Source organism: Mauremys reevesii, linkage group 14, assembly GCF_016161935.1.
Source record: "Mauremys reevesii isolate NIE-2019 linkage group 14, ASM1616193v1, whole genome shotgun sequence".
In the NCBI taxonomy this organism is placed as follows: domain Eukaryota; kingdom Metazoa; phylum Chordata; order Testudines; family Geoemydidae; genus Mauremys; species Mauremys reevesii.
Window position 1 is genome coordinate 6,283,393 of NC_052636.1, and position 70,652 is coordinate 6,354,044.

Sequence of the window (70,652 nt, forward strand, 5' to 3'; positions counted from 1 at the left end):
ACAGGAACCCTTACCCAGCGAGGTCACATTCTCACAGTTCTCCTGCATGACATCCCAGTAGAGGGCTCTCTGAGTGGGGTCCAGCAGAGCCCACTCTTCCCTGGTGAAATACACAGCCACCTCCTCGAAGGTCACTGGCCCCTGAAAGAGCAAGAGCCCAACACTCAGGACCTGCTGCCCCACTCACATTCCCACTATTCATGGAGGAAAGGAGCCAATCAAATGGAAGCTCTGAGAGAGTCAGCAGAGTCCTATCCCCACACTGCTGAGAGCAGCCAGGAGACATCTGGGTGAGGGGACGAAGTGAGAGCCCCTCGTCTCTCCCAGCAGATCCACCACAGACCTATTCGCCAGAGGCTGATACAGGAGATGGAGCCCCCAGTAGGGTCCAGGCACAGCCCCATGGTAGAGAACCCAACACCCTCCCCACTGCCAGCAGCTGGATGTGAGGGGCCGGGACATCTTCCCTACACCTCCCTGCTGGGTGCCCCCTTTCCATGTCACACCAGCCCCTGGCTAGCAGGCTGAGGGTTCAGCACTGGAAACCTGGTCAGTTTTCCCAGCCCTGCCCAGGGAGTTGCTTTGTCTGTTTCCTGTTTCACAAATTAGGGAATTTTCTCCCCCAACACCCAAGTGTTTGTTCTGAGGATCTAGGCCCATGTTAACAAATCCCAGCAGGTTTGTCACACTCAGTCCCCACTCCCTATCCTCACCCAGGGTATTCCCTGTCCCCCTCCAGCCCTAACTCCCCAGAAGTTGCCACCTCTTCAGTATTTCCTGCCCCTCCCCCTCCAGCAGGAACCCACCAGCAACCCCCCAATAACCCCTACCTGAGCTGGCTCCACTGCAGCCATTTCTCCTGTCCCATGGGAGGCTGGGATGAGCTGGAGCGAGAGGTGGGCGTCATTCTGCAGCCCAACCCCTGCACCCCCTCCTGTGCCACCAGCCACTGCCCCTCTCCTGCACCCCCTTCACCCCTCCTTTCCCCCTTGTGCTCCCCCAGCAGCAGTAACCAACCAAGACATTTTGAAGCCCTCCCAGCAACAGGGTGTGAACCAAACCCTGGACCAGACCAGACCCAAAGGAGCCCCTTGGGGGGGGGGGGTCCCCCTGACCCTGCCCCCAGGGCAGCGCACTCCTGCCGCAGGGGGAACAGGGAGAGTCCGGGGCTGGTTCTTCCTCTCTCTGCTCCTCACCTCGGTCACAGGGAAGTGACCCTGGGCAGGGACGCTGCAGTGAGTGTGCCGGGGGGGGGGGGGTCAGAGATCTGGGAACCTGCCCCCCCCTCTAATTTCTCCTCACACCCTCTCCCGTCCCCCCCTCCCCTAGCGCCCTGCCCCTGGCTGGGAGCCGGGTCACTGCCCCATTCAGGGGCTCCCCGGCTGCCCTGCTCCCAGCTGCCCCAGCCCCTTCCCGTGCCCCGCAACCCCGCTCCCAACGGCTCCAGCTTCCTTGGGCTGGAGCTGCTGGCCCCGCCCCCCCACTGACCCCGGGGGAGCAGCGGAGCGGAGCCTGCCCCGCAAACAGCTGATCGCAGCTGCGCCCAGGCCGCCCCCGGGGAAAAGCTCCGCGGAGGAGGCGCCACAAGCTGCCGGCAGCGGGTCATTCCCGGGGGGGCCGAGCACCCGCCTGCAGCCGCTGCAGCCGCTGCAGCCTCCCCCCCCCGGAGCCCCCACGGGAGGGGGGGAGCAGCCTCCCCAGCCGGGCTCAGGGCATTGGGGTGCCGGGGCTTCCCCCCTGCGCACGCCTGGGCCCGGGACACTCACACACACACACTCTGCCCCGGGGCTCCCCTGGTGCCCAGAGACCGATCAACCCCCCGCCTGCCCCACCGCCCTTCCCCGCCTGCAGCTCCGGCCTCTCCCGTCCCGCCCCGCCAGCCGCACCCAGGGGAGCCCCGAGCCCCAGGCTCTGTCCCCACCTGGAGCCCAGCGGGCCGGGGGCAGCTCCTGCTGCAGCTGAGAACAGCGGCTCCGCTCCGGCCCGGGCGGCTCCAGCGCTGCTGGCAGCACGTGGCCACCAGGGAGCAGGGGCTGGGCCCGGGCTCCTGCGTCACAATGTGCCAGAGCCCCGCCCCCAGGAGCTGCCCCGCCCCCAGGCTGTGCCAGAGCCCCGCCCCCAGGAGCTTCCCCGCCCCGGGCTGTGCCAGAGCCCCGCCCCCAGGAGCTGCCCCGCCCCCGGGCTGTGCCAGAGCCCCGCCCCAGGAGCTGCCCCGCCCCCGGGCTGTGCCAGAGCCCCGCCCCCAGGAGCTGCCCCGCCCTAGCCTATGCCAGAGCCCCGCCCCAGGAGCTGCCCCGCTCCCGGGCTGTGTCAGAGCCCCGCCCCCAGGAGCTGCCCCGCCCCCAGCCTGTGCCCGAGCCCCCGCCCCCAGGAGCTGCCCCACCCCCGGGCTGTGCCAGAGCCCCGCCACCAGGAGCTTCCCCGCCCCCGGGTTGTGCCAGAGCCCCGCCCCCAGGCGCTGCCCCCCCCGCGGGGAGGTGTTCTCCTGCCTCCTACTTCCCAGCACCCCCCACCCCCAGCTGCTCCCTTCCTGTGTCTGCAAACACCCCCCGGGCGGGCTGCAGCGCTCGCTGGGGCTGGCTCCAGTGGCTGAAGTTGCCTCCATCTTTGCTCACCTGGGGCGGGAGGGATGAAGAGAGGAGATGGGCCCAGGGTGTGAAAGCAGAATCAGGGGGCAGGGAAAGAAGGACTCTTTGGAAAGGTGGTTTTTTTGCAGGGGGGGGGGGCAGGTGTGATCCAAATGGAGTCAGAAGAAGTTGGGCAGCAGAGGCTCAGGGAGATTGAGGGGAACCCCCTGGGTGTCCCAGTGTTGTCCAGGGATTGTACAGCACCTAGCACAATATGGGGTCCAAGAGCTGTAATTTGCTATTTTTACACCCAAGGCAAGAATATAAAATTGCGCCCCCCCCGCTGTGCCACCCAGCCCCCTTGAAACACCCCCCCAGCACCACCCATCCCTTTGGAAACAAACCCTCCTTCCCCAGCACTGCCCCCCCCCCGAAACAGCTGTGGGCCAAAAAGGAAGGTTTGGGGGAGGGAGAAGAAATGGCCCCCATAGGGTGACCAGATCTCACCGTCACACCCCTCTTCACCCCCTAGCCCCCTGCTGGCCTGCTGCCTCTCCTGCTAGTCAGTCCCCACCCACCACTCCCCTCCTTTCACCTCCTCCCTCCCCTGCCAGAAACACCCATGCCCGCCCCTAGAGCCCCTGCTGGCTCACTGCTCACCTCTGTGCCCACCTGCCATTTGCCCACCCGCTCGCCCACCCGCTCCCCACTTGCCCCCTCAACCCCCCAAGTATAAAGCCTCATTCAGAGACCCAGCAGTCAATCAGTGCAATACCAAAAATTAAACTACTGAAAATGGTGCCCCCCTCCAGCCACTGACGTTTTGGACTAGAAAGCTTTGCCCCAGACATCCCCTTCAGAAGACATCCCCAGACCGGCTGAGGGATACTGGTGTGACCTCACCTGGCAGCCCCCAAAGAAGGAATTGGGGGACTAAATGGACAGGGCCCTCTCTAGCTGAAGCCTGGCAAGGGAGGTACGTGGATCCCACCAGAAGTTAAAATGAAAAGTGAGGGAGGGGAGGCTCTGCTGGACCTGGGCAGCTCTAGATACAGCACCAGGCACGTAGGAGGATTTCCACTCCTGAGCCATGGAAGCAGGAATTGACTTTTCCTTTCCAGGTTTAGCTAATGTTCAGAAAGGGAATCTAGCACCTGCCTTCAAGATTTGAATACCTCAACATTCAGGAGTGCTCCAGCTCAGTTTGGGCAGCTGTTTTCTTCCAAATCAAATATACTGATCCACTGTCATTTGCTGTAGAAAAAGTAGGATAAAATTGAGCAAGAAATGCTTCCCAGGGGTTATTAGGACTGGAATTGCTATTTTCAACAGCCATTGCCTTTTTGTTTGTTTTTGTTTTATTTGTTTAAAAGGAAGACAGTGATATTGCATTGGCAAATTCCCCATAGAAACAAAGAGTGGAACAAAAGAATAATAAAGGCACCTCAACTTTTCCTCATGTATGGAGGACAGTCTTACAATATGCATCCAGATCTCCTCCAATCACACAAGCTGAAAATTGTTCCACTTTACTGCAGCTCTGTAACCATATCGGAACCAGTCCTGTCTGTGTTCTGTGCACATCCAAAATCCCTGCTGAATGACCCACATGGGAGCAAGTTACCAGTGACCCAGGGCTGGGGTGGAAGAAGAGTGCAGGGGTATGTGTGTGTGGGGAGAGCCCAGGGCTGGGGTGGCAGGGAGGTGCAGGGGGGAGCCCAGGGGTGGGGTGGGGTGGGGGAAGCCAAACAATTTTTTTGCTTGGGACGGCAAAAAATCTAGAGCCGGCCCTGCTTCCACGCACGTTGAGGTAGGTAGGAGCGGATCATTATTATCCCTACTCGAAAGAGGGAGAAGCTAAGGCTGAGAAAGGAGAATTGACTTGTCTGAGGTCACACAGCCAGCCAGTGGCAGAGTTGGGAATAGAACCCAAGAGCCCTGATTTTCAGACTAACCATCGGATCTTGAATTTCAGACATTGAATGACCTGAATAAAGTGCTCTCAGATGAGCTCCAGACCAACAACAGTGCACAGGAATTATTCAGCAAGTATTTGAGGAGAACTGCAATGTTAGAGAGAATCATGAACTGCTCAGAGACCATTAATGCAGAGAAGCAGCAAAATTCATCAAACATAGAACTGGTTCTGACTTATTTCCTTGGTCTTAAAAGAGAACAAGGACCTGAGTCTCCTCCCTGTCAGTAACCCCCTGCTCAGCCAATCAGGGTAGAGACTGAGGACGGGAGGCTGAGGGTTCTCACCAGAGAGCCCAAAGGATGGCCCAGGTCACTGGTGGGGATCACTGCCCGAGCACTATTTCAGCCCCACATTTTTGGGTGGAGCTCCGACAGTGGGAGCTGCAGAGCCCTCTCCCACAACACACACACACACGGTAGTGGGAGCGGAATAGGAGAAAGGACAAAAGAAGGAAGAGATGAAGAGAAAGGAGGGAGACAGGGAGGAAAAGGTGAAACACAAAGGACAAACCCTAATGTCCCCAGTGATTCTAAGGGACAAAATCCCACGTGCAGAATAAAGTTCTGCCTCCTTAAGTTCGTGTTTTCCATGCCTAGAATTCAACTGTCACCAGATGGATCAGACTGAACAGCTTTCAAACCTCCAGGAGGCTCTTACCTTCTAAACAGGGACGGCTGTTTTCTAGTAAAATCACTAAAAGGGAAGGAGAAAACTCGAAAGAGGTTCCTCCTGGCGCTCACGTCCGTGAACCCAAATACTCCCTCAGTCCTCAAAGAGAGACCTGGAGAAGGAGACTTGCTGGAGCAAAGCCACAGGGGTCTCTGAGGTTTCCCTGGCCCCTCGCCCCTGTCCTGCCTGGCTGATGTCAGCATCTCTCTGTGAGGTCACCACCTCCCCACCACCTTGGACCAATAGTCTGAGGTCCTGCCAAAGGCCTTTGTGATGTCACTGCCACACCCCTCCCTTGCTGTGCCAATGTCCTGCTCCTGGCCAGGCACTTTGGAGGTTTGAGCTACTCCCTGTGGATCACCCCACTCAAAGAGCGTTCGTTCTAGGCAGCAAGCAGGCTAGACAGGGAAACATCAGACACTGCTCCCAATGCTACACTCAGTTTTTCAGAAATTAGTCGACTTTATGGCCAGAAGAGATCATTAGAGCATCTAATCTGACCCCCTGCACATCACAGGCCTCCTGTAGGACACAATAGCTACTTTTGAGGTAAACACATTCCAGAAAGGCATCTAGTCTTCATGAAATGACATCAAGAGATGGAGAATCCACCACTTTCCTTGGTAGCTTGTTCTTGTGGTGAATCATCCTCGCTGTTGAATTTTTGTGCCTTATTTGTAATATGAATTTCTCTCTCTTCACCCTCCAGCCATTGGGTCTTCTTATGCCTTTCTTTGCTAGATTAAAGAGCCCTTAAATACCCAATCTTTTCTCTCCATTAAGGCACTTCAATGAAGTCACCTTTCAATCTTCTTTTGATAAGCTAATCAGGTTGAGCTCTTTCAATAGCTCACTAGAAGGCATTTTTTCCAGTCCTCAGAACATTAGGTGGCTCTTTGCTGCCCCAGCTCCAATTTCTCAACATCTTTTTCAAATGAGGACACCAAAAGTGGAGGCAGTATTCCAGTATCAGTCTCACTGATGCTGTGTCACCTCCTGTGACATTATTGACATAATCTGTAACTGTATAGATCACCATTGTGACCACTGTTCTATATTTGCAGCCAATATTACAGAGAAGTGGTCGTGTAAGGGGTCTATGGAGAGGTTCTGATTGGCTGATTATAATGATGCTATCTCTAGATGTGTATCATTTTTTGTAGTTGACATTATGAATATTGGCTTTATGCTGCCTGTATTTCAAACTTGTGCTCTGCTTCAGGGAATGATCCCTTTGTTTAACTGATGAAAACATAAACTAGACACTTAGAGGCTTGGAACTGATTTCAGCTGATGGACAGGTGTGCTAGGTTTTTATGCATTTGGACAGCAAAATGTTGAGTGTTCACATTCATTTCAAGCATCCTCATATGGTGGAGCTCCTGAACATAATGGAGAAGAAATTTTTTTTCTTTTTTTTAAGAGGGCACCTGGGTTTGAACAAAGGACCACTTGATTTGCAATCAAACACTCTACCACTGAGCTGTACCCCCATTATAACAGGAGTATGGAATCGTGATCTCCAGGACTTTGAAGGACAGACCCTGCCTCATCGAGCTCCTTTGTCATTCGCAGACCACAGGTGGTTTTAAAAATGGGGTTTGATTAAACTTCTTAAATGTGGTCAACACAACAGCTTGCACCCCCACTGATATAGCTTCTCCCCATGACAGAGCTGCCACCTCCTGGGGAAGTGGATTGACTACACCAACAGGAAAACTCTCCCCCCTCAGCATGGAGCAGTGGTTCTCAAGCTGTGGGTCAGAACCGCAAAGTGGGTCGTGACTCTGTTTTAATGGGGTCACCAGGGCTGGCATTAGACTTGTTGGGTCCTAGGGCTGAAGCCAAAAGTCTGAGCCCCCCAACCCAGGGCTGAATCCCTCAGGCTTTGGTTTTGCCTTCTCCCCACTGGGGCTCAGTCTTTGGCACTCCCTCCTGCCCCCCCAAGTGGAGGGGCTTGGTCTCTCTTCCAGGGCTACGTATTAAGTTATTTTGGCAGAAGGAGGTTGTAGTGAAAGGACGTTTGAGAAACTCTGGCACAGAGCATCTCCATTACTGAGCTGCAGCAGCATAGACTCACTGTTTGAAACATTGACCTGGCCTTAGCCTCTGAATATGTCTAGGCTTGGCTCCCTATGGCACTGTTGTGATCAGACCTTGAAAGTACAGCCATGGAGACACCACACACCAGCCTTGCCTAGCTGGCAAGGATCAAACCTTCACAGAAAGGCACCCATGGTTTTCTAACCCAGCTACCTAAGGCCTCAGCCACAACCACTTAACACAGGGGCCTTTCTGCACTCTGGTTCTGTTCTCACTGAAGGGTCATTACAAATTGTTTGCTCAGACCAGCTTCCCCAGCACACTCACTGCTGTGCAGCTCTGTACGTGTGGCCATGGCTGAACAGCCAGAGTTCCTGCCCATTTCCCCACTGGCTGGAGCAAGATTACAGTGTGTTTGTGGTTAATGATGTTGCTGTAGATTGTTCATTCCCTGCCCTGGCAATTCAGACAGTCCCTTTTCCCATTGTATTGCCAGCACCTCTGGGAGTCCAATAACAGAGGCAGGTTTTCTCTGGGCATTGAGATTTTTGAGGGCATTGGTGGCTCCTTTCTTTCCTCACCCTGGAGTAAACTCAGCTTTTTATTCCATCCTTGATAACTCATGGAATAACAACAGCAGCATGAAGAGGAGAGTGAATATCTCACTGCCGGGGGAAGGTGGACGCATTCCCTCTGTCTGACCTTTGCCATTGCAGGAGAAAAAGTTTCAATGGAATCGAATGCCCTGGCTCAGACAATAGACACAGAGAGGTTTTGCTGTTCATGGATCTGTGCAAAGGAAATTGTGTGTCTGTGTGAAAATGAGGAGGGATATGAAATGCCCACGTGGTGGTGCCTAAGGCAAAAGGGAACCCTAGAGGATTAGAACAGGATAAGTTCTCAAGCAACATGTTTCTTACTTTGCCCATCTGTTAGTTTTGATTATTATCGATGGAAAGATTTTGCCATTGGGTTCTGCGTTTACACAGAAATTGACATTTACCAACAAATACGTAATTCTTCCAAGCCTGCTGGTGGTGAGTTTAGAGGGACACACTCACTCTTCCCACCCCCCATGCCAGGCCTGTGCTCTCCAGAATGTCAACTTCCCACAGAGCTGGGATCCTTCCCTCATCTCCCCCCAGACCACTGCCCCACCCCCACTTCTGGGGTCCCCTCCCAACACTGTCCAACTCCCCTGCTGGCAGGATCCCTTCCCATTCCTTCTATTTCCTGCCTCCCCTCTGAGGAAAAGCTCTGCATTGTTCCCACACTGGGAATTGAACCCAGGCCGCCTGGGTGAAAAACCAGGAATTCAAATCACGAGACCATATGGGACTTGTATAGTCGATACCACCTTTACACATTCACACCCACTAATTCAAAGTAGCCATTCAAAAAAACTTCAAAATCAGACTTCAAAGAGAAATTGCGGAGTTACAATTGATTTGCAAACAACACCATTAATTTGAGCTTGAATAAGGACTGGGAGTAGCTGGCTCACGACAAAAGCAATTTTCCCTCTCTTGGTATTGACACCTCCCCATCAATTATGGGGAGAGGACCACATCCACCCTGACTGAATTAGCCTTCAACACTGGTTCTCCCCTTGTACAGTAACTCCTGTCACTTCATGTTCCAATCTATATTTATGCCTCTATCATGCTCTATATGTAAGATCTCAATGATATGAAAATGAGGATTATGGGGGTTACAGCCGCTCCCCCAAAGGTATAGAGTGTCACACTGAGATTCTATTTTCCTTTGTTCTGTAACAGCATTACAGGGATCCAATGACTGACCAATGGCATTTCCAAGTGCCAAAATAGCAAAGCGATGTCTGTCTCTCATTAGCCATCAGCGACTGAAGATGTGGTTTAATGAGCCAGAGCTTGAAGGCGAGGGTGGCTCTGTCCACTGCCTTCCATTGCACTGCTGGGCCCCAAGTCCCTGGTGGCCAATATGTGACGCTGGGAGAAGAGAGTGGGGTGGCAAGTGGCGGCAGGACTTTTGCCACCAGGGTCTAGCTGCCCAACTTCCTCCTGGTACTGCTGGCCCCCCGTCGCCTTCAGGTAACGCAGGAACTGAGGCAGGAATAGGGCGAGGAAGCAAGTAAAGCCGAGCAAGGAAGGCAAAAGTGAATCTTGTCTTCATGGGCCGCTCGCAATGACGTCCTTTCTCTGTGCCACAGCTGACAACAACATCCCAGACAGAAAAGCAGGAGGCCAAAAAGAAACTGAGCAGCTGCTGAAGTAGTTCAGTTGGGAGCCTGCTAGACTAACAGGCTCTTCTATCCCCCTTTGTGTACGGGTGGGATGTTTTCTGAAAGTTCAGCAGTTCCTTTAACTGCCACGAGTCCCTCATTTCAGGCTATGCAGCAGGAAAAGGCAGCATGGGCTTCTGCACCGAGTTGGCCCACCTGACCTTTCATTCTTCTCTTGCTCTTTGTCACCAAGGGGAAGAAAAAGAAGCTCTCCCTCAAGCTGGAGTCACAAGGGCGACGTAAGGACAACTTCCTGAGCCGGGGCTCCAGTCCTCTGCTCTGCCAGCTGACCTATTGAAGGGCTGTCACCACTTTCTCCAGGTTTGTCCATCGGTCTGTGCTAGGGTGAGCAACAACCAAGCAGATGGAGTTTCTGTAGTGTAGTGGTTATCACGTTTGCCTAACACGCAAAAGGTCCATGGTTCAAAACCAGGCAGAAACATGCTGGCTTCCTTTTCCCAGATCCCCTTGCTGTTCAGGAAGGCCTCCTCCTTCTCCTATTGGCCTGTCCCTGGGATAACTCCAACCCCTGCATGATAGAGGGTGCTGACAGCAGTGGAGAAAGCACCTTGGCGTCAGGCTGGAGAACCTAGAGGAGTGCAGCGTGTCACCTTTTGGAGGCTTGTGGCTTGGCCTCCTCTGCCCTGGGAGGTTGGCCGGTGGAGGCCGGCTCTTCCTGCTGGCCTCCTCTGCGTGACTTGCCAAAGGAGGAAGTGAGGCAGGAATGGGGCAAAAGAGGAAAGTCGAGCTGAGGAAGGCAGGGCAGAAGCTAAGCACCTCAGTGTGGCTAAGTGGGGTTAGTAGAGCGTCACCATTCGTTCTGCAAAGCCGGGGGAGGTGCGGTTGGCTGCTGGGAGGCAGAATCCTGTGCCTGCCTCTTGGCTTCCCAGGGGTGGCTACTTGCAGCCCAGGAGAAGCGGGATTCTGGGGGGAAGGAAAAGCAGCAATGGCGAGGCTGAGTGGGCTCCTTTCTGGCTGACATGGTGGGCTGTGAGGGGATTGGGAATTGCCTGTAAGCTGTAAGTGGATTTGGTGCAGTGAAAACCGCTGCTCCATTCTGGCTGACCTGGGGGCGCCATTGATGACATGGGAGTGGGGGCAGGGCGCTGGCTGTGAGCAAATGGGATCCAGGAAGCCCCAGCCTGCCCCTCCAGGGGCCCAGTCTTCTTCTTCTCTCCTGCCATGGGGAGCCCGGCCTTAAGCCTGCCCAGCATGTGCTGCAGCTCGAGCATTAAGCCTTCCTGTGTGGCCTGTGCTGGAGCTGACCCTGGACCCCTGTGGGGCACTGTTGGGGGAAATCCCGACTGCAAATAATTCTGGCCACAAGATCAACCCATTGGGTCAAATGGGGCAAGCTGGAGGCCTGGTGCCTTAGTCCGTGGGGCCAGTAGGTCAAGCCATTTTCCTGCATGTGGGGGAGGCAGCCGCTGTGGTTCGCCCTTCCTGCTCCCTGCGCTGCTGCACCCTGAAATCCCTGTCGGCCGGCAAGATGGGCTGGGAGCCTGGAGAGAGGAGGCAAAGGGATGGCCCGAGCCCCCTCGGCCACTGCCCCTGCCCCAGGCAGCCCACAGAGACCTGATGCCTCCCCAAGTGATACACAGAGATGTGCCAGCAGCGCTAAGGCGGCTCCCTGCCCACTCTGCCCCCTCTCTCCCTGCCACACTGCTCCTGGAAGTGGCCGGCATATCCCTGCAGCCCTGAATGCAAACGCCACAGCTGACCCGCCCCCGTATCCCACTGCCTAGGAGCCACTGCCGGAGGGGAGTGTGTGCCAGTCACTTTGGGAGCTGTGCTGCCCGAGGTAAGCACCTCCACCCCCGACCACCTCCTGCAGCCCTACCCCTGCCCCAGCACAGAGGCTCTCTGTGTCTTGAACAAGCACTTTCAAGGATTGGCCAAGAACTTCTGCTCTGTTTTTGTGAAAGAGACACAAAAAAGGGAGCCCAACGGACAAGTTTAGTTCGCAAGCACAAACTGGCAGGGCCAAGCCTGGATCTCTCAGTTACTCAGAAGGCTCTTCAGCCAGCTCTTCCCAAAGGCCAGTCTCTAGAGGCTTTTGTGACATGATGTACTTCAAAATAGCTCCTTGTAGCTCACATAGTCATCATTCATATATGGCTGTGATATGTCCTACCAACCATTCCATGTAAGTTATCATATGAAAAGTCATGATCTGCTGAAATCGGTTATTCTGTCCAAATATGTATAGCATGAGGGTGTGTGAAGTTATGCATTTTGCTGTATGGTTGTTACTGAAATAGGCTATAATTTTGCTAGCGACCCCTGCCGAGGAGGGTGTTCAACAGCCATAAATCAGCAGAGGAATTGTAATTAAGGGATTTCCAATTCAGTGACAGATGCCCAAACACAACACTGTGGGGACTGCTCAAGTCTATGACTCAGTTGCACAAGACCACACCAGGAAGATTCCCCAACCTAGTGACTCAGCAGAGCCCACCCAGACACTTCGGGGCAAGTGTCTTCTAGACACTTGAACTAACGATATAAAATAGGAAACTGTGGCATCATGTTTTTGCCTTTCTCCTCCCCCATCTATGCTGGAAGCAGCAGGAATCCTGAGAAAATGAAGGTCATCTGAGGACAATAATCCAGGTTTTGGGGGAATTCTATGTATTAAGGAGGGTAACATCCAGTAGGATGAGAAAATTGCTTGACCTAACAACTGCCTAGTGTAATAAGGTGTAAAGTTTAGATTTTGCTGTGGTTGTACAGTGCTTAGTGCTCTGCGTTCTGGCTTCAAGAGCCATGGATGCATGTTGAGTTACGATGACCTTTTCCTTGTCTCCACATTTCTTATGTGCCTCCTTCTGACACTTGAAACCAGTTGTTTTTCTGACTTTTGCAAGCATTTGCATTGCAAGGCAGAGGCAGTCTTCTCTGTTTCCGCAAAAGATTCACCAAAAGGTGGGAAGAGCAGACACATTTGTTAAGGCGCTACTGGGAGCTGCATCCCTAACTCCACTTTACCTGGCAGGTGAGTCACCCAGCTTAGCCACAGTGCGACTCTCTGGGACTTTTCTCCCAACCGCTCCATTTTTCATCAATGACAATCAAAAGGAAGGTGACATGACATCTGAGTGTGAACATCTCCAGGGAATCACAAGGATGTGTGGCGCAGGCTCTCATGTTGCAGCAATTGCAGTCGAAGCAACCGCCATGCCAATGCCAGTCATAGCAGCATTTTCATCAACTCCAGGTTTGTGATTTGATTGTTTCCAATGCTTCTCTCCAAAGAAGCTTTTTCCTTAGCAAGCAATGACTTGGATACCAAGGGAGGCCTCTTCTGTTTCCTAGGCAGACACAGGAAAATGTGAGCAGAAGAGACAAAAGCCATACACCAAGGCACCACTGGGAGTTGAACCCAGGATCTCCTGTTTACTAGACAGGTGCTTTAGCCAGCTAAGCCATGGTGCCTGCCTGAAGAAAGTATTTGCAACTGTTTCATTTGATGGTTCAAGTCAACACCTGCAAATTTGAAAGTACAGACGTTCCCCATTTCCCTCAAGACTTGCAGACCTTGAGGTGTCTGGCTCTCTGTGCACAGAAAGCCACAGCTGAGTAGACAGAGGGCTTCTAACATGTGCCTCTCCCACCAGTCACTGTGATCAGATAATGGTTAGTGATCTGTGTTTCAGTCGCAGCAACCTCGGCTCAGTTCTGAGTCATGGTAACCTTTCCTTCAGCTCCAGACTTCTCATTTGCCACTTTCCATGTGTGGTGGGCTGTCTGCCCCAAACAAGCAGGAGAAAGATTAAGGCAGCCTTGAAGAGGCTGTGCAGAACCCAGCCTATCAAGAAAGGGCTTATTGGGAGAGCCAATCAGGAGAAGGCTTGCTGGAGCAGCCCATATATAAAGAGCTGCTCAGCACAGCAAGAGTTAGTCACTCCTTGGAGTTTGAGGAGGGAGGATTGGCTGCGATGAAGGAAGGAGCCGGGAGGGCACCATGATCAGAGTAGTGCTGGGGTAAGGGGTGCATGAGTGACCTCCTGGCTGACTACTGCCAGACTAAGGCCCTGATACAAAGGTGGAGGAAGGTTCTAGGTCTGTTGGGAAATGGTTCAGGGAAACAGATGGCAGGGTTGGAGGTTCACACTTTTTGCCTCAGTAGCCACTGACACAGGTGGCTACACCCTGGACTGCAGCCGGCCACTGAGGCAAGTGTCTGGGTAGAGGACATCCCCCTCCACCCCCCAGCAGGGGGGAGAGAACTGAGTGGGGCACAGCCAGAGGGCTGTGTCCATAAGAGGACACTGAAGTCCTGAGAGCAACATGGGTCCTAATGATAGAACAGATGGTGGCCAGACGCTACTAGATGAAGGCGCACCGGTGAACCAGAGCTAATTGCTAGGATGGTCAGCAGGAGGTGCTGCAGTAAGGCATGCCCCATGGCACCAAGACTTAGCCGCAAGGAAGGCTCTCTCTGTCTTGAACAAGCACTTAGAAGGATTCTGCTGACAGATCTTTTCTTTTTCTGAAAAGAGATACAAAAAAAGGAGCCAACAGACACACTAGGTTCGGCAAGGAAGAACTGGCAGGCCAAGCCAGGCTCTCCTGGTTAGTAGGAAGGTTCTTCAGCCAGCTCTTCACAAAGACCACTATCTAGAGACCTTTAAACAGTCACTGCAGATGTTCACCACAAAAGAGATGCCAAAATGGAGTTCTCCACTGCCTGCAGCCATCACACTACCAGGAGTTCTGTGCACAGAGAGGCCCCTGCTGGTGGGGAAAGGCTTTGGTAGAGACTCTTCTGACACCAGCCATTCTCATATAGTGTTTAGCGCTCTGTGTTGTGGCTTCAGCATCCACAGATGCCAGTTCAATTGGGGGACATTTTTCCTGTCTCCACATTTGTCTAATGGCTCCTTTCAACACTTGTCACCAAAAAGACCTGTTTCTTTTGCAAGCGATGTACAGCCAGGCAAAGGCAGTCTTCTCCATTTCCTCAAAAGATCACCAAGCTGTGGGGAGAGGAGACACATTCAGCCAAGCTGGATGCTGAATCTCCTCTTTATTCAGCAGGTGTCTGTGAAGGACACAAATCTACACCGTGTAGAGGTCAAGAATAGGAGTTTATTACACACAGTGCTGGCGGAGTGGGCTTATTAGGCTCAGAGACACTGTTAATTAATTACAATAGAATATATAGATTTTCCACGGGCAGGGGAAAGTGACAGGCTAGGCAGTTCCACACCCCGGGACAGGTTTTGCAAGACAGGATAAGCACATTAGCCAATGATTAACAGATTAGATAATGTCTCCACCCATGGAGGGGTGAGGGTTTCCGAACCCAGGCTTCAGTGTGAACACAAATATCTGCACCACAGTTTTTAGCCTCTCAGCTTTAGCTCCATGAGCCCACGTCAGATGGTCCAGGCCAGCCATGCTGCCATCTTTATCCCAGGAGAGATGGACTCTAAGGGTACATCTCCATTGCAATGTCAGCCCAGGTGTGGCACGCTGTGCTCAAAGCAGCACCCTGGAAGCCCCATATTCACCACTCTCCTATAATGATGATACGGTTTGTACAAAGTCTGCCTGGTGAGATATCATTTCAAAAGTCTTGGTCTGTTGAACATTACTATTGTGTTGGATTGTGTGTGTACCATTGGCTGGGAAGTTTTGCTCTGTGTGTGTGACTGAGATGAGGTTGGGAAATGCCCACCACCAGCCTTTCAGGTGTGACAATGGAGGAGCCAGACTCGCTGCTGGCCCATTAAAGGGATCCACGCTCCCAAGGACTATCCCAGGAACCGTGTACAATGCAGACTTCTCCGAGATAGCACAGCGACAATGGACACTGCTTGACTCACATCCTAGCAAAGGTACTTCCTAGCCAGTTGGAAGAAACTATGAAAGGGGGGGTAGAGACATTATGAGTTGGCCTCTCTCCCCCACAACTCAACAGCTGGAAACACACCTGGATGACAAAATTGATTCAGAAATCAGAGGAGAATAATAATAGTACATTCAAACGAAAGTCCCCAAACAGACTAGTAGTGGTTTTTCAGCAGAAAATTTTCAGTTTGGGGAATTTTGTTTTCTCAATCAGACTTTGCCAAGGGAAGCAGAGAGAAAATGGTTGAGTTGTCTCCTTCAGAACAGCTTGGCCTAGACACTGGCTCTGGTTCACTGTTGTGGCCTTGCTCAGGTTGGGGGTATTTTAATTATTTGGGGAGGTCCCAGGGTGTTTGGGGCAGATTATGAGGCTGTTCCCTTTTGAGATAAAAACTAAGAAATGCAGGACTAGAGAATTTTTTTAGAAATCTGGGATTTAGATATTTTATTTGAAGAAAGGGGGGAGGGGCAGCTGAGATTCTGAGAAGGTTTTTGTTTGCAAGAAGCAACATTGTTTGATCTGTCATTGTACCAAGGGGGGAGATGGTTGTCTGTAAAGGAGAGTGAAGACTAAATGCAGCCCATGAGGATGGGATTTGAACCCTGCGTGCAGAGCACGATGGATTAACAGTCCATCACCTTAACCACTCAGCCACCTCATCTAAGCTGCTAAGCCAGGGACAGGAGGAGAAATCTAAGGCCGGCAGAGATAGGGCCACTAAGGAGTTTTTAAATACTAAGCATAAGCAGGGGCTGAATGAGCTCCCCCGTCACATCTAGCAGGGGCGGCTCTACAAATTTGGCCGCCCCAAGCAGTCATGCCCGGGAGGCGCCCCCGAGCCGCGGGACCTGCCGCGGGCATGACTGCGGAGGCTCCGCTGGTCGCGCGGCTCAGCTGGACCTCGGACTGTTCGCTTGTCCGGCGGCTCGGGTTGAGCTGCCGCAGTCATGCCTGCGGGAGGTCCAGCCGAGCCGCGGGACCAGCGAACCGTCCGCTCGTCCCAGGGCTCCGGTGGACCTCCCGCAGGCATGACTGCGGCAGGTCCACCGGCCCAGCCTGCCGCCCCCCTGGGAAATGGCCGCCCCAGGCGGGTGCTTGCCCCGCTGGGCTCTAGAGCCGCCCCTGACATCTAGTGAAGAGCTGGGGGAAGACTTCAGGAACAGGCCGTGTTTGCATAGACACCCCTACTCTGCCTAGCTATGCAGCATGAGTGGGCCGCTTCCCCAAAATGACCAGTTTGGGATGGTGGTGGGTTGCAAATCACTAAAGCATTGAGTGCAATGAAATGTTATTCTCCTCCCTGTATGAGTGAAGGGCAGCAGAATGTACCTAGGCCGTCCTGAGGGAGGGGTGGATGGGTGGGTGAGGAATCGCTATCATTGGACTGCAGAGAAGTGATTGAGGACGTCCCCCTAACCCAGTGGTCCCCAAACATTTCACACTGCGCCCTCGTATCCATGGCTGTTGCCCCTCAGAAGCCGCGGTCAAGAACCGGGGCTGGGAGTAGGGCCGTTGCTTGCTGGGGAGAGGGGTGCGGACAGGGGTAAGGGGGTCGAGGCCGGGCTGTGAGCCGGGGCCCAGGCTGAGGGTGGGATTGGGGAAGAGCTGGGACAGAGTGGGGCTGAGTGGGGCTCCCTCCCTGCCCTCCATGGGGGCTGGCTCAGGCCCTGAGGTGCCCCCATCAATCTTCCTCTGTGTCCCTCTAGGAGTCACGCCCCACATTTTGGGGACCACTGACCCCTACTCGCTAAGCAGGGGCTAGTGATGCCAAAGCCCAGGGAAAGGGAGAACAAGTGTGGGGGCCCCAGCACCGGAACCCTGCCCCCCCACTTCTGTGTGTGGCTCCTCCCCCTTCCACCCCTTCCACCCACGGCCCCACCCACTGTCACCTCTGTTCCACCCCTTCCCCCACTGGCCCCACCCTGTCACTCCTTTACCCCGGCCACGCTGCGGCCCCGAGACCAGAGAAGCTCTGTGCCCTGCTGCAGCCCCCGGGCCATAGCAGGGAGTGGGAGCTCCTCCAGCCCTGGGGCTGACATGGGGGAGACTTTCCCAGGGGGGACCAATTTGGCCAGGGCCCCTAGTCATGGGCCCCACTGTCCCCTTGGCAACGCAAGGTTTGGGGAGGCTGAGGCCCCCCCAAGCCTCCATTACGAGCCGCCCAGGCTACCTCTGCTCAGTGGGTGGCGTCTCCCTGTGTCTCTGCTGTTCGTGCTGGGGAGCCCGGCCGGCCTTAGGGGTGGGGCCCCCGGCAGCCGCCCAGGGCTCCAGGGGGTCAAAGGGCACCGTGTGGCCGTGCAAAGGTGCTCACTGCTCTCCCCTGCCCCAATGCTCCTCCGTGGCCCCACAGAGAGTGGGGGGAGCGAGGAGCAACACTATGTGCTCCATGCGTCCTGGTCACTTTCCCCACCTGGGCTGGGCTGTGAGGGGAGCATCAGAAGCTGCTGCTCTCTGCCCTCCCCTGACGCAGCCCGGCTGAGGAAAGTGACCTGGATGCAGGGAGCTCGGATGATGTCCCTTCTCGCCCCCATGCCCCTGCTAGGCAAGGCTGGTGTGTGGTGTCTCCATGGCTGCACTTTCAGTGATGCAGGTTTCTCTCTCCCATTGTTCCATGGGCATCCTACTAGATTGTCAGCTGCTTTTCAACTTCAGTGTGGAGACTGTGTGTGTGTGTGTGTGGGGAGAGACAGTGTGTGTGTCTTGGGGAAGAGTGAGTGTGTTGAGCTAGGTAGGAGCAGATCATTATTATCCCTACTTGAAAGAGGGAGAAGCTACATGTGAGAAAGAAGAATTGACTTGTCTGAGGTCACACAGCCAGTCAGTGGCTGAGTTGGGAATAGGACCCAAAAGCCCTGATTTTCAAACTAACCATCGGATCTTGAATTTCAGACATTGAATTACCTGAATAAAGTGCTCTCAGATGAGCTACAGACCAACAACAGTGCACAGGAATTATTCAGCAAGTATTTGAGGAGAACTGCAATGTTAGAGAGAATCATGAACTGCTCAGAGATCATTAATGCAGAGAAGCAGCAAAATCCATCAAACACAGAACTGGTTCTGACTTATTTCCTTGGTCTTAAAAGGGACCAACAAGGACCTGAGTCTCCTCCCTGTCAATAACCCCTTGCTCAGCCAATCAGGGTAGAGACTGAGGACGGGAGGCTGAGGGTTCTCACCAGAGAGCCCAAAGGATGGCCCAGTGTGACGGAGCTGTTCTGGTGGGACCCAACTGAGAGTGCCAAATCAGGACCAATTGCTCAAACAGGGCAGTTACAGCCCCAGGCTGGGGTTTTTCCACCTCTAAGGCAAACCAAACCAGCCAGACAAAAGGGACTTTGGTCTCACCCCACTGGCTAACCACATGTCACACAAGCAATTTCCTTAGACACTCCAGTCTCCCAGTATCACCACCAGTGCACTCGTCCTGGGGATAAATGGTTATGAAAACCAACACCCCAATAAAAGAAAAAGGTTCCCTCGATCCCAAAGGACCAAGCCTCAGACCCAGGTCAATATACACATCAGATCTTACCCACAAATCACACTGTTGCCAATCCTTTAGAATCTAAAAATCTAAAGGTTTATTTACAAAGGGAAAAAGGTAGAGATGAGAGGTAGAATTGGTTAAATGGAATCAATTACATACAGTAATGGCAAAGTTCTTAGTTCAGGCTTGCAGCAGTGCTGGAGTAAACTGCAGGTTTAGATTAAGTCTCTGGAACATCCCCCGCTGGGATGGGTCCTCAGTCCCTGGTGTAGAGCTTCAGTTTGTGGCAAAGTCCCTCCAGAGGTCAGAAGCAGGATTGAAGACAAGATGGAGATGAGGCATTAGCCTTATATAGACTTTTCCAGGTGTAAGAATCCCTTTGTCTTCACTGTGGAAATTTACAGCAAAATGGAGCCTGGAGTCACATGGGCCAGTCCCTGCATACTTTGCTGAGTCACAAGGCGTGTCTGCCTTCGCTCCATGGGTCAATTGTGTAGCTGATGGCCTTTAATGGGCCATCAAGCCAGCTAGGCAGGGCTGACATCAGCTTGTCTGGGACACTTCCCAGAGGCAGAGCATAATACAGAATACAGACATTACAGAGCCAATACTTATAACTTCAACTACAAAATGATACACAGACATACAGACAGCATAATCATAACCAGCAACCCAGAACCTGGTCTTAGACACCTTATATGACACCCTTTACTTAGGATTTGGTGCCACTACAGGACCTTGGTTGCAACCCATGTTCTATATGGTCCCCATTTATATCAATAACGTCACACCCCCAACGCAAAATTGATGCAGGAAGGGATGACAAAACATCGCTGACTGCATCCCAAGAGCCCCCTTTCCTTGGGTCTGTCTCACTACAGCTAGTGTTGGGCTAGAGGCCGTACCAGTGTATAACCGAAATGGTTTATCAAAGTCATGTTCCATAACATGAATGGATCTCTTTACAAACTCAAGGTATAACTTGGTTAGCTTTTGCAGAATGGTTCCTGTATGTTTCATGTGATCTTGCCAAGAGCTAAAGAAAACAGCTACTTTATCCATACCAGCTTTGGCCAATGTTTTGAACCCAATTAACATTAAACCAATGTAGATATTTATGTTGTTCATAGTACAGGACTCTTGGCATTTAGCCATGAAAGCAATATGGTAGTGTGCCTCAGTTTCCCCTTTCATACAGCACATCAGGTCTGGAATGTATTTTCCCCTGTGAAAAGTTCCAACACTGTTTACAGGCATTAACTGTGAAACATCAGTATAGCAAGGCCCTTTAACATAAAGTGTGTTTTCATGTATTTCTTTCAACATGTTTAAGGGACTTTCCAAAAGATTAGGCACATTGTACATTGTTACAGTTCTTGGCAATAGCAACACATTAGTTACAAAATTTAGCATTAGCAATAACAACAAATTCATTGCAAGTGTCCATTTACAATCATGTTTGTCATGCCACACCCTTGGCTCAATACCATTGGAGTTTGGGCATTTTAGGGTTAACCTGTGGCTTCCCTTTGCAAAATTCAGTCTTCTCTTTCCTTCTGGATTAAACCCTGATTTCTCTTGCTTAACAGAATTCACTGGCTGATGGGGTGGGCCCTCTGTGCTAACAGCTATTAGCAAGTCTTTCTTTTCCCTGCCAGCCAAGTAATTTGCATTAACACAGACACTAGCTTTTAACTCTTCAGCTGCTATGGATTTCAAGGCTGGACTTCGTCTTACAGAGACATCACACCAATTCAAAGGGTCTGAGAGAGAGAGCTGGCTTGCTCTTCCCTGCCTCCTCAAGCATTCAGCCCTAAAACTGTTCTGCTTTGAAACACCAGTAACTGAATCTGTCCTCAGATCCTGAAGCACAGACTGCTCACTTACAGATTCAGCATGGAGACATTCCTGTCCCAACACCATTGTCTCCCCAACAAGCTGGCCACACACAGCCAGGTGGTTATAGGGCTGCTCAACTTCCTTAACAGCTTCTACTCCACCTGAGACCTTTTCAAAGCTGCCCACACTGGATCTCTCAAAAGGAAAGTCAGTGGATTCATTCACAACAGAAAATTTCTGGCTGTTAGGAACTGAAACTTCCTTGATTATATCACTTTTACACCCTTCAGTTGCAGTAAACTGCTTGCACAGGCTACCATGAGGATTCCTTTCCCTAGGAGCTTCTCTAAGCAGCAATTCACCCCTCACAGAAATTCTGCCCTTCCCCTCTCCACCTAGGGCTTGCTCTACAGGAACACTTCCCTGAGCAACCACAGCCGCTTTCTGGGTCTCACTTACACTTAGACTCACTTCAGGCCCCACAGGCGGATTTCTACACAATCCCCTTTTAGGCACACCTACAGACTTTCTAGATAACAGGTCAGAAGCAGTCTCCTTCCCTTGGCCATGAACAAGTTCATTAATCTTTTCCTTCTTGCTACAAGTTGTCAAACTGTCAGTAGGTAACACACTTAAATAACCTTCATGCTCTCATTGTGCCCTGGCTAGGGTATCACCCTGATCAGACAGAGTTGCTGCACCCTTTTCCAACCACACATTAGCAACTGGCAAACTACAAGCACCAGAACTGTCTGGTCTTTGGGACCTTGCTATGACACTAACTGGATGCAACCTAGTCACAGTGCCATTCTGCCCAGCAGACACAAACTCAGGACTATTCCCTTCCTGGGCTTTAGCTGTATTTACAACCAACTCCGAGACAACTGAATCGCCCTCAACCATCACAGGCTGAAAGGCCCCTTCTGTTTGCTCCACAGACACAGAAGAGCCGGAGACACATTCTCCTTTACTAGACACACAGCTTGGGATCTCATTTCCCTTGTCCCAGCACACAGGGCTGTTGACAGACAACTGCTTGGAGACTGGGGCAGCTTCCTCCATAGGCAAGTCAATACCCCTGACAGACACAGGCACATTCCCTCCACTGTCACATTTCTTCACACAGGAAACAGGTAAGGGATATGGACACTCATCTTCCACTATCCCTCCCTTCCCAAACTGCTGATTAGACAAAGCCATGAGCTCACAAGGCTGCCTAGGCTCCTCCAAACTTTCCCTACCAGGCACATTGCCTCTCCCAACAGATAAGCTGCTGCTCTTTTCACTACACTGAGCTACTTTTAGCAAATCACAGTTACCCATTTCAGGTTTACTTCTACAAGCTGCACTAGCCAACAATCCATTACCCATTACAAATTTACTCTCTCCTTCCTCAGTTAGGGATTTAACCTGAGAAACATTTTCCTCCCCAATGAGATCTTTCTGCTCTTGATCTAACTCCAGATTTACTTCTGAAACAGTAGACAGACATTCAGAATCTTCATTTACAGCCACACTGCTTTCTTGCACAGACAAACAGATATTTCTCCCCAGGTTAGAACTCCCATCTCCCCAGCCATAGCAAAACTGGTTAAACACAGAAAACTGCCCAGAGTAACCCCATATATCAACACAGTTATAAACTGGATTTTCAAGAGGATACAGTTTCTGCCGTTCTTCCCTTGCTTTTTTGACTTGGAGCTGGAGTCTAGCAGTTTCTTGTTGCATCTTGTGAGTCTCCTGCAGCACCTTGTGAGTCTCCTCCTCAGCAGCCAGCAGCTCTTTCTTTCTCTCAGCAGCCTTTTTCTTTCTCTTAGCAGCCTCTTTTTCTCTCTCAGCAGCCTCTCTCTTTCTCTCAGCCGCCTCTTTCTCCAGCTGGGCCAAGACTTGCTTCTCTTCCATTCGAATTTTTGCCAGTTCTTGCGCATAATCAAACTGCAGGCTGTCTCTCAAGGCTTGCAGTTTCCTTGCTTTTCCTGATGCTTTCTGTCTCATGGTCACTGATCTTTAACCAACCAAACTCTCAATCCCACATTTAAATTTTGAATAGCGTGGGGTTCTGACCCAAAGCTTAATTGACCTGGTTCTGTGGATCCTAGCATGACTACGCCACTGTGACGGAGCTGTTCTGGCGGGACCCAACTGAGAGTGCCAAATCAGGACCAATTGCTTAAACAGGGCAGTTACAGCCCTAGGCTGGGGTTTTTCCACCTCTAAGGCAAACCAAACCAGCCAGACAAAAGGACTTTGGTCTCACCCCACTGGCTAACCACAAGTCACACAAGCAATTTCCTTAGACACTCCAGTCTCCCAGTATCACCACCAGTGCACTCGTCCTGGGGATGAATGGTTATGAAAACCAACACCCCAATAAAAGAAAAAGGTTCCCTCGGTCCCAAAGGACCAAGCCCCAGACCCAGGTCAATATACACATCAGATCTTACCCACAAATCACGCTGTTGCCAATCCTTTAGAGTCTAAAATCTAAAGGTTTATTTACAAAGGGAAAAAGGTAGAGATGAGAGGTAGAATTGGTTAAATGGAATCAATTACATGCAGTAATGGCAAAGTTCTTAGTTCAGGCTTGCAGCAGTGCTGGAGTAAACTGCAGGTTCAGATTAAGTCTCTGGAACATCCCCCGCTGGGATGGGTCAACAGTCCTTCATGCAGAGCTTCAGTTTATAGCAAAGTCCTTCCAGAGGTCAGAAGCAGGATTGAAGACAAGATGGAGATGAGGCATTAGCCTTATATAGACTTTTCCAGGTGTAAGCATCCCTTTGTCTTCACTGTGGAAATTTACAGCAAAAATAATATGGAGCCTGGAGTCACATGGGCCAGTCCCTGCATACTTTGCTGAGTCACAAGGCGTATCTGCCTTCTCTCCATGGGTCAATTGTGTAGCCGATGGCCCTTTAATGGGCCATCAAGCCAGCTATGCCGGGCTAACATCAGCTTTGTCTGGGACACTTCCCAGAGGCAGAGCATAATACAGAATACAGACATTACAGAGCCAATACTTATAACTTCAACTACAAAATGATACACAGACATACAGACAGCATAATCATAACCAGCAACCCAGAACCTGATCTTAGACACCTTAGATGACCCCCTTTACCTAAGGTTTGGTGCCACTACAGGACCTTGGTTGCAACCCATGTTCTATATGGTCCCCATTTATATCAATAACGTCACAGGCTGCTCCAAGGACAGACGTTCACTGAAGCACTTTCTGTGCCCATCCGAGGTGGGGACTTTCTCCAGCTGGACCCAGTCCCAGGCTCTGCCGCCCCTGGCCAGGGGTGGGGCAGCCCTGGGGGGTAGAAGTGAGACTCCACACACAGGTCCCAGAAACTGAGGGTCTCGCAGCCCCTGGGGATCTTCTCTTGGGTGGGGTCTGGACAGCAATGGAGCCCCTGCCTCATGCTGCCTCAGGTGCAGTGTGAGAAACTGCTGTGTGTAGGAATTTGCTACTTATGGTGCATTGAGCATGCTCAGTAAATCTGCTGAAGCCACTTCCCTTCACCCTGCCCTTTCTCAGAATCAGATTCTGCAGATTGCTATTTACAGGGTGTCATAAATGTATAGCTACAGGCAGCATAAAATACCCTGTAAAGGGTTAAAAAGCTCAGATAACCTGGTTGGCACATGACCAAAAGGACCAATAAAGGAAGAAAATACTTTCAAATCTGTGGGGGAAGGTTTTTGTTTTCGTGTTCCTTTGTTCTCTCTGGGTCAGCGAGGAACCAGGGCATGGAAAATACATCTCCCTAAGCACATGGCATAGAAAAATCTTAGAGTTCTGTGCATAGGCAGGTCCCTGCAGACCTTGCTGAGTCACAAGGCATATCTGCCTTCTCTCAGTGGGTCGATTGTGTAGCTGATGGTCCTTAATGGGCCATCAAGCAGGCTAGGCAGAACTGACACCAACTTGTCTAGCTGGGGTGTTCCCTGGAAGCAGAGCACAAGTTTGAAATAAGGGCAGCATAGAGCCAATATTCAAAACATCAACTACAAAAATGATACACAGTCAGAGATAGCATCATTATAAGCAGTCAGTCAGAACCTCTCCATAGACCCCTTACACGACAACCTTTCTGCAATATTGGCTGCGAATAATTAGCTTTTTAGAACAGTGGTCGCAACGGTGATCTATACAGTTACAGATTATGTCAGTAATGTCACAGAAGGTGACACAGCATCAATGAAAATGGAGCTGGGACAGCAAAGAGCCACCAGATGTTCTGAGGGCAGGAGAAAAATGCCTTCTAGGGAGCTATTGAAAGAGCTCAACCTGTTTAGCTTATCAACAGAAGATTGAAAGGTGACTTCATTGAAGTGTTGAAGTGCCTTAATGGAGAGAAAAGAGTGGGTATTAAAGGGCTCTTGAATCGAGCAGAGAAAGGCATAACAAGACCCAATGGCTGGAAGATGAAAAGAGACAAATTCATATTACAACTAAGGCACAAATAGTCAACAGCGATGATGATTCACCACAGGAACAAGCTACCAAGGAAAATGGTGGATTCTCCATCTCTTGATGTCATTTCATGAAGACTAGATGCCTTTCTGGAATGTGTTTGCCCCAAAAGTAGCTCTTGTGTCCTACAGGAGGCCTGTGATACGCAGGGGGTCAGATTAGATGCTCTAATGGTCTCTTCTGGCCATAAAGTCGACTCATTTCTGAAAAACTGAGTGTAGCATTGGGAGCAGCATCTGATGTTTCCCTGTCTAGCCGGCTTGCTGCCTAGAACAACGCTCCTCGAGTGGGGTGATCCACAGGGAGCAGCTCAAACCTGCAAAGTGCCTGGCCAGGGGCAGGACATTAGCACAGCAAGGGAGGGGTGTGGCAGTGACATCACAAAGGCCTTTTGCAGGACCTCAGCCTATTGGTCCAAGATGGTGGGGAGGTGGTGACCTCACAGAGAGATGCTGACATCAGCCAGGCAGGACCGGGGCGAGGGGCCAGGGGCCAGGGAAACCGCAGAGACCCCTGTGGCTTTGCTTCAGCAAGTCTCCTTCTCCAGGTCTCTCTCTGAGGACTGAGGGAGTATTCGGGTTCACAGATGTGAGCGCCAGGAGGAACCTCTTTCGAGTTTTCTCCTTCCCTTTTAGTGATTTTACTAGAAAACAGCCGTCCCTGTTTAGAAGGTAAGAGCCTCCTGGAGGTTTGAAACCTGTTCAGTCTGATCCATCTGGTGACAACTGAATTCTAGGCATGGAAAACACGAGCTTAAGGAGGCAGAATTTTATTGCGCACCTGGGATTTTGTCCCTTAGAATCACTGGGGACATTAGGGTTTTTCCTTTTTGTTTTACCTTTTCCTCCCTCCATCCCTCCTTTCTCTTCTTCTCTTGCTTATTTTGTTCTTTCTCCTGTTCCCCTCCCAACACCAGGAGGGGTGTGTATGTGTCATGGAGGGGGGCTCTGCAGCTCCCACTGTGGGAGGTCCACCCAAAAATGCTAAACCCAGGGCTGGGAGCTGACTCCTTGCGGGGGCCATTTGGGGATTTAGTTGGGGATTGGTCCTGCTTTGAGCAGGGGGTTGGACTAGACACCTCCTGAGGTCCCTTCCAGCCCTGATATTCTATGAGATGCCGGGTCTCTGCCAGGGCAGGGAAGGGGGCAGGCGGGAGCTGGAGCCGGGTCGCTTGGATGGGCTGTGGCTGGGAAGGTGCAATTCCTCCTCCCGGCCGCCGGGGGGCGCTGCGCTGCGGGAGCCACGTGAGCTGCCTCCTGGCCCTGCTGCTGCTCCTGCTCTTTGGAGCTCTGGCCCTGGGGCTCCTGCTGCTGCCTGGTGGGTGCCCGGCTGCCTCCTGCCGCTCCCAGCCCCCGTGTGAGTGTCTGCGCCTCCCCGCCCAGAGCCCCTGCCTGCAGCCCCGCCGCAGCCAGCCCCTGTCACCCTCCCAGCCCCTGTCTGCACCCCTGCCCTGCCCCTGCCCCAGCCCCTGCCTGCCACCCCTGCCCTGCCCCAGCCCCTGTCTGCACCCCTGCCCTGCCCCCAGCCCCTGCCTGCACCCCTGCCCTGCCCCCAGCCCCTGTCTGCACCCCTGCCCTGCCCCCATTGCACCCCTGCCCTGCCCCCAGCCCCGTCTGCACCCCTGCCCTGCCACCCCATTGCACCCCTGCCCTGCCACCCCATTGCACCCCTGCCCTGCCCCCAGCCCCTGTCTGCACCCCTGCCCTGCCCCAGCCCCTGTCTGCACCCCTGCCCTGCCCCCATTGCACCCCCTCCCCGCCCAGAGCCCCCTGCCTGCACCCCGCCGCAGCCAGCCCCTGTCACCTCCCCCCAGCCCCTGTCTGCACCCCTGCCCTGCCCCCATTGTACCCCTGCCCTGCCCCAGTGCACCCCCTGCCCTGCCCCAGCCCCTGTCTGCACCCCTGCCCTGCCACACCCATTGCACCCCTGCCCTGCCCCCAGCCCCGTCTGCACCCCTGCCCTGCCCCCAGCCCCGTCTGCACCCCTGCCCTGCCACCCCCATTGCACCACCTACCCTGCCACCCCCATTGCACCCCTGCCCCAGCCCCTGTCTGCGCCCCTGCCCTGCCACCCCCATTGCACCACCTACCCTGCCACCCCCATTGCACCCTGCCCCCATTGCACCCCTGCCCTGCCACCCATTGCACCCCAGCCCCATTGCACCCCCTCCCTGCCCTGCCCCCAGCCCCTGTCTGCACCCCTGCCCTGCCCCAGCCCCTGTCTGCACCCCTGCCCTGCCCCCATTGCACCCCTGCCCTGCCCCCAGCCCCTGTCTGCACCCCTGCCCTGCCCCCAGCCCCTGTCTGCACCCCTGCCCTGCCACCCCCATTGCACCCCAGCCCCTGTCTGCACCCCCTGCCCTGCCCCCCATTGCACCCCCTGCCCTGCCCCCAGCCCCTGTCTGCACCCCCTGCCCTGCCACCCACCATTGCACCCCCTGCCCTGCCCCCAGCCCGTCTGCACACCCTGCCTTGCCCCCATTGCACCCCCTGCCTGCCCCCAGCCCCTGTCTGCATCCCCTGCCCTGCCCCCATTGCACCCCTGCCCTGCCCCATTGCACCCCTGCCCTGCCCCTAGCCCCTGTCTGCACCCCTGCCCTGCTCCCATTGCACCCCCTGCCCTGCCCCTAGCCCCTGTCTGCACCCCTGCCCTGCCCCCATTGCACCCCTGCCCTGCCCCCAGCCCCTGTCTGCACCCCTGCCCTGCCCCCAGCCCCTGTTTGCACCCCTGCCCTGCCCCCATTGTACCCCCTGCCCTGCCCCCAGCCCCTGCCCCTGCCCTGCCCCCATTTCACCCCTGCCCTCCCACCCCTATTGCACCCCTGCCCTGCCCCAGCCCCGTCTGCACCCTTTGCCCTGCCACCCCCATTGCACCCCTGCCCTGCCCCCAGCCCCTGTCTGCACCCCTGCCCTGCCCCAGCCCCTGTCTGCACCCCTGCCCTGCCCCAGCCCCTGTCTGCATCCCCGCCGCAGCCAGCCCCTGCCACCCTCCCCAGCCCCTGTCTGCGCCCTGCCCTGCCACCCCCATTGCACCCCTGCCCTGCCACCCCCATTGCACCCCTGCCCTGCCCCAGCCCATCTGCACCCCTGTCCTGCCACCCCCATTGCACCCCTGTCCTGCCACCCCATTGCACCCCTGCCCTGCCCCCAGCCCCTGTCTGCACCCCCTGCCCCCAGCCCCTGTCTTCACCCCTGCCCTGCCCCCATTGCACCCCTGCCCTGCCCCACATTGCACCCCTGCTGTGCCACCCCATTGCACCCCTGTCCGCAGCCCCCTGTCTGCACCCCTGCCCTGCCCCCAACCCCGTCTGCATCCCCTACCCTGCCACCCCATTGCACCCTGCCCTGCCCCCAGCCCCTGTCTGCACCCCTGCCCTGCCACCCCCATTGCACCCCTGAGTACCCCAGCCTGTCTGCACCCCTGCCCTGCCACCCCTATTGCACCCCTGCCCGCTGTCTGCACCCCTGCCCTGCCACCCCATTGCACCCCTGCCTGCCCCCAGCCCCTGTCTGCACCCCTGCCCCAGCCCCTGTTTGCACCCCTGCCCTGCCACCCCATTGCACCCCAGCCCCTGTCTGCACCCCTGCCCTGCCACCCCATTGCAGCCCCCGCCCGCAGTCCCTGCCTACAGCCACCTCCTGCTCCCAGCTGCTCCCCCTGTGTGAGTGTCTGCACCCCTCCCGCTCCTCCCTGCCCACAGCTGCCCCCTGCCACCCTCCCCCACCCGCAGCCTCTGCCGCCCCCGCCTCCAGCCAGCCCCTGTCTGCACCCCCTGGCCAGAGCCAGCCCCTGCCATCCATCCTGCCCGCAGCCCCTGCCACCCCCCCGCCCCCTCCCCCAGCCCCTTTCCCCGCCACAGCCTGTCTGCACCACCTGCCCACAGCCAGCTCCTGTTGCAGCCAGCCCGTGTCACACTCCCTGCCTCCAGCGAGCCCTGCCCCACGCCCCTGTCTGCAGCCAGCCCCATGGCCACTGGTGCCCTGCAGTTCCCAGGGCACTAACCCTGCACACCTGCTTCAATGGGGTGGGGGGGCAGGGAGCAGCTGGGACCCACACCTGTGCCCACCCGAGGGTGACCAGACAGCAAGTGTGAAAAATCAGGACAGAGGGTGAGGGGTAATAGGATCCTATATAAGAAAAAGACCCGAAAATTGAGACTGTCCCTATACAATTGGGACATCTGGTCACCCTAGCACACCCCAGGGAATGGCGGGGACCCACACCTGGGAAATGGAGCTCAGTTCTAGTTCAGGCCCATCTTTGTAAAAAAGAACTGTAGGTCGGGTTAACATACACCTGTATTTTCCCAGAGATGTCAGGCTTTTAGGTTCTTAAATCGCTGTCTGGGTGGTAAATTTTAAAAATTCCTCCCGGGAAAATACGGATGTATGGTAACCCTATTGGAACAAAAAATCCATACTGTGGCACATCTCTTAAATCAGAACTTTTTATAGGGAACCGGTTGTTAAGATTTTAGCAGCTCATCACTGGAAGGGAGGCGCACGTGTCCCCCGTGGGGACTGCCCAGACCCCCATTTCCCAATCCCAGTTGTTGCCCCCTAACTACCAACACAGTTGCCCCCAACCATCAGTTGCCAGTCACCCGCCCATCCCCACTGCTGCCCCCTTCCTTTATCCAGGGACCTTTCAGCTCCCCCTCCCCCTCCCTTTTAATCAGCTCCTCAAAGGGCTCCCTGCTGCCCATGGGAATGGTGGGGGTGGGGGAACCATTACTTTGTGTTTATGTATTGGACAGTCGTATAAAATCCAGTCCAACAGTCCCCCTTTTCCACTAGTTCGTTAACAGCAATATAAAATCCCCTCAGATCTTGGTGTTTTTCTCTCATGTTATCAAATACGCAGTTTGTGACACATTTTCTTTGCAAATCTCAAAGATTCATATAAAATAACCTAAACGTTTGCCCCACTGCTCTCTAGTTGTCTGTTTCTAATTGAATATGCCCTGAGATTTCCCCCTGTCTCTCTAATTATAAAATACCAAGAAAATCTCAGATTTACACCTTTTCTCAGATTCTTGAACCTGGATATAAAATGTTTGCAAATGTTGCCCATTTCCTCTTTATTCATTTATCAAATATTGATGTGAAACACTCAGATTTTGCCTCCTATCAACAACTGATATAAAATCCCTCTGATTTTCCACTTTCCTCTCTATAATTTGCAAAATGGATCCAAAATCTCTCAGATTTCCACCCTTTCTCTTTCATTTCTGATCGTTGGTCTCAAAACTCAGGTTTTGCCTCTTTCTATGTCAGTTAAAAATCCTCTCTGGTTTGGGGCTGTTCCCCGTGTTTCTAAATCCCAGCAGCTTCTTCCTTCGAGGGAACCTGTTGCCCTGAGTGCTTCTCCATCCTGGAGGTCCAGGGCTGCCCAGAGGGGGGGGCAAGAGGGGCAATTTGACCCAGAACCCGAGCCCCACGGGGGCCCCCACCAGAGTTTTTGGGGCCCTGAGCGGGTCCTCACTCGCCCGGGGCCCGGAAAACTCTTGTGCGGCCGGGCGCAGGAGCTTCTGCCACTCCCGGTCTTCGCCGGCGGGGGTTCCTTCCGCTCCAGGGCGGAAGGACCCCCCGCTGGCGAATTACCGCCGAAGACGGAGCGGGACCCGCCCCCGAAGTTCAGCTCGGTCTTCGGTGGTAATTCGGCAGCGGGGGGCCCTTCTGTTCCAGGACCCGCTGTCGGTGCCCGAAGACCGCGGCGGGGCCCTCCGCTGAATTACCGCCGAAGACCGGGCAGCGCCGGCGGCGGGTCCAGCTGGCAGTAATTCGGCGGGGTCCCCACCGCGGGTCTTGGGGCACTTCGGCGGCAGGTCCAGGAACGGAAGGGCCCCCCCCGCCGCCGAAGACCCCGGGCCCCCGGAATCCTCTGGGTGGCCCTGTGGAGGTCATCTTTCCCGTCTCCTTTGTGAATCATTTGTTCCCCCCTTTATCTCCGTTAAAATGTTTGCCAAAGAAACAGACCAGCCAGATATTTAATACACATCAAAGCCAGAGGCCTCCCCCTGTTTGGGGATCAGTGGTTCCCAACCGGTAACAGAAGAGTTGGCTGGACCCTTTCCTTTTCTCCAGCTGGCACGGGATGAGGAGGTCACTCTGAGTGCAGTGTGGGTCCAGAAGTATCCTAAACCCCATGACAAATGGCCTCTGTGAGGGGTTGCTTCCCACAGTGCTAAGATGCAGCCACTTCTGGGGTGGATCCAGGGTGGCCATTATTTGCTAGTGACAGGCATGGACATTTCTTACCTATTTTGTCCCTCCAGATCTTCCATTCTCCAGTTCCAGAGACATCCCCCAGGGCTCCCTCTGCCTGTGTGACTGGCCAGCAGGGGGCGGTGGTCACTTTCTATCCACTTCTCAGGCACTGTGAGGTAACAGTGTTGCGGGGTGGGGGTGGGGCTGTGGGGGGAGATAGCAGCTGAAGGGGGATTGTGGTAGGGGGAGGCCTCTGGGTGGCTGGGCAGGGGGTACCCTAGTGAGGTTGGTGGGTTCTGGAGATTTGGGGTTTCAGGGGGTGGGTGTGATGTGCCCAGCCCTGAGGCTGTGGGTCCTGGAGGTGGGTATCGCTGGGGGCCTGGTGGCTGCAGAACAGCCGGGGTGGGCGTCTCTTGGGGAGGCGGGACAGGGGGTTAGAGGGAGCCTGGTGCTGTGCCAGGGGCTCTGTCTGTGCTTCCCCTGCAGACTCCTGGGATCGCTGCCGTGCCCAGTGCACAGAGTGTGTGTGGGAGAATCCCCGGCGCTAGGCCAGGGGGTGCCCCTGTAAAGCATCAGGGGATCCCGCAGGGGGGAGGAGGGGGTGCCAGGCAAAGGGCAGGGCAGATCCTGCTGGAGGGCGGGGAGGGGGGGATCCTAGGCAGTCAGTGAGGGACTGAGTTCCCAGTGGAGGTCCCTTTTGGGGGCTCTCTGGCTGTTGGGGTCTCTTGGTGGGGGGAACCCTTTGGGATTCCCAACCTGTCAATGAAGGTCTGGTGGGGGTTCTCTGGCTGGTGGGGCTCTGAGGGGTATCTGAGGTCCCTGGCCAGGGATTCTGGGGGCTGGGTCCCAGGGAATATCTGGGGGGGAGGCTGGCTGGGGCTCTGGGGGCTGCTCCTGACCTCGCTTCTTCTCCCTGATTAGCTTATGCCAGAATCCTGGCTCCAAGCACTGCCCGACATTCCCCGGCCAGGCCCAGTCACTGTGATAACTTTCTAGGCACTTATCAGTGGGCGGGGCATTCACTCAGGCCAGGCCAGGGCTTTATAAAGCCGCGCACAAGCGACCAGGAGCTTTGCGAACAGGGGCTGCTAACAGGAGTTTCGCAAGGGAGTTGGGAAGGGAGCGGGAGTCCCTTGCCAGCCGTAACCCCTTCCCTGTGGCCCCCCCCTAAAATCCTAAAACCTATAAACCGAACCACATTCCAAAACTACTTTCCTTAAACCACCCTTTCACTAACTAGGAGACAATGCAGGCAGAAGCCCAGCAGCAGAGTGGGGGCTATCCAGTTTATTGCACTGACTGTCGCATGTATGATTACCTGCCCTGTGGGCGGGTGGCCTATGTGTGCTGTCGGTGCAAGGAGCTCCTGGCCTCAGAGACCATGTACGGGCTTTGGAGGCCAGGGTGGCGGAACTGGAGGAGCTGAGAGAGGCAGAGAGGTATGTTGATGAGGCCTTCCGGGACACTGTAGAATTGTCCCACCTCCGCTTAGACAGCACCTGTGCTGTTGAGGAGGAAGAAGGGCCCAGGGAAGCAGAGCAGTCAATGGGAGCAGAGGGAAACCTTCCCGTAGTTGGGACCCTCCTTCCAGATGGTGCTGGGGTTGCCTCTCGCACTGAGGTTGCCTCTCTGGGGGAGGGAACTCCAGTTTCTAGGAAAAGGCAGGTGTTAGTAATGGGAGATTTGATTCTTAGAAATGTAGATAACTGGGTCTGCGATGACCGGGAGAACCGTATGGTGACTTGCCTGCCTGGTGCGAAGGTTGCGGATCTCCCGAGGCATCTAGACAGACTTATGTGTAGTGCTGGGAGGAGCCGGTGGTCGTGGTACATGTAGGTACCAATGACATAGGGAAGGGTAGGAGAGATGTCCTGGAAGCCAAATTTAGGCTGCTAGGGAAGAGACTGAAATCCAGGACGTCTATGGTGGCATTTTCAGAAATGCTCCCGGTTCCACGCGCAGGGCCAGGTAGGCAGGCAGAGCTTCAGAGTCTCAATGCGTGGATGAGACGATGGTGTAGAGAGGAGGGGTTCACGTTCATTAGGAACTGGGGAAACTTCTGGGATGGGAGGAGCCTATACAGGAGAGATGGGCTCCACCTAAACCAAAGTGGAACCAGACTGCTGGCACTAAACATTAAAAAGGTTGTAGAGCAGTTTTTAAACTAGGAGATGGGGGAAAGCCGACTGCTGCAGAGGAGCGTGTGGATCGGACACAGACTTCTCTTATGGGAGAGTCTGATGATAGAGAATCTCCTGGTTATAGTCAGGAGCAGAGGAATGAGAAGTATAATGTAAGGGCCGGATCAGATGATAAACAGTCACATAAAAAAGAATCTGGCACATCAGAAGAAGGCAGGCTAATAAACAGGGACAAGTTTTTCAAGTGCTTGTACACAAATGCCAGAAGTCTAAATAATAAGATGGGTGAACTAGAGTGCCTTGTGATAAAGGAGGATATAGATATAATAGGCATCACAGAAACCTGGTGGACTGAGAGCAATCAATGGGACACAATCATTCCGGGGTACAAAATATATCGGAAGGACAGAACAGGCCGTGCAGGGGGAGGAGTGGCACTATATGTTAAAGTGTAGATTCAAATGAAGTAAAAATCTTAAGTGAATCCACAGGTTCCATAGAGTCTCTATGGATAGAAATTTCATGCTCTAGTAAAAATATAACAGTAGGGATCTATTATCGACCACCTGACCAGGACAGTAATAGTGATGATGAAATGCTAAGGGAAATTAGAGAGGCTATCAAAATTAAGAACCCAATAATAGTGGGGGATTTCAATTATCCCCATATTGACTGGGAACATTTCACTTCAGGACGAAATGCAGAGATAAAATTTCTCGATACTTTAAATGACTGCTTCATGGAGCAGCTGGTACGGGAACCCACAAGGGGAGAGGCGACTCTAGATTTAATCCTGAGTGGAGCGCAGGAGCTGGTCCAAGAGGTAACTATAGCAGGACCGCTTGGAAATAGTGACCATAATACAATAGCATTCAACATCCCTGTGGTGAGAAGAACATCTCAACTGCCCAACACTGTGGCCTTTAATTTCAAAAGGGGGAACTATACAAAAATGAGGGGGTTAGTTAGACAAAAGTTAAAAGGTACAGTGACTAAAGTGAAATCCCTGCAAGTTGCGTGGGCCCTTTTTAAAGACACCATAATAGAGGCCCAACTTCAATGTATACCCCAAATTAAGAAAAACAGTAAAAGAACTAAAAAAGAGCCACCGTGGCTTAACAACCATGTAAAAGAAGCAGTGAGAGATAAAAAGACTTCCTTTAAAAAGTGGAAGTCAAATCCTAGTGAGGCAAATAGAAAGGAGCACAAACACTGCCAACTTAAGTGCAAGAGTGTAATAAGAAAAGCCAAAGAGGAGTTTGAAGAACGGCTAGCCAAAAACTCCAAAGGTAATAACAAAATGTTTTTTAAGTACATCAGAAGCAGGAAGCCTGCTAAACAACCAGTGGGGCCCCTTGATGATCAAAATTCAAAAGGAGCGCTTAAAAGACGATAAAGTCATTGCGGAGAAACTAAATGGATTCTTTGCTTCAGTCTTCACGGCTGAGGATGTTAGGAGATTCCCAAACCTGAGCTGGCTTTTGTAGGTGACAAATCTGAGGAACTGTCACAGATTGAAGTGTCACTAGAGGAGGTTTTGGAATTAATTGATAAACTCAACATTAACAAGTCACCGGGACCAGATGGCATTCACCCAAGAGTTCTGAAAGAACTAACAAGTGAAGTTGATGAACTATTAACTAAGGTTTGTAAACTGTCATTTAAATCGGCTTCGGTACCCGATGACTGGAAGTTAGCTAATGTAATGCCAATATTTAAAAAGGGCTCTAGGGGTGATCCCGGCAATTACAGACCGGTAAGTCTAACGTCGGTACCGGGCAAATTAGTTGAAACAATAGTAAAGAATAAAATTGTCAGACACATAGAAAAACATAAACTCTTGAGCAATAGTCAACATGGTTTCTGTAAAGGGAAATCGTGTCTTACTAATCTATTAGAGTTCTTTGAAGGTCAACAAACATGTGGACAAGGGGATCCGGTGGACATAGTGTACTTAGATTTCCAGAAAGCCTTTGACAAGGTCCTCACCAAAGGCTCTTACGTAAATTAAGCTGTCATGGGATAAAAGGAAAGGTCCTTTCATGGATTGAGAACTGGTTAAAGGACAGGGAACAAAGGGTAGGAATTAATGGTAAATTCTCAGAATGGAGAGGGGTAACTAGTGGTGTTCCCAAGGGTCAGTCCTGGGACCAATCCTATTCAATTTATTCATAAATGATCTGGAGAAAGGGGTAAACAGTGAGGTGGCAAAGTTTGCAGATGATACTAAACTACTCAAGATAGTTAAGACCAAAGCAGATTGTGAAGAACTTCAAAAAGATCTCACAAAACTAAGTGATTAGGCAACAAAATGGCAAATGAAATTTAATGTGGATAAATGTAAAGTAATGCACATTGGAAAAATAACCCCAACTATACATACAACATGATGGGGGCTAATTTAGCTACAACGAGTCAGGAAAAAGATCTTGGAGTTATCGTGGATAGTTCTCTGAAGATGTCCACGCAGTGTGCAGAGGAGGTCAAAAAAGCAAACAGGATGTTAGGAATCATTAAAAAGGGGATAGAGAATAAGACTGAGAATATATTATTGCCCTTATATAAATCCATGGTACGCCCACACCTCGAATACTGTGTACAGATGTGGTCTCCTCACCTCAAAAAAGATATTCTAGCACTAGAAAAGGTTCAGAAATGAGCAACTAAAATGATTAGGGGTTAGAGAGGGTCCCATATGAGGAAAGATTAAAGAGGCTAGGACTCTTCAGTTTGGAAAATAGAAGAATAAGTAGGGACATTATAGAGTTATTTAAAATCATGAGTGATGTTGAGAAAGTGGATAAGGAAAAGTTATTTACTTATTCCCATAATACAAGAACTAGGGGTCACCAAATGAAATTAATAGGCAGCAGGTTTAAAACAAATAAAAGGAAGTTCTTCTTCACGCAGCGCACAGTCAACTTGTGGAACTCCTTACCTGAGGAGGTTGTGAAGGCTAGGACAATGTTTAAAAACAATGTTTAAAAGGGGACTGAATAAATTCATGGAGGCTAAGTCCATAAATGGCTATTAGCCAGGATGGGTAAGAATGGTGTCCCTAGCCTCTGTTCGTCAGAGGATGGAGATGGATGGCAGGAGAGAGATCACTTGATCATTGCCTGTTAGATTCACTCCCTCAGGGGCACCTGGCATTGGCCACTGTCGGTAGACAGATACTGGGCTAGATGGACCTTTGGTCTGACCCGGTACGGCCTTTCTTATGTTCTTATGTTCTTATCAAACACAGTGAGGTGAAATCACAGATTTTGCTCTTCTCCCCTCTTGAAAACTGCAGGAACTTCCAGTTCCATTGTCCTAGATTGTCCAGTCCATTGTCCAGTCCTTGTCCTGGATCTGGGGTGAGGGAGGAGGGAAGGGAGTCAGCGCTGCCACACAATGGTCCCTTCCACAGCATTCTGGACTCATTCTTTCTGAACTCTGGTTTCATTGAGACCATTGTTAATCCAGAGTCACTGTATGGAAAGACAAGGAGTGACTCCAGATGGACAGTGGGGCAAATGAGATCAGCAATTCTCCCTGTGAGGAGGGGCTCTCGTTAGCTGCTCTACCCAGAGAGCTAAAGGAGGGAAGCTGCTCAAACGCTCTGTCCTCTCTGCTCAGGATACTGGGGTTCAGCTTCCTGGGTCAGAGGCTGCAGCCTCCATTGTGATCTGGGAGACCAGGCTTAGCAGCTGCTGCTCCCCCAGCGGGGTTCTGTGCTGGGAAGTGACCTGAATTAAAGCTGCTTCTCTGCCTGGCCCAGGGGATGACTTTCTCCAGCTGGTCCTAGCCCCCTAGGGCAGCCCTGGGCCCTGTTAATACTAAATTCTGAGCCAGAGTCTCCAGGTAACTGACAGACCTCAGGGAAAGTGCTGGGGACTGGCAAGAAAGTGACTCTGCACAAACAGCCCCTCCTCATTTCTCCTCCCAGTAGCAATTGCCAGGAGAAAATCCAGCCATGGGAGAGCAAAGCCCCCAGGAATGGGACTGTCCCAGCCGGAGGAGCAGGGAGAGAGGACAGAGGAAGGAAAGACTGAAAGGGGCAGTGGTAGAAATGAATGGAGGGAGAGATTTCCAGCTCTCTAGTCCACCCAGACATATGTATTGCTGCATCCCTGGGCAGAACCACTTTCCAGTGAACAAAACAAGGATCAGACAGAGGAAAAGCCAGTTCCTGACTCCATATTCCCCCTGCTGGGATGTGGCTGCCGTGGGGTCAGTGTCCGAGGGAATCCCCCACAGTGACTCCTTTGGTTCTGCTATTTTCTAGCCTTGTGTTCAGAGACTTTGTTGCGGGGTGAGGGGAGGGAGAAGGGAGGTTAAAAATGTGTCTGGGCTTAGCCTGGCAGGAGGGGCCAGGTCAACATTGTAATAAACAGACTGATCATTTCCCAGCATGGTAGAATCTAGGTGTCTGTCTGCAGGAAAGGGCCTGGGGGAATTCTGATGTGAAATTAACTAAAACCGGTTCTGAAACGCCTACAACTGCCCTTCTCCCCCAGACAGGCTGCAGAATGACGTCCATGTTTTGCTCCAGGTCATCCCAGCCTGCCGTGGGACAGGGAAGAGAAATGGCTGCAGTGGAGCCAACTCAGGTAGAGATTATCGGGGGGTTGCTGGTGGGATCCTGCTGGAGGAGAGGGACAGCAAATACATCGGAGATGGGAAGGTTTGCACAGTCTGGTCTGGAGGTTGGAGCGGGGCAGGAAATTCACAGCGTGGGGAAAGGAGGAGGCCAGGGTGTGGCAAACCTGCTGGGAGTTAGGAACAGACCCAGGAGGTTGGGAGGTGGAAATGCCCTAATTTGTGAAGAAAGAAAATAGCCCACCTCCATGGAGCTAGTCAAACTGACCAGACTCCCAGTGCTGGAGCCTGAGCTCACTAACCAGCGGCTGCTGTGAGATATGAAGGGGGCACCCATGAGTCAGGCTTATTGGAGCTGCCTCTCCCTTCATATCCCGCTCCTCACAATGAGGAGGTTATTGGGCTTCCTACCAGGGAGCTCTCCTGGACCCTGCTAGGGGCTCCATCTCCTGTATCAGTCGGTGGCTAGTAGGTGTGTGATGGATCTGCTGGGAGAGACAAGGGGCTCTCTCTTCGTCTCCTCACCCTGGTATTTGCTGGATACGCTGAGCGGGGTGGGGGTGGGACTCTGTTGACTGCGATCCACCCAGAGCTTCCATTTGATTCGCTCCCTCTCTGCCACAAATGGTGGGGCTGTGAGTGGGGAAAGAGGTCCTGAGTGTTGGACTCTTACTATTTCAGGGGCCGGTGACCTTCGAGGAGGTGGCTGTGCATTTCACCAGGGAAGAGTGGGCTCTGCTGGACCCCACTCAGAGAGCCCTCTACAGGGATGTCATGCAGGAGAACTATGAGACGGTGACCTCGCTGGGTAAGGGTTCCTGTTCCCTCTGTTCTTTCAAATGATACCTCACAAGCCATACTGTGTACAAAATTGATCATAATTTTCTAGAAGAGTGAACACAGGGGTGTAGACAGATACAGTGTCTGTGTGTGTGTGTGTGTGTGTTCCCAGCAGATATGTGGGTAAAGCTTCACTCAAAGATCAGCCCTTTCTATTCATCAGAGAATCCACACAGGGGAAAAGCCCTACGAATGCCATGAGTGTGGGAAATGCTTCACTCAAAGATCAGTCCTTTCTAGACATCAGAGAATCCACACAGGGGACAGGCCCTATGAATGCACTGAGTGCGGAAAAACCTTCAATCGCAGTTCGCACCTTATTAGTCATCAAACAATCCACAGAGGAGAGAGGCCCTATGAATGCCGTGAGTGTGGAAAATTCTTCAGAAGCAGCTCAAACCTTAGATTTAATTTACCCTGGTTCCTCAACTGTTGCTACAGCTCTAGTACCCATCAATCCAAAGACTGAGAGAATTGGAGAGTTCCAACCATTGTCCTTTAGTATCTCATTGTTCCTCTCTCTGTTTTTGTGCTGGCCTTTCTATTCTATCACTTTCTGCCTTTGTTTAGTTGGTAACAGTTGGTTTCCATCACTCACATTTGTTTGTTTAAATCTCTATCCGTTGTGAAATACATTTTTTGCTTGTTCGATAACTGTACTCAAGTGCTGTGTGAGATACAGTAGCAATGGTCCACAGTAAAACTAGTAACCTGGGATACTTGGGCAAGAGAGGATCTGGGATTTCACCGAGTATCTGGTGATCCGGGCTGGACCCCAGAGGGGGACACATTGAAGGAACTCAAGGGTTAAGGTGGCTGCTGTAGCTCAGAGGAGGGTCCCTGAGTTCCAGCAGGCTGGTGAGTTTGGTCACTAACATCCAGCTGCCAAATGCAAACTCCTCTTCCTTGTGGCAGGTGGCAACAAGGAGACTCACAGTCCTCAGCACCCTGAGAAGGGTCACAATGTGTCTCTATGTTGATCCACCTGTCAAATTCACACAGGGAAAGCTCCCGATAGCACAAAACTCTGCCCTATGAAATCATGGAACATTTGCTCTGTGCTCTGTGAAAGCATGTAAAGAATCCAAGCGCTGGAGGACAGGGTTTGGGTCCAGAGCGACCTAGACAAATTGGAGGATTGGGCCCAAAGAAATCTGAGGAGGTTCAACAAGGAGAAGTGCAGAGTCCTGCACTTAGGATGGAAGAATCCCAGGCACTGCCACAGACTGGGGACTGACGGAGTGAGGGGGGTTTGATAGCAGCCTTCAACTACCTGAAAGAGCAGCAGTGTGGGCTTTCTCCTTGCCACTTTTGCTGGGCTGGGCAGGCAGCCTGGAGGCCTTTCTAGAAGAGCATTGGGAACGGAGTTAGAAAAACCAATGTGAAAACCAGAACCTCAGGTTTAGACTCATTTATTTATAATATTAAATCTTCAATTCTAGTGTCACAGTCAATACAATTGCTTCAGCCTGATAGTTGCCCAAAGGGAAACTTAACTTCTCTCCAAGGGGAGTGGAGAGAAAACACTTTTCAGAGTCAGTTAGCTGTGGAGCTAACTCAGCACCCTTCTACAATTGCTTCAGCCTGATAGTTGCCCAAAGGGAAACTTAACTTCTCTCCAAGGGGAGTGGAGAGAAAACACTTTTCAGAGTCAGTTAGCTGTGGAGCTAACCCAGCACCCTTCTTCAGTTCTGTGTAGCCTGGAAGGTCGTCTCTTCCATAACCAGCAGTTAGAACATAAGAACAGCCACACTGAGTCAGACCAGTTCATCTAGCCCACTCTCCCGAAAGTGGCCAATGCCCAGCACCCCAGGGGACCCCTGGGACCAACATAGATCCACCACCACCACAAACAAGGTTAAAAGTCAATGCACATGGGAGAAGGATCTTGTGTTTCATTCCTTGTGTCCATCATGTGGCCATTTCCTTTTCTTCCTTTCTGTTAAAAGCTTTGGTGTTTTGCACAGAAACATTATTTCCCCAGGAGAGACCCAGGAGTGGGGGCTGCATTCCTGTACCAAACAGTCACTGGAAGGGGGCAGACAAAGGCCTTTAGGACGAGGCGTCTGTCACTCTCAAAAGATCATCTCCCTCCTGCAGGTCACTGGCAGCCTGAATTTGTTCCTTATCCTCCCAGAGTCTGGGGGCTGGAATCAGCACTACCCAGCCCCTCCGTATGTAGCAGGAACAAACACAAACCTGGTCTGTAAAACAAGCTGTCCCCTTCCTTCTCAGGGAAGAGTTTTCTGTGATTGAAGTTGAGCTTCAGTTCCCCTCTCCTAGGGGTGGGGCAGGTGTGGGGCCAGCTCCCAGTGAGATCTGTTTTCACCTTTGCCCCCTTTCAGTCACTCTGGGATGGTAACTCTGCTCCCAGCTGTCAGGCAGCTTCCAGCCCATCCACCCTGCTCACTAACTCTGTGGTCATGTGTCACCCCCTTTGCCAGCACACAGTCTGCAGGAAAGCTACTCCTGCCAGATGCATTGGTGGTATAGTGGTGTGCATGGGTGTTTTCCAAGCAATTCATCTGGGTTTGATTCCCAGCCAATGCAATAATGGCTTTTCTCCTTTGTTGTTTCCTCGTCTGGAAGTGGTTTAATTTCAGTGACATTATGTTACAATCACATTATCTATAGAATGAGACAATAAATGTGTCGAAGTCCAGCAGGTCATACAGGATGGAGGCACACAAGGGGCTGGAATGTGTCATCTGAGAAAGACAGAACACTTGGAAACCTGCATCTCCCATCCCCTGGCCTTGCGTGTTATGATTCCAGCTGTGTGAGCTGTTTGTAGGATGTTCCGGCACGATGGGGAAATGAAGTTTTGAGTCAGTTTTTGCTCCTGCAGATTCCTTTGCTGTTACAATTATAATGACATGAACAAAAGGGAGGCACAATAAACATAACCCCCAAATTGCAATAGAGGTGGGGAAAGAGATGATCACGGTTAAGCCAAACACATCAAAATAAAAATTAATACAAAAAAGGGGAGAGGGAAGAGATCAGGTATGTGGAGATCCCCTTGATATTTCAACGCACATTGTTAGAATCAAAGTTCAGACTTGACACTGGAAAACCCGCAAGTACCTGTCTCTGTGAACACCTGTGATGAGCAAGATGGAGTTGGGACACCTGTTCTGCTTCAATCATTTATTGTCTCTCTGTTCTCTCCTTCTTCTCCCCCCAATTCCTCATCTCCAATGTCTCTGCCTTTCTCCTCTTGCTCCCTCTCCCCTGCCCTTTCCCAGTGGCAGCAGCTTGCAGGGCTTCTCCCCTGGTAGCTGGTGCTCATTATAAATCAAATAAATCAAAACACTTCCACCTGCAAGTGGATTTAGCCCAGGACCCTCAGAGTCAGCAGCTGTTACCTCCCCCCCCCCGCTCTCTGCTCAGGTGTCCTAGCGCTGGAAGCCTCCTGTTTAGATCCTAAAATAGCGTTTTTGCAGCGGGGAGCTGAAATTTTGGACCAGACATTGTAGCTCCACCGTTATTTTATTGAATTGCTTCAAAACAGCAAGTGTAGGAAGTCTCCTAAGTGCCAGGCTCTCTGCCATGGAAACAGCTGCCCCTGCTCTGCAGGAGTCTGTGCGTTCCACTCAGCAATGTACAAACCTGCTCCACACTGAAGGGGGGTCAGACAGTGATGGTAACGCAAATCTTCAGACTATTAACCCAAGTCCCTTCCTTTCTTTAACCCAGGACGTGCCAGTCACCTGTTAGCCATGGCGTTATCTTCACCTTCAAATACCTCTCAGGACATTGAACAGAGGAAGTGAACCCCCACCCCAATGGCTCCCTGTACCTAGGTACCAAACCTGCCCCTGGAGACTGTCTGGTTTTATATTCTTAGAGATTTTTCTCTTCAAACCCCTTATCCCAATCTCTGGGCCAACCTCCACATTTCAGAGTTTAGAATTTACTCTCATCCCCCTCGTATGGCACTTTCCATGTTACTGAGACAAAGCAAGTGGGGAAAGCTCCATGGCTAATGAAAACCGATGCTCTGGATCAGGCCTGAACTGATAACCCCAGCAGTGCGCCTCCCTCAGTAGCCAGTTGTACCCCTGTAGGTGGGAAGTAGGCAGTTACCTGTGTCTGTGATTAATAGCATTGGTGGCTAATGGAAAGGCTGATGGTTCAAACCCAGGTGAAGATGGAGGTGTTTGTTTAGTGATGAGAATCAAGTGCATTTTAACAGGTAGGAAAACGCCTCAATTCTGGTCTAGCCTCATTGGGCAAGCATAAGCGGTACTTTTGCCAGCTGCATTGGTGGTAGAGTGGTGAGCATAGCTGCTTTCCAAGCAGTTGACTTGCGTTCGATTCCTAGCTAATGCTGTGAGGTGACATTTTCTGAGGTGGGAATTGGTTTAATTTCAGTCACATTGTATCAGTTTATCAATGGAAGGAGAGAATCAATGTCCTGCAGGTCATTAAACACCCAGTGGAGGAAGAAAGGGGCGGGACTATAGAGTGAGCAGGTGGAGTCATCCTGGTATTACAATGTTTGGTTGATGTTTTTTTCCTTTACTTCCCTCTCCCTGTTAGACTCAGAGCCTTTAAGGTCAGAAGGGACCAGTGTGATCATTAATTTATCTGCAAAAAGAATGAGTCCTTGTAGCACCTTAGAGACTAACAAATTTATTTGAGCATAAGCTTTTGTGGGCTAAAACCCACTTATTTGTTTAAAAGGAAGTTCTTCTCCACGCAGCGCACAGTCAACTTGTGGAACTCCTTGCCTGAGGAGGTTGTGAAGGCTAGGACTATAACAATGTTTAAAAGGGAACTGGATAAATTCATGGTGGCTAAGTCCATAAATGGCTATTAGCCAGGATGAGTAAGAATGGTGTCCCTAGCCTCTGTTCATCAGAGGATGGAGATAGATGGCAGGAGAGAGATCACTTGATCATTGCCTGTTAGGTTCACTCCCTCTGGGTCACCTGGCATTGGCCACTGTCAGTAGACAGATACTGGGCTAGATGGACCTTTGGTCTGACCCGGTATGGCCTTTCTTATGTTCTTATCGGATGCATGCAGTTAAAAATACAGTAGGAAGATATATATACACACAGAGAACATGAAAAAAATGGTGCTGCCATACACACTATAATGAGAGCGATCAGTTAACGTGAGCTGTTATCAGCAAGAGAAAAAAACCTGATGTTGGGAGGGGAACAGGAGAAAGGACAAAAGAAGCAAGAGACAAAGAGAAAGGAGGGAGGGATGAAGGAAAAGGTGAAACAAAAAGGACAAACCCTAATGTCCCCAATGATTCTAAGTGACAAAATCACAGGTGCGGAATAAAATTCTGCCTCCTTAACCTCGTGTTTTCCATGCCTAGAATTCAATTGTCACCAGATGGATCAGACTGAACAGATTTCAAACCTCCAGGAGGCTCTTACCTTCTAAACAGGGACGGCTGTTTTCTAGTAAAATCACTACAAAGGAAGGAGAAAACTCGAAAGAGGTTCCTCCTGGCGCTCACGTCCGTGAACCCGAATACTCTCTCAGTCCTCAAAGAGAGACCTGGAGAAGGAGACTTGCTGGAGCAAAGCCACAGGGGTCTCTGAGGTTTCCCTGGCCCCTCGCCCCTGTCCTGCCTGGCTGATGTCAGCATCTCTCTGTGAGGTCACCACCTCCCCACCACTTGGACCAATAGGCTGAGGTCCTGCAAAAGGCCTTTGTGATGTCACTGCCACACCCCTCCCTTGCTGGGCTAATGTCCTGCCCCTGGCCAGGCACTTTGCAGGTTTGAGCTACTCCCTGTGGATCACCCCACTCAAGGAGCATTCGTTCTAGGCAGCAAGCCGGCTAGACAGGGAAACCTCAGACGCTGCTCCCAATGCTACACTCAGTTTTTCAGTAATTATGGCCAGAAGAGACCATTAGAGCATCTAATCATCTAATCATAGAATCTCAGGGTTGGAAGGGACCTCAGGAGGTCATCTACTCCAACCTACTGCTCAAAGCAGGACCAATCCCCAACTAAATCATACCAGCCAGGGCTTTGTCAAGCCTGAGCTTAAAAACCTCTAAGGAAGGAGATTCCACCACCTCCCTGGGTAACCCATTCCAGTTCTTCACCACTCTCTGAATGAAAAAGTTTTTCCTAATATCCAACCTAAACCTCCCCCACTGCAACTTGAGACCATTACTCCTTGTTCTATCATCAGGTACCACTGAGAACAGTCTAGATCCATCCTCTTTGGAACCCCCTGTCAGGTGGTTGAAAGCAGCTATCAAATCCCCTCAGTCTTCTCTTCTGCAGACTAAACAAGCCCAGTTCCCTCAGCCTCTCCTCATAAGTCATGTGCTCCAGCCCCCTAATCATTTTTGTTGCCCTCCGCTGGACTCTCTCCAATTTATCCACATCCTTCTTGTAGTGTGGGGCCCAAAACTGGACACAGTACTCCAGATGAGGCCTTACCAGTGCTGAGTAGAGGGAATGATCACCTCCCTCGATCTGCTGGAAATGCCCCTACTTATACAACCCAAAATGCCATTAGCCTTCTTGGCAACAAGGGCACACTGTTGACTCATATTCAGCTTTTCGTCCGCCATAACCCCTAGGTCCTTCTCTGCAGAACTGCTGCCCAGCCATTCGGTCCCTAGTCTGTAGCAGTGCATGGGATTCTTCCGTCCTAAGTGCAGGACTCTGCACTTGTCCTTGTTGAACCTCATCATATTTCTTTTGGCCCGATCCTCTAATTTGTCTAGGTCCCTCTGTATCCTATCCGTACCCTCCAGCATATCAACCACTCCTCCCAGTTTAGTGTCATCTGCAAACTTGCTGAGGGTGCAGTCCACACCATCCTCCAGATCGTTAATGAAGATATTGAATAAAACAGGCCCCAGCACCGACCCTTGCGGCACTCCACTTGATACCGGCTGCCAACTAGACATGGAACCATTGATCACTACCCGTTGAGCCCGACCATCTAGCCAGTTTTCTATCCACCTTACCGTCCATTCATCCAGCCCAGACTTCTTTAACTTGCTGGCAAGAATACTGTGGGAGACTGTATCAAAAGCTTTGCTAAAGTCCAGAAATAGCACATCCACTGCTTTCCCCTCATCCACAGAGCCGCTTATCTCATCATAGAGATGAGCCAAGGAGAAGCGGGGTTCTGGGGGGAAGGAAAAGCAGCAATGGCGAGGCTGAGTGGGCTCCTTTCTGGCCGACATGGTGGGCTGTGGTGGGTCTGGGAGTTACCTGTAAGCCATAAGTGGACTTGGTGCAGTGAAAACCGCTGCTCCATTCTGGCTGACCTGGGGGCGCCATTGATGACATGGGAGTGGGGGCAGAGCGCTGGCTGTGAGCAAATGGGATCCAGGAAGCCCCAGCCTGCCCCTCCAGGGGCTGAGTCGTCTTCTTCTCTCCTGCCACGGGGAGCCCGGCCTAGAGCCTCCCAGCATGCACTGCAGCTTGAGCATTAAGCCTTCCTGTGTGGCCTGTGCTGGAGCTGACCCTGGACCCCTGTGGGGCACTGTTGGGGGAAATCCCAACTGCAAATAATTCTGGCCACAAAATCAACCCATTGGGTCGAATGGGGCAAGCTGGAGGCCTGGTGCCTTAGTCCGTGGGGCCAGCAGGTCAAGCCATTTTCCTGCATGTGGGGGAGGCAGCCGCTGTGGTTCGCCCTTCCTGCTCCCTGCGCTGCTGCACCCTAAAATCCCTGTCGGCCAGCAAGATGGGCTGGGAGCCTGGAGAGAGGAGGCAAAGGGGTGGCCCGAGCCCCCTTGGCCACTGCCCCTGCCCCAGGCAGCCCACAGAGACCTGATGCCTCCCCAAGCAACACACGGAGATGTCCCAGTCACTTTGGGAGCTGTGCTGCCTGAGGTAAGCACCTCCACCCCCGACCACCTCCTGCACCCCTACCCCTGCCCCAGCACAGAGGCTCTCTGTGTCTTGAACAAGCACTTTCAAGGATTGGCCAAGAACTTCTGCTCTGTTTCTGCGAAAGAGACACAGAAAAGGGAGCTCAACGGACAAGTTTAGTTCGCAAGCACAAACTGGCAGGGCCAAGCCTGGATCTCTCAGTTACTCAGAAGGCTCTTCAGCCAGCTCTTCCCAAAGGCCAGTCTCTAGAGGCTTTTGTGACATGATGTACTTCAAAATAGCTCCCTGTAGCTCACATAGTCATCATTCATATATGGCTGTGATATGTCCTACCAACCATTCCATGTAAGTTATCATATGAAAAGTCATGATCTGCTGAAATCGGTTATTCTGTCCAAATCTGTATAGCATGAGGGTGTGTGAAGTTATGCATTTTGCTGTATGGTTGTTACTGAAATAGGCTATAATTTTGCTAGTGACCCCTGCCGAGGAGGGTGTTCAACAGCCATGAATCAGCAGAGGAATTGTAATTAAGGGATTTCCAATTCAGTGACAGATGCCCAAACACAACACTGTGGGGACTGCTCAAGTCTATGACTCAGTTGCACAAGACCACACCAGGAAGATTCCCCAACCTAGTGACTCAGCAGAGCCCACCCAGACACGTCTGGGCAAGTGTCTTCTAGACACTTGAACTAAGGATATAAAATAGGAGACTGTGGCATCATGTTTTTGCCTTTCTCCTCCCCCACCTATGCTGGAAGCAGCAGGAATCCTGAGAAAATGAAGGTCATCTGAGGACAGTAATCCAGGTTTTAGGGGGAATTCTATGTATTAAGGAGTGTAACATCCAGTAGGATGAGAAAATTGCTTGACCTAACTACTGCCTAGTGTAATAAGGTGTAAAGTTTAGATTTTGCTGTGGTCATACAGTGCTTAGTGCTCTGCGTTCTGGCCTCAAGAGCCATGGATGCAAGTTGAGTTATGATGACCTTTTCCTGGTCTCCACATTTCTTATGTGCCTCCTTCTGACACTTGTCAAAAAAAACAACTGGTTTCTTTTGCAAGCATTTGCATTGCAAGGCAGAGGCAGTCTTCTCTGTTTCCGCAAAAGATTCACCAAAAGGTGGGAAGAGCAGACACATTTGTTAAGGCACTACTGGGAGCTGCATCCCTAACTCCACTTTACCTGGCAGGTGTCACCCAGCTTAGCCACGGAGCGACTCTCTGGGACTTTTCTCCCAACCGCTCCATTTTTCATCAATGACAATCAAAAGGAAGGTGACATGACATCTGTGTGTGAACATCTCCAGGGAATCACAAGGATGTGTGGCGCAGGCTCTCGTGTTGCAGCAATTGCAGTTGAAGCAACTGCCATGCCAATGCCAGTCGTAGCAGCGTTTTCATCAACTCCAGGTTTCTGATTTGATTGTTTCCAATGCTTCTCTCCAAAGAAGCCTTTTCCTTAGCAAGCAATGACTTGGATACCAAGGGAGGCCTCTTCTGTTTCCTAGGAAGACACAGGAAAATGTGAGCAGAGGAGACAAAAGCCATACACCAAGGCACGACTGGGAGGTGAACCCAGGATCTCCTGTTTACTAGACAGGTAACTTTAGCCAGCTAAGCCATGGTGCCTACCTGAAGAAACTATTTGCAACTGTTTCATTTGATGGTTCAAGTCAACACCTGCAAATTCTAAAGTACAGACGTTTCCCATTTCCCTCAAGACTTGCAGACCTTGAGGTGTCTGGCTCTCTGTGCACAGAAAGCCACAGCTGAGTAGACAGAGGGCTTCTAACATGTGCCTCTCCCACCAGTCACTGTGATCATATAATGGTTAGTGATCTGTGTTTCAGTCGCAGCAACCTCGGCTCAGTTCTGAGTCATGGTAACCTTTCCTTCAGCTCCAGACTTCTCATTTGCCACTTTCCATGTGTGGTGGGCTGTCTGCCCCAAACAAGCAGGAGAAAGATTAAGGCAGCCTTGAATAGGCTGTGCAGAACCCAGCCTATCAAGAAAGGGCTTATTGGGAGAGCCAATCAGGAGAAGGCTTGCTGGAGCAGCCCATATATAAAGAGCTGCTTAGCACAGCAAGAGTTAGTCACTCCTTGGAGTTTGAGGAGGGAGGATTGGCTGCTATGAAGCAAGCAAGCAGGCAGGCAGGGAGGGCACTATGATCAGAGTAGTGCTGGGGTAAGGGGTGCATGAGTGACCTCCTGGCTGACTACTGCCAGACTAAGGCCCTGATACAAAGGTGGAGGAAGGTTCTAGGTCTGTTGGGAAATGGTCCAGGGAAACAGATGGCAGGGTTGGAGGTTCACACCTTTTGCCTCACTAGCCACTGACACAGGTGGCTACACCCTGGACTGCAGCCGGCCACTGAGGCAAGTGTCTGGGTAGAGGACATCCCCCCCCCCCCCCCAGCAGGGGGGAGAGAACTGAGTGGGGCACAGCCAGAGGGCTGTGTCCATAAGAGAACACTGAAGTCCTGAGAGCAACAAGGGTCCTAATGATAGAACCGATGGTGGCCAGACGCTACTAGATGAAGGTGCACCGGTGAACCAGAGCTAATTGCTAGGATGGTCAGCAGGAGGTGCTGCAGTGAGGCATGCCCCATAGCACCAAGACTCAGCGGCAAGGAAGGCTCTCTCTGTCTTGAACAAGCACTTAGAAGGATTCTGCTGACAGATCTTTTCTTTTTCTGAAAAGAGATACAAAAAAAGGAGCCAACAGACACACTAGGTTTGGCGAGGAAGAACTGGCAGGCCAAGCCAGGCTCTCCTGGTTAGTAGGAAGGTTCTTCAGCCAGCTCTTCACAAAGACCACTATCTAGAGACCTTTAAACAGTCACTGCAGATGTTCACCACAAAAGAGATGCCAAAATGGAGTTCTCCACTGTCTGCAGCCATCACGCTACCAGGAGTTCTGTGCACAGAGAGGCCCCTGCTGGTGGCTAAAGGCTTTGGTAGAGACTCTTCTGACACCAGCCATTCTCATATAGTGTTTAGCGCTCTGTGTTGTGGCTTCAGCATCCACAGATGCCAGTTCAATTGGGGGACATTTTTCCTGTCTCCCCATTTGTCTAATGGCTCCTTTCAACACTTGTCACCAAAAAGACCTGTTTCTTTTGCAAGCGATGTACAGCCAGGCAAAGGCAGTCTTCTCCATTTCCTCAAAAGATCACCAAGCTTTGGGGAGAGGAGACACATTCAGCCAAGCTGGATGCTGAATCTCCTCTTTATTCAGCAGGTGTCTGTAAAGGACATAAATCTACACCATGTAGAGATCAAGAATAGGACTTTATTACACACAGTGCTGGCGGAGTGGGCTTATTAGGCTCAGAGACACTGGTAATTAATTAATTACAATAGAATATATAGATTTTCCACGGGCGGGGGAAAGTGACAGGCTAGGCAGTTCCACACCCCGGGACAGGTCTTGCAAGACAGGATAAGCACATTAGCCAATGATTAACAGATTAGATAATATCTCCACCCATGGTCTCAAGTTACCAAGTTAACATTTCATGAATACTTTGATAAAATGTTATTAGTATAAAATATATATGTTGAATTCTGATTTGGGATCCATAGGAATGGAGCAACTCCTTTGATTGTCCAACAGGTACATTCCTAGGGGTTAAAGCAAAGAAAGAGTGAAAGTATATGGCAATAAAGATTGTTTTCTGTGTGTCTTAAGGCAGGCATTGGTCCCTGGGAAGGGAGGTGGAAGGATGCCATATGTTATACTGACGTGCCAACTTTTCATAAACTCAAGGTTCGATCTGTGGGAAGAATGTCTCCCTAGAGAAGAAACAAACACAATAGGGATTCTTTGTTCAGTCTGCAATTCTGAATAAGACACAATCATTTAGTTCTAAGCTCCAACACCTGGCAATTTGCTGACCAGGCCTATCTTAGCAAGCAAGGCTTTCTGTTTACCCAGCTTTCTCTTAGCTGGTCACTATTTGCTAGGCCTGTAGTCCTTGACCATAATCCGGACTTTGGGACTGGAAAAGAACTGGCACAATCCATAGACCAGGTTGTTATATAAAATGCACATGGATTTGAACCCTTCACATACAGTAATGGGAAAGTTCTTGGTTCAGGCTTGTAACAGTGATGGAATAAACTGCAGGTTCAAATCAAGTCTCTGGAGTCTATTCAAAGCTGGGATGGGTTATTCAGTCCTTTGTACAGAGCTTCAGTTTGTAGCAAAGTCCCTCCAGAGGTATGAAGCAGGACTGAAGACAAGATGGAGATGAGGCATCAGCCTTTTATAGTCTCTTGCCATGTGGTCTTTGCTTTCTTTGTCCCAAGGACACTCTGTCTAGCACGGGGCACAGAAAAACCTTAGAGTTCTCTCCATAGGCAGGTCCCTGCTACCTTGCTGAGTCACAAGGTGTATCTGCCTTGTCTCAATGGGGCAATTGTATAGCTGATGGTCCTTAATGGGCCATCAAGCAGGCTAGACAGAACTGACACCGGAAGCAGAGCACAAGATTGAAATACGGGCAGCATAGAGCCAATATTCATAACATCAACTAAAAAAATGATACACATCTAGAGATAGCATCATTATAATCAGCCAATCAGAACCTCTCCATAGACCCCTTGCACGAAACCTTTCTACAATATTGGCTGCAAATATAGAACAGTGGTCGCAACGGTGATCTATACAGTTACAGATTATGTCAATAACGTCACAGGAGGTGACACGGCGTCAGTGAGACTGATACTGGAATACTGCCTTCAGCTTTGGTGTCTTCATTTGAAAAAGATGTTGTGAAATTGGAGGTGGGGCAGAAAGAGCCAACAAATGTTGTGAGGTCTGGAGGAAAATGCCTTCTAGGGAGCTATTGAAAGAGCTCAACCTGTTTAGCTGATCAAAAGAAGATTGAAAGGTGACTTCATTGAAGTGTTGAAGTGCCTTAATGGAGAGAAAAGATTGGATATTAAAGGGCTCTTGAATCTAGCAGAGAAAGGCATAACAAGACCCAATGGCTGGAAGGTGAAAAGAGACAAATTCATATTACAACTAAGGCACAAATATTCAAAAGGGAGGATGATTCACCACAGGAACAAGCTACCAAGGAAAGTGGTGGATTCTCCATCTCTTGATGTCATTTCATGAACACTAGATGCCTTTCTGGAATGTCTTTGCCCCCAAAGTAGCTCTTGTGTCATACAGGAGGCCTGTGATATGCAGGGGGTCAGATTAGATGCTCTAATGGTCTCTTCTGGCCATAAAGTCGACTAATTTCTGAAAAACCGAGTGTAGCATTGGGAGCAGCGTCTGATGTTTCCCTGTCTAGCCGGCTTGCTGCCTAGAACGAACGCTCCTTGAGTGGGGTGATCCACAGGGAGTAGCTCAAACCTCCACAGTGCCTGGCCAGGGGCAGGACATTGGCACAGCAAGGGAGGGGTGTGGTAATGACATCACAAAGGCCTTTTGCAGGACCTCAGACTATTGGTCCAAGGCGGTGGGGAGGTCGTGACCTCACAGAGAGATGCTGACATCAGCCAGGCAGGACAGGGGCGAGGGGCCAGGGAAACCTCAGAGACCCCTGTGGCTTTGCTTCAGCAAGTCTCCTTCTCCAGGTCTCTCTTTGAGGACTGAGAGAGTATTCGGGTTCATGGACGTGAGCGCCAGGAGGAATCTCTTTCGAGTTTTCTCTTTCCCTTTTTGGTGATTTTACTAGAAAACAGCCGTCCCTGTTTAGAAAGTAAGAGCCTCCTGGAGCTTTGAAACCTGTTCAGTCTGATCCATCTGGTGAGAGTTGAATTCTAGGCATGGAAAACACGAGCTTAAGGAGGCAGAATTTTATTCCGCACCTGGGATTTTGTCCCTTAGAATCACTGGGGACATTGGGGTTTGTCCTTTCTGTTTCCCCTTTTCCTCCATCCATCCCTCCCCCCTTTCTCTTTGTGTCTTGCTTCTTTTGTCCTTTTTCCTTTTCTCCTCCCAACACCAGGAGGGGTGTGTGTGTGTGTGTGTGTGTGTGTGTGTGTGTGTGTGTGTGTGTTGCGGGGAAGTGCTCTGCAGCTGCCACTGTGGGAGGTCCACCCAAAAATGTGGGGCTGAAATAGTGCTCGGGCAGTGATCCCCACCAATGACCTGGGCCATCCTTTGGGCTCTCTGGTGAGAACCCTCAGCCTCCCGCCCTCAGTCTCTACCCTGATTGGCTGAGCAGGGGGTTATTGACAGGGAGGAGACTCAGGTCCTTGTTGTTCTCTTTTAAGACCAAGGAAATAATTCAGAACCAGTTCTGTGTTTGATGAATTTTGCTGTTTCTCTACATTAATGGTCTCTGAGCAGTTCATGATTCTCTCAAATGTTGCAGTTCTCAAATACTTGCTGAATAATTCGTGTGCACTGTTGTTGGTCTGGAGCTCATCTGTGAGCACGTTATTCAGGTCATTCAGTGTATGAAATTCAAGATCCGATGGTTAGATTGAAAATCAGGGCTTTTGGGTCCTATTCCCAACTCTGCCCCTGACTGGCTGTGTGACCTAAGAGAAGTCAATTCTCATTTCTCAGCGTGAGCTTCTCTCTCTTTCGAGTAGGGGTAATAATGATCCGCTCCTACCTAACTCAACACACTCACTCTTCCCCAGCACACACACTGTCTCTCCCCAGAACACAGTCTCTACCCCGCCACGCACACTGCAGTTGAAAAGCAGCTGGTAATCTAGTAAGATGCCCGTGGAATGGTGGGATAGAGAAACCTGCATCATGTGATGCTGTACCAGCCCGTGAGGCATTGCAAACCCTTCCCAAAACACCCTCAGCCAGTTGCACAGTGGGATAGTTACCCACAGTGCACTGCTCTCTGTTGCCATCCACGAACTGCTAGCATGGATGTGCTCTGGTGACACAAGGGGCATAGGGAGGACATTCAATAGCTGTTTTAACTAAACACTTTAACTAAAGCAGCAATGCCGGGGGGTTGGTGACTTCTTTGTTTCCTCACCCTGGAGTAAACTCAGCTTTTTATTCCATTCTTGATGCTTCATGGAATAACAACAGATGACCGAAGAAAGACGTGGACAGGGTGGGTCTCAGGGGAGGGGCAGAGAGTTTCGAGCGGTGGGCAGAGCAGGTCTCGGAGGTGGGGGCAGTGGGCAGGGCAGGTCTCAGGGGAGAGGCAGAGAGGTGTGGGTGGTGGGCAGGGTGGGTTGCAGGGACGGGTCAGAGAGGTGGTGGCTGGTGGGCAGACCTTGTGGTAGCGGGTGGAGAGGCACGAGCAGGAGGCAGGAAGGCCTTGGGGGAGGAGAGGAGCGAGCGAGAGGTGGATCAGCCGTCCTCAGCCAAAGAGGAAGAGCGAGGGTGGGAAGTGGCCAAACAGGAGCAAGGGGGGAGCACAGGTGGGGCCTCAGAGAGAGGAGAAGGGGGGGCAGTGCCATGGTCTGGGCACCAATGGGCCCCCCACTTCCAGGGAGCTTCCAGCGCTCACACCCAGCCTCCCCAAATGCAAGAGCCATGGGCCACCTATTCTCTTCATCTTCACTAACCAAGCCCCTCCCCAAGCTATTTTGATGGGAGAAGCCCTCCTGTTGGCACAGCGCTATCTGCACCGGGGTTAGGCTGATATAACTGCATTGCTTAGGGAGGTAAATTTTTTACACCCCTGAGTAATGTAGTTACACCGATCTAATTTTGTAGTGTAGATCTGTCCAAAGAACCTTGAAAGTAAAACTTCACCTGCTCCTCTGCTTTACTGAATCCAAACACCAGCAAAGCTTGTCAGGCCCAGATGGAGGTTGGCAGAGAGTCAGGTGTGTGCAGACATGATCCCTTCAGCAACTGTAGGCACCATGGTTTAGCTGGCTAAAACCACTGTTTTGTATACAGGAGATCCTGGGTTCAAGTTCCAGTGGTACCTTACTGAGTTGCTTTTGGGGCACCTGGAATTGGCTACTGTCAGAAGACAAGATTCAGAGCTAGATGGACCTTCGGTCTAGCCTAGTGTGGTTTTTCTTATGGTTTAAATTACACTCACAGGCACTGAGGATAGAGTTACTGAAAGTTTGGGAGTTAGGAGCTGATAGGTCAGTGGTCCAGTCCCCTCTCAGACGACCCCGTCCCTCTGGGACAGGGGCAGGTCTGAGCTCTCTCACCAAATGCTCATTGTGGCTGCCAGAATCTGTGGGCAGCTCGTTTAGTTTATGCCGAGGGTTGAGTCCTGTTTTGTGCACCGTGTCTGAGAATGAAAATCCTAAACCGCCCTTTGAAATAACAAAAGCAGCAGGACGTGTTTCTGTCCCTGCCCCAAAGCAGACAGACCAATGGAGAAATGCCATGAGTCCAGGGTAATACTCCCCTGCGGTTTTACCATTTCCACTTGCTAAACTCCCTCCCAACCTGCTGGGCTCCTGGAGCAGGGGACTGAGCCTGAGCCGAGACACGGACACTGCAACTTTACAGCCCAAGCCGCATGACCCTGATTAATGTGACACGGGCCAGTCGTGGGTGTTTCATTGCACTGGAGACGTAGCCTAATGTTATGTCTACACTGCGATTAACACACCCAGGGCACCTGTCTCAAAGCCCGGGTCAACTGACTCAGGGTTATGGGGCTTGGGCTGCAAGAGTATAAAATTACAGTGCAGACAGATGGGCTTGAGCCCAACCTCTGAGACCCCACGAGGGGTGAGGGTTTCCGAACCCAGGCTTCAGTGTGAACACAAATATCTGCACCACAGTTTTTAGCCTCTTGGCTTTAGCTCCATGAGCCCACATCAGATGGTCCAGGCCAGCCCTGCTGCCATCTTATCCCAGGAGAGATGGACTCTAAGGGTACGTCTCCACTGCAATGTCAGCCCAGGTGTGGCTCGCTGTGCTCAAAGCAGCACCCTGGAAGCCCCATATTCACCACTCTCCTATAATGATGATACGGTTTGTACAAAGTCTGCCTGGTGAGGTGTCATTTCAAAAGTCTTGGTCTGTTGACCATTAATATTGTGAGAGATTGTGTGTGTAGCATTGGCTGGGAAGTTTTGCTCTGTGTGTGTTACTGAGATGAGGTTGGGAAATGCCCACCCCCAGCCTTTCAGGTGTGACAATGGAGGAGCCAGACTCGCTGCTGGCCCATTAAAGGGATCCACACTCCCAAGCACTATCCCAGGAACCGTGTACAATGCAGACGTCTCCGAGATAGCACAGCGACAATGGACACTGCTTGACTCACATCCTAGCAAAGGTACTTCCTAGCCAGTTGGAAGAAACTATGAAAGGGGGGGTAGAGACATTATGAGTTGGCCTCTCTCCCCCACAACTCAACAGCTGGAAATACACATGGATGACAAAACTGATTCAGAAATCAGAAGAGAATAATAGTACATTCAAACCAAAGTCCCCAAACAGACTAGTAGTGGTTTCTCAGCAGAAAATTTTCAGTTTGGGGAATTCTGTTTTCCCAGTCAGACTTTGCCAAGGGAAGCAGAGAGAAAATGGTTGAGTTGTCTCCTTCAGAACAGCTTGGCCTAGACACTAGCTCTGGTTCACTGTTGTGGCCTTGATCAGGTTGGGGGTATTTTAATTATTTGGGGAGGTCCAAGGGTGTTTGGGGGAGATTATGAGGCTGTTCCCTTTTGAGATAAAAGCTAAGAAATGCAGGATTAGAGAATTTTTTTAGAAATCTGGGATTTAGACATTTTATTTGAAGCGGGGGGGGGGGGCAGCTGAGATTCTGAGAAGGTTTTTGTTTGCAAGAAGCAACATTGTTTGATCTGTCATTGTACCAAGGTGGGAGATGGTTGTCTATAAAGGAGGGTGAAGACTAAATGCATCCAATGAGGATGGGAGTTGAACCCATGCATGCAGAGCACAATGGATTAGCAGTCCATCACCTTAACCACTTGGCCACCTCATCTGAGCTGCTAAAACAGGGACAGGAGGAAAAATCTAAGGCCGGCAGAGATAGGGACACTAAGGAGTTTTTAAATACTAAGCGTAAGCAGGGGCTGAATGAGCTCCCCCTCACATCTAGTGAGGAGCTGGGGGAAGACTTCAGGAACAGGCCGTGTTTGCATAGACACCCCTACTCTGCCCAGCTATGCAGCATGATGGGGCCGCTTCCCCAAAATGACCAGTTTGGGATGGTGGTGGGTTACAAATCACTTTAGCATTGAGTGCAATGAAATGTTATTCTCCTTCCTGTACGAGTGAAGGGCAGCAGAACGTACCTAGGCCGTCCTGACGGAGGGGTGGGTGGGGGATGAATCGCTTTAATAGGACTGTAGAGAAGTGATTGAGGACGTCACCCTAACCCAGTGGTCCCCAAACATTTCACACTGCGCCCTCGTATCCATGGCTGTGGCCCCTCGGAAGCCACGGTCGAGAACCAGGGCTGGGAGTGGGGCTGTTGCTTGCTGAGGAGAGGGGTGCGGACTGGGGTAAGGGGGTCGAGGCCGGGCTGGGAGCCAGGGGCCCAGGCTGAGGGTGGGGTTGGGGAAGAGCTGGGACAGAGTGGGGCTCCCTCCCCGCCCTCCATGGGGGCTGGCTCAGGCCCTGAGGTGCCCCCATAAATCTTCCTCTGTGTCCCCCTAGGAGTCACGCCCCACATTTTGGGGACCACTGAACCCTACTCGCTAAGCAGGGGCTGGTGATGCCAAAGCCCAGGGAAAGGGAGAACAAGTGCGGGGGCCCCAGCACCGGAACCATGACCCCCACCCACTTCTGTGTGTGGCTCCGCCCCCTTCCACACCTTCCACCCACGGCCCCACCCACTGTCACCTCTGTTCCACCCCTTCCCCCACTGGCCCCACCCTGTCACTCCTTTACCCAGCCCCGCTGCGGCCCCGAGACCAGAGAAGCTCTGTGCCCTGCTGCAGCCCCCGAGCCATAGCAGGGAGTGGGAGCTCCTCCAGCCCTGGGGCCGACATGGGGGAGACTTTCCCAGGGGGGCCCAATTTGGCCAGGGCCCCTAATCATGGGCCCCACTGCCCCCTTGGCAACGCAAGGTTTGGGGAGGCTGAGCCCCCCCAGCGTCCATTACGAGCCGCCCAGGCTACCTCTGCTCAGTGGGTGGCCAGTCTCCCTGTGTCTCTGCTGTTCGTGCTGGGGAGCCCGGCCGGCCTTAGGGGTGGGGCCCCCGGCAGCCGCCCAGGGCTCCAGGGGGTCAAAGGGCACCGTGGGGCCGTGCAAAGGTGCTCACTGCTCTCCCCTGCCCCAGTGCTCCTCCGTGGCCCCACAGAGGCTGGGGGGAGCGAGGAGCAACACTATGTGCTCCCTGCGTCCTGGTCACTTTCCCCACCTGGGCTGGGCTGTGAGGGGAGCATCAGAAGCTGCTGCTCTCTGCCCTCCCCTGACGCAGCCCGGCTGAGGAAAGTGACCTGGATGCAGGGAGCTCGGATGACGTCCCTTCTCCCCCTCCCCCGTCCCCCATCCCCTATCAGGGAGAAGCAATGCCAGCTGCTCCATGCACACAGGTCAGTGTCCCCACGTGGCAAAGGAGGGGCGCAGGGGTTAGGGGTGAAAGGGGTGCAGGAGAGGGGCAGTGGCTGGTGGCACAGGAGGGGGTGCAGGGGTTAGGGGTGAAGGGGGTGCAGGAGAGGGGCACTGGCTGGGGGCACAGGAGGGGGTGCGGGGTTAGGGGTTGGGGTGCAGGAGAGGGCAGTGGCTGGGGGCATAGGAGGGGTGCAGGGGTTGGGGTGAAGGGGGTGCAGGAGAGGGGCAGTGGCTGGGGGCATAGGAGGGGGCAGGGGTTGGGGTGAAGGGGTGCAGGAGAGGGGCAGTGGCTGGTGGCACAGGAGGCGCAGTGGTTAGGGGTGAAGGGGGTGCAGGAGAGGGGCAGTGGCTCGTGGCACAGGAAGGGTGCAGGGTTAGGGGTGAAGGGGGTGCAGGAGAGGGGCAGTGGCTGGTGGTACAGGAGGGGCGCAGGGGTTGGTGTGAAGGGGGCAGGAGAGGGGCAGTGGCTGGTGGCACAGGAGGGGTGCAGAGGTTAGGGTGAAGGGGTGCAGGAGGGGCACTGGCTGGTGGCACAGGAGGGTGCAGGGGTTAGGGGTGAAAGGGGTGCAGGAGAGGGGCAGTGGCTGGGGGCACAGGAGGTGCAGGGTTGGGGTGAAGGGGTGCAGGAGAGGGGCAGTGGCTGGTGGCACAGGAGGTGCAGGGGTTGGGGTGAAGGGCGTGCAGGATAGGGGCACTGGCTGGTGGCACAGGAGGCGCAGGGGTTAGGGGTGAAGGGGAGGAGAGGGGCAGTGGCTGGGGGCACAGGAGAGGGGAAGGGGTTGGGGTGAAGGGGTGCAGGAGAGGGGCAGTGGCTGGTGGCACAGGAGGGGGTGCAGGGGTTAGGTGAAGGGGTGCAGGAGAGGGGCAGTGGTTGGGGGCACAGGAGGGGGTGCAGGGGTTAGGGTGAAGGGGTGCAGGAGAGGGGCAGTGGCTCGTGGCACAGGAGCGGGTGCAGGGGTTAGGAGTGAAGGGGTTGCAGGAGAGGGCCAGTGGCTGGTGGCACAGGAGGGTGCAGGGGTTAGGGGCGAAGGGGTGCAGGAGAGGGGCAGTGGCTGGGGGCACAGGAGGGGCGCAGGGGTTGGGGTGAAGGGGTGCAGGAAGGGGCAGCGGCTGGGGGCACAGGAGCGGGTGCAGGGGTTAGGAGTGAAGGGGGTGCAGGAGAGGGGCAGTGGCTGGTGGCACAGGAGGGTGCAGGGGTTAGGGGTGAAGGGGGTGCAGGAGAGGGGCAGTGGCTGGGGGCATAGGAGGGGGTGCAGGGGTTGGGGTGAAGGGGCGCAGGAGAGGGGCAGTGGCTGGTGGTACAGGAGGGGGTGCAGGGGTTAGAGGTGAAGGGGGCAGGAGATGGGCAGTGGCTGGTGGCACAGGAGGAGGCGAAGGGGTTAGGGGTGACGGGGTGCAGGAGAGGGGCAGTGGCTGGTGGCACAGGAGGGGCGCAGGGGTTGAAGGGGACGGGGGGGCAGGAGAGGGACAGTGGCGGGTGGCACAGGAGGGGGTGCTGGGGTTTGTGGTGATGGGGGTGCTGGTGAGGGGCAGTGGCTGGTGGCACAGGAGGGGGCACAGGGGTTGAGGTTGAAGGGGGTGCAGGAGAGGGACAGTGGCTGGTGGCACAGGAGGGGGTGCAGGGGTTAGAGGTGAAGGGGGTGCAGGAGAGGGGCAGTGGCTGGTGGCACTGGAGGGGCACAGGGTTGGGGTGAAGGGGTGCAGGAGAGGGGCAGTGGCTGGTGGCACAGGAGGGTGCAGGGGTTAGGGGTGAAGGCGGTGCAGGAGAGGGGCAGTGGCTGGGGGCACAGGAGGGTGCAGGGGTTGGGGTGAAGGGGTGCAGGAAGGCAGCAGCTGGGGCACAAGAGGGGCGCAGGGCTTAGGGGTGAAGGGGTGCAGGAGAGGGCAGTGGCTGGGGGCATAGGAGGGGTGCAGGGGTTGGGGTGAAGGGGGTGCAGGAGAGGGCAGTGGCTGGGGCATAGGAGGGGAGCAGGGGTTGGGGTGAAGGGGTGCAGGAGAGGGCAGTGGCTGGTGGTACAGGAGGGTGCAGGGGTGTTAGGGGTGAAGGGGGCAGGAGAGTGGCAGTGGCTGGTGGCACAGGAGGGGGTGCAGGGGTTGGGGTGAAGGGGAAGAGAGGGGCAGTCACTGGGGCACAGGAGGGTGCAGGGATTGGGGTGAAGGGAGTGCAGCAGAGGGCAGTGGCTGGGGGCACAGGAGAGTGTGCAGGGTTTGGGGTGAAGGGGTGCAGGAGAGGGGCAGTGGCTGGTGGCACAGGAGGGGCGCAGGGGTTAGGGGTGAAGGGGCAAGGGAGGGGCAGTCACTGGGGGCACAGGAGGGGGTGCAGGGATTGGGGTGAAGGGAGTGCAGCAGAGGGGCAGTGGCTGGGGCACAGAAGGAGGCACAGGGGTTAGAGGTGAAGGGGGTGCAGGAAAGGGGCAGTGGCTGGTGGTACGGGAGGGGGCGCAGGGGTTGGGGTGAAGGGGGTGCAGGAGAGGGCAGTGGCTGGTGGCACAGGAGGAGGTGCAGGGGTTGGGGTGAAGGGGTGCAGGAGAGGGTAGTGGCTGGGGGCACAGGGATTACGGGTGAAGGGGTGCAGGAGAGGGGTAGTGGCTGGGGGCACAGGGATTACGGGTGAAGGGGGTGCAGGAGAGGGGCAGTGGCTGGTGGCACAGGAGGCGCAGGGGTTAGGGGTGAAGGGGTGCAGGAGAGGGGCAGTGGCTGGGGCACAGGAGGGTGCAGGGGTTAGGGGTGAAGGGTGCAGGAGAGGGGCAGTCGCTGGGGCACAGGAGGGTGCAGGGTTAGGGGTGAAGGGGGCATGAGAGGGGCAGTGGCTGGGGCACAGGAGGGGTGCAGGGGTTAGGGGTGAAGGGGTGCAGGAGAGGGGCAGTGGCTGGGGGCACAGGAGGGGGTGCAGGAGTTAAGGGCAAAGGGGACACAGCGTAGGGGTTAGGGCACAGGAGGGGGTAGAGTTAGGGGTGGGGGAGGTGCAAGGGTTGGGAGTGCAGGAGCTGGGGGTAAAGGGGGAGGGGGATCGTCCAGGGGCGACGGGGAAGGGCCAAAGTACAAGGTTTGCCCAGGGCACCATTTCCCCTAACGCTGGTCCTTGGGAACATTTCTTGCTGGGAGGGGGAGGGGAGAGACGAGGCGTTTTCTCTCTGTTTCTTTCCTCTCCGTTTTCTGCTCCTTCCTTCAATTCCAGAAACCTCCCTTGTGTGTCAGACGGTGCAGTGACGCCCTCCGCCCCGCCAGGCCTCTGAAGCAGGATGATCCCAGGAGCTGAGGCTGGATCCAGGGGTGAGTAGCTGGCAGGAAGGAGTCCTAGCAGCTCCTCTGGGAGCGCAGGGGAGGAACGACTCCCCCTTCTCTAGCTTCTCCCCGTGGGGCTCTGGGGAGCAGGGAGGGTTGTGTGATAAATTCCATCCAACTCCCCCTTTGATCCAAGCCGAGGGACGTCTCAGCTCTGCACGCTCCCCTTGGCAGGGCCAAACAAGGGATGTTTTCCACTGCCCAGGAGACCCAGCCAGGGACTGATGTGCTGGAGATATGTTGGGAAAAGGGTCTGTCTGAATTGCCAAGGCAGGAAACGAACCATCTACAGCAACGTCATTAACCACAGACACACTCTAGCCATGCTCCAGACAGTAGGGAAATGGGCAGGAACTCTGGCTGCTCAGCCATGGCCACACGTACAGAGCTGCACAGCAGTGAGTGTGCTCAGGAAGCTGGTCCGAGTGAACAATTGAAAATGACCCTTCAGTGAGAACAGAACCGGAGTGTAGAAAGGCCCCATGTGGTAAGTGGTTGTGGCTGAGGCCTTAGGGAGCTGGGTTAGAAGCCACAGGGTGGTTCTGTGCAGGTTTGGTTCTTGCCAGCTAGGCAAGGCTGCTGTGTGGTGTCTCCATGGCTGCACTTGCAGTCATGCAGGTTTCTCTCTCCCATTGTTCCATGGGCATCCTACTAGATTGCCAGCTGCTTTTCAACTGCAGAGTGGAGACTGTGTGTGTGTGGGGGGGGAGAGACAGTGTGTGTGTTGGGGAAGAGTGAGTGTGTTGAGGTAGGTAGGAGCGGATCATTATTATCCCTACTTGAAAGAGGGAGAAGCTGAGGCTGAGAAAGGAGAATTGACTTGTCTTAGGTCACACAGCCAGTCAGTGGCAGAGCTGGGAATAGGACCCAAGAGCCCTGATTTTCAAACTAACCATCAGATCTTGAATTTCAGACATTGAATGACCTGAATAAAGTGCTCTCAGATGAGCTCCAGACCAACAACAGTGCACAGGAATTATTCAGCAAGTATTTGAGGAGAACTGCAATGTTAGAGAGAATCACGAGCTGCTCAGAGACTATTAATGTAGAGAAGCAGCAAAATTCATCAAACATAGAACTGGTTCTGACTTATTTCCTTGGTCTTAAAGGAGAACAACAAGGATCTGAGTTTCCTCCCTATCAATAACCCCCTGCTGAGCCAATCAGGGTAGAGACTGAGGACGGGAGGCTGAGGGTTCTCACCAGAGAGCCCAAAGGATGGCCCAGGTCACTGGTGGGGATCACTGCCCGAGCACTATTTCAGCCCCACATTTTTGGGTGGACCTCCCACAGTGGGACCTGCAGAGCACTGCCCCGCCACACAACCACACACACCTCCCTCCCTCCCGGTGTTGTGAGCGGAACAGGAGAAAGGACAAAAGAAGCAAGAGATGAAGAGAAAGGAGGGAGGGATGGAGGAAAAGGTGAAAGAAAAAGGACAAATCCTAATGTCCCCAGTGATTCTAAGAGACAAAATCTCAGGTGCGCAATAAAATTCTGCCTTCTTAAGCTCCTGTTTTCCATGCCTAGAATTCAACTGTCACCAGCTGGATCAGACTGAACAGGTTTCAAACCTCCAGGAGGCTCTTACCTTCTAAACAGGGACGGCTGTTTTCTAGTAAAATCACTGAAAGGGAAGGAGAAAACTCGAAAGAGGTTCCTCCTGGCGCTCACGTCCGTGAACCCGAATACTCTCTCAGTCCTCAAAGAGAGACCTGGAGAAGGAGACTTGCTGAAGCAAAACCACAGGGGTCTCTGAGGTTTCCCTGGCCCCTCGCCCCTGTCCTGCCTGGCTGATGTCAGCATCTCTCTGTGAGGTCACCACCTCCCCACCACCTTGGACCAATAGTCTGAGGTCCTGCAAAAGGCCATTGTGATGTCACTGCCACACCCCTCCCTTGCTGCGCCAATGTCCTGCCCCTGGCCAGGCACTTGGCAGGTTTGAGCTACTCCCTGTGGATCACCCCACTCAAGGAGCGTTCGTTCTAGGCAGCAAGCCGACTAGACAGGGAAACATCAGACGCTGCTCCCAAAGCTACACTCAGTTTTTCAGATATTAGTCGACTTTATGGCCAGAAGAGACCATTAGAGCATCTAATCTGACCCCCTGCATATCACAGGCCTCCTGTATGACACAATAGCAGGTGAGGGAGGGGGGCTGATGAGGCGAGGGGGTGGGTGAGCTGGCGGCACGGAAGGGGGGGCTGAGGAGGCGAGTGGGGGGGGCTGGTGAGCCGGCAGCAGGGGACTGAGGAGACGAGCTATGAATCAGTGGCTGACCTGTTCTGCTGATCTGGTCTGGCTCCCAGCCCCTCTCCAAGGGTTGCAGCTGTCTGGAGGTGCTGCCTTCCACGCCTTCCTCAGTCCCACCTCATTCACTCAATAGAGCAACTGATTACCAAGTGAGGGGAAGATCTTATTCTACTTCTAGCAAAAATACATTTTCCTTTTACCTTAATTATACTACCTTAGGGGCCCGCTATAATATATTACCAAGGTTCAATGCCACCGTTTTGGTGGGGCAGTGCTGGGGAAGGAGGGTTTGTTTCCATGGAGTGGGTGGCGCTTCGGGGGGATTGTTTCAGGGAGGGGCTCAGTGGCACTGGTGTTCAGTGAGGCCGGGGGGGTTTCATCCCTCAGCTGTTTTCTTTGGAGTAATATTGCCCTCGCTGCTTTACGAGTTGTGCAGGCCTAGACTAAACCACAGACTCTGGACTCAGCATTCAAGTATCCTGCAGTCTGAACTTCGCATCTGATACATTCAGTGGTGAGCTGGAGCCGGTTCGCACGATCCAGTTGTTAAATTTAGCAGCCATTTTAGACCCGGTTGTTCCAGGACAACCAGTTCTATAAGGGCTGCTAAATTTCACAAAAGCTCCGGCCCAAGCTCTCCTGCTCCGCCCCCTTTCTCCTCCCCCTGCCCTGCTTCCCGCGAATCAGATGTTCGCGGGAAGCCTGAACAAGCAGCAGGCAGGCAGGTAACCTGGGGAGGCGAGGCTCCTGCCCCGGGCTCCGCGGCGGGGGCTCCTGCCGCCCTGGGATCCGGGCGGCGCGGGCTCCTGCCACCGGTCCGGGGTCCAGGTGGCGGGGCTCCTGCCGCCAGTCCGGGCGGCGCGGCGGGGCTCCTGCCGCCAGTCCGGGCGCGGCGGGGCTCCTGCCGGTCCGGGTCCGGCGGCGGGGGCTCCTGGTGGGGCGCAGCGGGGCTCAGCTCCTGCCCGGCGTCCGGCCCCAGCCACAGTTTAAAAAAAAGGGGGTCAAGGAACGGGTAACGGTTCCCTCCTCAGAGGAGGGAACCGGTTGTTATGATTTTGGCAGCTCATCACTGGATACATTCCCTCATTGGCTACCATTGTTTGGCCAGCAGGGAAGTGCTTCTTGTCCAACAAGGCAGCCAGATTGGGATCCGCAGGCATGGAATGGCTCTGAAGGAATCAGATGTTTCTCTGTGCTTCATCTAACTTTGGATCCAAATGGTAAAAGACAGTTGTGCCCAATTTAATCATGGTGTCCTTCAGGAGTGTGACCAATGCCACTTAACTAGAGAGCAGCATTCTAAAAATAGTTTACCTGGGCCACAGGTCACCACAGCTTCCATCTCAGGGGTGAAAATCAACCACTAGTACCTGCAATTTCTACCTGAGCTCTTGTCAAATCTTTGACCTTACTTGGAGTAATTTTACACTTCTCTGGCGTAGAAGACCAACCGCACAACAGATCAGTAGCGACAGTGAGGTACAACTCCCCCTACTGTGCCCTTTTATTTCTTTAATCTGGTGGCACAGATTTAAATTAGGGACTAAATTCAGGTGCGGTTTAGAATCCCTGTAAGACACCAAATGTCAGGTCTCTATTAAAAATAGGTATCTTTCTGCAGCTACAGCACATTCAACACGGATTTCATTTTCTACACATTTGCAGCATCTCCCAGGGGTGAGCTGAAGAGAAAAGTCACTTCCATGTTTCCCATCTCTACCTAGCTAAGGATTGTATTTGCCAAATAATAGGCAACATGCAGCTAATGGGGAAGGAGATCTCTTCAGGAGCCACTCCCTGCAGGGCCTGGGCCACAACGGCTTTGGGAGCCCAATGCATGGGCACTTTGTTTAGTTACAAGTTATTTACGAGGGAATCCTCTTCCCAGCCCTTTAGAAAAAATACTGACCTAACCAATTGCACAACGGGGGGACTGGGATGATGATGGGGTAAATCAGAGGGCTTCCCTTATTCCCCATCTTATTCTGTTGTTACAGAGGGTGAAATGACATTTTCCCCATCCCTGCCCTGTTCCTGCTCTCTTATAGTTCAATATATTTTAAATGAGAAAAATGGTAGTATAAATATCTGCTCTGCAGCACAACCTGAACCAACATCAGAGCAACTGGGAGTGAAACAGCTTCTTCCCCAAGAGTGAACTCGATGACTAAGAATTGCTGTGAAATGGGGGAACAGTATAACCGTGATGCTCAGGGTTTGTTAAGACTAGGAACAGTGATGGAGTTTAGGTCAGGTCAAGGGGAAAGCTACTGCCAACCCCTGCACCTGGGCTGCATCTGCTCTACAACTATAATTGTCTTGTTACACCAAGATCACTAACTTGAGCAGCCAACGCCATGTGCAGCCCTAGTGGATGTCAGGCACAGGTAGCTTTAGCCTCAGTGTAGCTTGTTGGAATCAAACCTCTCTCCCCCCACCTGGAGCTGATGAACATTCCTGGCTGGAGGGGGACACACTCCTTCGACTCAAAAGGAAAGGAGTTGATAGAAAAGATCACAGGACTGACCCCAAAGAAGGGTGAGCTGCAAAAGGCAGAAGCAGGCAACTGATCTGGTGGAGCTGAGACACCACGGTGAAGATGGTGCAAAAATCACTATGTGGGAATTAGCAAATGTGATTAAAAAGAAAAAAGCTTTCTCCAGCCCTAGTCAAGGGATTTATTACAGTTCTCTCTCATGTGGACTCTCTGATGTCTGATAAGGGCAGAGCGCTGATTGAAGCTTTTCCCGCACTCAGAGCATGTGTAGGGCGTCTCCCCTGTGTGGATTCTCCGATGTCTGATAAGGGTTGAGCTCTGTCTGAAGCTTTTCCCGCACTCATGGCATGTGTAGGGCGTCTCTCCTGTGTGGATTCTCCGATGTCTGATAAGGCGTGAGCTCCGACTGAAGCTTTTCCCACACTCAGAGCACGTGTAAGGCGTCTCCCCAGTGTGGATTCTCTCATGTCTGATAAGGTGAGACCTCCGCCCAAAGCTATTCCCGCACTCAGAGCACGTGTAGGGCTTCTCCCCTGTGTGGATTCTCTGATGTGTGATAAGGGCAGAGCTCTGACTAAAGCTTTTCCCGCACTCAGAGCACGTGTAGGGCGTCTCCCCTGTGTGGATTCTCTCATGTCTGATAAGGTGAGAGCTCCCATTGAAGCTTTTCCCGCACTCATGGCACATGTAGCGTCTCTCTTCCAAGTTGATTCTGTTGCGTGGAATAAGGTCTGAGTGGCTACTGTAGTTTTCCTCTGGCCTCTGCTGAGTCTCACAGGCTTTTGTGTTTTCTGGGAGTGCACAACTCCTGGAAACATTCCCTTTGGATCTTCCTGATAACATCCAATGTGGATCTACTTGCACAGTGTCTTCCTGCTGGGGTTTCTCCTCCTCCTTCTCACTCACCATCCCCTCGCCGGATGGGAGACAGAGAGAATCCAGACATAGGTCACTCCCTGTGCCTGAGAAAAAGGGAATGTCAGAGAGAGGAGTGGAAAAAGGGATGAACAAACCAAAATATATGTGGGAGAGATCAAACCTATCAGGAGATCATTTTCCCCAAACCCTTCCACAGAAAAGAGAGGAAGGCATCAGTTCTGGATCCTCATTGCACCATAACTCTCAGGGGAAAGTGAGATCGGGGAGGGACCTGCTGCCAGTTGACAGTCAGGGTAGGAGGGAAGCCATGAGTGACATCTGCCATAATGATTCCACATCTGCAGGGAACAATCCTGAACTTGGAGAGCTCACAAGGTCTTTGTAGGGCATCCCAAATGTTTCCTGCATTCCTAAGCAGTTGTTGAGTTGTTTAACTGATTCCTCACCTGCGAAGGCAGCTCTTGGGAGCACTTCTTTCTCAGAGCCCTGGAGGTCCGGGACCCACGGCTCTTCCCCTCGTTCCAGCTGCGAGATCACATCAGGTTTGGAAATTGGATACCCTACTGCAGGAAAGAAAACAAGGGAGGTCAGTGGAATTGGTGGGATACTTGTCACAAAGAATAGTCCATAGTTTTAACCCCATCTCATTTTTAGGCAGTAACATCTGTAGCCCTCAGGATTCATCTGCTTGCCTGCATCAATATCTCTTTTCTTATAAGTACAGTATTGTGATAGGTTTATTAATTCCTATTACAAATATGTTTGGCTGTACTGCAAGAAACCTACAGGCCAAAACCTGCATTTTAAGCTAAAGCAAAGTTAGCATAGCTATATCCTGTGCCCTTTTACCCAGAAAAGGAACTGTTTTCCTATACCCAAATAAAGTGCCTACGCTTAGGTCTAAGACCCTTTACCTAGACCAACAGACAATGAAGAATAGCAAAGGGGATTTTTCAAAGTTGTACTCACAGACTTAACAAGTACCCCACAAGTGCGCAGATACCTGCCATCCACACGCACACACATAGTAGCCTATGGAGTAAGCATACCCTAACATTTCTATGGGGGAAGACTGAAATTTGGGCATAAGAGGAAGGATTTCCAGCATTTATTTCTATAAAAAGAGGTAACCTACCTCACTATGGTATCCCCGCCCCCACCTTGACCTCCTCCTTCTTCACTACACTTCACCATCTTCACTGGTGAGGCCTCATTTGGAGTACTGTGTCCAGTTTTGGGCCCCACACTACAAGAAGGATGTGGATAAATTGGAGAGAGTCCAGCGGAGGGCAACAAAAATGATTAGGGGGTTGAAGCACATGACTTATGAGGAGAGGCTGAGGGAACTGGGATTGTTTAGTCTGCAGAAGAGAAGAATGAGGGGGGATTTGATAGCTACTTTCAACTACCTGAAAGGGGTTCCAAGGAGGATGGATCTAGACTGTTCTCAGTGGTTGAAGATGACAGAACAAGGAGTAATGGTCTCAAGTTGCAGAGGGGGAGGTTTAGGTTGGACATTAGGATAAACTTTTTCACTAGTAGGGTGGTGAGGAACTGGAATGGGTTACCTAGGGAGGTGGTGGAATCTCCTTCCTTAGAGGTTTTTAAGGTCAGGCTTGACAAAGCCCTGGCTGGGATGATTTAGTTGGGTTTGGTCCTGCTTTGAGCAGGGGGTTGGACTAGATGACTTCCTGAGGTCCCTTCCAACCCTGAGATTCTATGATTCTATGAACTACGTATTCATGCTATCCATCTACAACAGCTATTAACCAGTAATAGACTGCACTTATTTTCTTTTCAAACTTTAAGTTCAAAAGGGACTCGGCTAAGCTTGGTCTCTCTAAATGTTATTTTAGTTTGTGTATCAGATTATTTAGTTGAGCTAAAAAATAAATTCTAAAGTAGCTTTGACAGCTCTTTGCATTAGTTTCCTCTGCAAGGGGTGTGAAACCGGAACCGCCAGAGGTGAGGCCAACACCAATTTATCAAAACGGGGTGAATATTAACCAAAGTTTGCAGCACATAATATTGTATCATCATATGTATCTCTTGTAAAACAGGTAGAATTACAGAGTTACAATTGTATTACTGTTATTCAATTTACTCACTATTTCATTGAGTTTAATAAAAGTCGTTATGACTATATCTGTCTCCGTGTGAGCTTCCTGTCATACCCCGAAAGGTCCCTTTATCAATTCTGTGGAACCCGATTCGAAACACGAACTTTTATCTTCTGATCAAACAAATTGGCGAGCCTAAACCCATATTAATTAATATAAATGATTAAGTATTATTAATTAATTAATATAACTATAAAACAAATTAAAGTTGATTAATCAAATCAACATTACTCACACACCCCAAATAAGACTACGCATCCCAAGGCCATCTTCCTTGGCTCAAAGTGGCCGGAGAGTTACTATTATAACAAATCATATTCACTACCTTAGTGCCTAACGACCAACTAACAGTGGGTCCCCATTGTGCTAGGCAAAGTGCAAACAGAGAATAGTAGATGGCCCATGCTCTGAAGAATTTACCATCTAAATCAGGGGTAGGCAACCTGCGGCAGCGAGCTGATTTTCAGTGGCACTCACACTGCCTGGGTCCTGGCCCCTGGTCCAAGGGGGGGGCTCTGCATTTTAATTTAATTTTAAATTAAGCTTCTTAAACATTTTAAAAACCTTATTTACTTTACTTACAACAATAGTTTAGTTCTATATTATAGACTTATAGAAAGAGACAGTCTAAAAACATTAAAATGTGTTACTGGCACACGGAACCTTAAATTAGAGTGAATAAATGAAGACTCAGCACAACACTGCTGAAAGGTTGCCGACCCCTGATCTAAATAGACAAGACAGACACAGAATGGGGGAAGGGCTAGAACCCACTGTTAGAATAGAGATATTCAGGCCTGCCTGTAAAGCCTAGACTTTAAGAACGTAGGGGTATTTTTATCACTTTGTCTAGCTAAGAATCAAAATCACAGTCTGCCTGTGAATGGGCCTTCTCTCACTAGGATAGTCTGAGGCCTTGTTCTTAGGCTAAGGCCTTTGGCTCAGCACCAGGGGCAGCCATAAGCTGTGAAGCGAAGGGTCACATCCTGACATCCCAAACCAGTCACACTGAAATAAGGTGCTATTGGGCTGTTAGGAAGATGATCCTGTCCCGATAGCGCCCATCAGCACCAGATAAAGAAACAGATCTTAAGGTGGTTAAAGAAAACTTAGTCTGACAGCAGCCTGTCTGGCAATAAATCCCTTCTCAATGGTTGTGGTTGTGAAACCCTCATTTCTGTATTGTTCTATCTTTATGGCCACCACTTTTACCTTGTTAATCAGTCTGGTTCTCTAATTGTTTCTGTCTGCTGCATAATTAATTTTTCTAGGTGTAAGTTCATTAGGGCAGTGGAATATGCTTGCTTGGAAATAACCCCAATAAACATCGCATTATCTGTGCTTCAGACTTCTGGTCTTTTGCTGCTTGC

The 70,652-nt window shown here is 52.1% G+C and overlaps 1 protein-coding gene and 3 non-coding genes across 4 annotated transcripts in view; 1 reads left to right on the forward strand and 3 right to left on the reverse strand.

Annotated features, from left to right (window-relative positions):
* The first annotated feature begins 9,889 nt into the window (after window positions 1–9,889).
* TRNAV-AAC lies at window positions 9,890–9,962 on the forward strand. The gene has a single exon. It is a non-coding gene; the product is annotated as a tRNA-Val (tRNA).
* A 2,919-nt stretch (window positions 9,963–12,881) lies between these two features.
* TRNAT-AGU lies at window positions 12,882–12,955 on the reverse strand. The gene has a single exon. It is a non-coding gene; the product is annotated as a tRNA-Thr (tRNA).
* Window positions 12,956–56,589: 43,634 nt separating this feature from the next.
* On the reverse strand, window positions 56,590–56,671 carry TRNAS-GCU. Its single transcript has one exon. It is a non-coding gene; the product is annotated as a tRNA-Ser (tRNA).
* Window positions 56,672–66,559: 9,888 nt separating this feature from the next.
* Window positions 66,560–70,652, reverse strand: part of LOC120381404 (zinc finger protein 850-like) — a gene marked incomplete at both ends in the record, with an annotated part of 157,976 nt that continues 153,883 nt past the window's right edge. Inside the window, one exon of the mRNA XM_039499594.1 lies at window positions 66,560–66,958. Within this exon, the coding sequence (XP_039355528.1) occupies window positions 66,560–66,958 (399 nt within the window). The remainder of the gene's footprint in view (window positions 66,959–70,652) is intronic.